General features: G+C 40.5%; 1 protein-coding gene across 2 annotated transcripts; it reads left to right on the top strand.

Moving 5' to 3' along the window:
* The first annotated feature begins 37,493 nt into the window (after positions 1-37,493).
* On the top strand, positions 37,494-41,563 carry NEUROD6 (neuronal differentiation 6). Of its 2 annotated transcripts, none has more exons than XM_026019127.2 (2): positions 37,494-38,398; positions 39,731-41,563. In XM_026019127.2, the coding sequence occupies exon 2, from the start codon at positions 39,752-39,754 to the stop codon at positions 40,763-40,765; it is 1,014 nt and encodes a 337-aa protein (XP_025874912.1). In that variant the 5' UTR covers positions 37,494-38,398; positions 39,731-39,751; the 3' UTR covers positions 40,766-41,563. The 2 variants fall into 2 exon arrangements, with proteins under 2 accessions (XP_025874912.1, XP_025874914.1); XM_026019129.2 differs by having other exon boundaries at positions 38,024-38,398; positions 39,872-41,563.
* The last annotated feature ends 30,526 nt before the right edge of the window (positions 41,564-72,089 follow it).

The following is a 72,089-nucleotide window of genomic DNA, read 5'->3' as shown; positions in this document are numbered from 1 at the left end:
AGAATTTCCAAGTGATTTTTTAAATTATATGCACTATAGTTGCCTGGCGAAAGTCCTCATCATTATTTTCTTGAACTTGCTAATTTGTTATTTAAATGTCTATGTTGAATAACTCCAATGTCTGGATCACCTGTAGGTTTGTTGCTAATTTTTCCCCTCAGTTTTTCATTGTTTCTCTTTTTTTTTCCTAATTGTTTGAGAAATTTTTATTAAACTCCAGACAGTGTGTATGAAAACAATTCAAGGCTCAGACTGATGTTATTTTCTTCCAGAGATAATGTATGGCAGTTAGGTAGGGAATTCAGCTGATTTTCATCGCAAGGGCTGGATATATTCTGCTGACTCATAGTTCTTATGTGTAGTCCTTCAGGTGTCTAAAATGAATCCAAGTGATAGCTTGGGGTGTTTACCACGACCTACCACTCACAGAGGGCCTTGAATTCTAATTTTTTGTCTTCCCAAAGTTCTACCCAGCTTCCCAATCTCTCAGCCTCAGGCTCTTAACAAATTGGCAAGTTCTTGGAGGAAAATTGGGCTTACCTCCATTCACATGCTTATTTTCTCTCCAGGATCCAGGTGTCCCAAGCCCTGACTATCTTCTGGGCTGACTTGACTGTACCATGATATTTACATTTACATTTACTCTGATACACAGATATATGTGTGCATGCATGTACCTACATATATGCATACACACACACACACACACACACATACACACATATGTATACATCATCTTTAACTTTTCTACTTGTTCCAGATGAGAGAATTTGTCTAACAAGTTAACCCATCACATAGTCAGAGATGGAATTATCCATATCCATGAATCAGCATTGTGGGGGACCCTTGGCATTGGTGTACAGAGTCAAAAGCTTACCTAGGTCATCAGACTGAATCTGTCTCTGATGAACTGTGTAACCTTGGGCATATGATTTCACTTCTATGTGTCTTAGGTCTGAAATGATAGGTTCAACTACATAGTCTCTCAGATTTGCTCCATTTATGCCACGCTGTGATTCGGTTCTGCTCATTCACAGCACTAACAACATTTGCAAAATGAAATACAATTGAAATACAACTGGGAGTCGTCAGTCACTGGCTAGTAAAACTGGAAAGAATTTGCTAATCTAGAATTTTAAAATTTCATTAGTGTTTCCTAGATTTCCCTTAAGAGGCTTTAAGAACTTCCTTTGGGATTTTTCCTTTAGATCCTAGATAGTAATGGAAACACCAGACCACTGTCAATCCATAGGGCCACTAGCAGTTTTGCATTCCTGAGATAAATGCTTCTTGGCTGTGTATATGTTTTTTGCAAATGCTATTTTGATTTGACCATAACTTACGCAGGATTTTTTTGTATCTACATTCACATGTGAGACTGACCTATAATTTCCCTTTCTTGGGCTGTCCTTGTCGTTTTCTGCATCAAGGTTATTTACCAGGCCCATAGAGGCAGGTGGGGATCTTTTTCTCTTGTTTTATTTTCTGGAACAGTTGGATAACACAGATGCTTTCACTTCCTTGGCACTCTGAAAAAGCTGAGTGTGGTGGTTTGAGGAGTAGATTTTTATTAATCCTTTGAATTCTTTGAAGATATTAGGGTTTTCTAATAATTTTCCAGCCAACTCTAGAAAATTTTCCATTTCATCTAAATATTAAGATCTGTTGGCATAAATGTTTTCAAGATATCCTCTTATGGTTTATTTAACTTATATCACAGTCATGACCTTCCTGTGTTTCTAACACTATTTGTTTCTTTTCTTCTTCCTGAGCAATATAACCAGCATTTTTTTCAATATTTCTATAAGAACCGGATTTAATTTTTGAGCCTTCTATTATATAGTTAGTTCCTGTATCATTAACTTTTTTTACTAGTGCATTTATTCCATTAAATGAACTAGTAGAATTTCATTTACATTTTGAATTGAAATCTTAGCTCATTTGTTTACAACCTTTATAAATTTCTAAAGTATTTAAGTCTGTACTAAAATCAGTCATGAAATCAAGACAGAAAAGAATCAATTGACAAAAATTTAAGAAGGAAATTATTTGTGAAGTTGTGGAGAGAGTTAACAAGTGTATTTCATATAATGAAGTTTAACCAACAGATTTGTCTATCCTAGAATTGTGTGCCATTGGGAAGTTTTAAATCCACTTTCCCAGTCTCATTTATATATTATTATATAATATATAACATATTATATATTATTCTGATTATATATCTTAGTTCTACCTTGTTTTTAACTACCTTAACACTCTTTTAGTTATTATTGTTACAGTTTTGCTTTTATAGTCATTTTATTTAGATTTACTTCTTTTTTTATCCTCATGATTTCATTCTCCTTCTAGGTCTTTCTGGGTCCAATTTTTCTTCTTTCCAAAGTTCAGCCTTTATTTAGTATTCCTTTCAATAAAGGACTTGTCAATGATAGAGTCATTAAATTAGTATTATTTTGTCATTTTGATAATAATTTTTATGTTAATACTCAGCATGGAGTTTCCTCACTATGTTTCCAGTTCATGTGGGATCTCTCACTATTGTGGGCAGGCATAAGATTTCAAGTTTTCACGGATGACTTTCTTGTCTTACAGAGCAAACTCTTTTGCCACTGCACCAGACCAGTGAATGGAGATTTTTCTAGATGGTCAGGTACAACTTTTACATTGGAAGTTATATATGTAGGGTATATTCTTGCTTCCTTGTCTTGGTTGGGTTGTAGCCCATCTCTTGCCCTTCATAGATATTCAAACTCCACCCTTTCACCCCAAAATCTTCTATTCATTCTGAAAAATCCATAGACTGCTCCAGGATTATCTTCTGTTTGCTACTCATGCTTCATGTCTCTTGTCATTTTTATTCCTCCTTTTTGCATTCAATGTCTTGCATGTACATCATGTTCACTGCTGCATAGTATTTCATCATATGAATATGCCACATTTAATTTCTCTATGCTCCTATTTCATGGACATATTGACTCTTTCACAACTAGAGTATGGCCTCCCTGGGCATAATCTCTGTGTACATGTATGACAGTGTCTCTCGAATGTATTCTGTAAAGTGAAATTTCTGAGTCATACGATATGAACATCTTCACATTAGATAGATTTGCCATTGTGTTTTTCAAAGTGGTTTTAGTAATTGACAATCTCACCACCAGCAGTATGTGAGAGTGTCTGTGGTCCCACATTCTTACCAATAGTTTGTATCCTTAGTCTTTTTGTCTTCTTGCCAATCTGCAGGTGTGAAATCTGTAACTTATTTGCATTTATCTCAATTACTGATAAGGTTGAGCATCTTTCCATGTGTTTCTTTACTCCTTCATTTCTTTTCTTCTTTTCTTTTCTTTTCTTTTGAGAAAGGAAAGAGGAGCAGGGAGGGGCAGAGAGATGGGGAGAGAAAGAATCCCAAGCAGACTCCCCACTGAGCACAGAGCCCCACTAGGGTTTGATCTCAAGACCCAGAGATCATGACCTGAGTCAAAATCAAGAGTCAGATGCTTTACCAACTGAGCCACCAGGCACCCCTACTCCTTCATTTCTTTACTGATTTTTCTATTTTAAAATGTTTCTTCTTGGGATCCCTGGGTGGTGCAGCGGTTTGGCGCCTGCCTTTGGCCCAGGGCGCGATCCTGGAGACTCGGGATCAAATCCCACGTCAGGCTCCCGGTGCATGGAGCCTGCTTCTCCCTCTGCCTGTGTCTCTGCCTCTCTCTCTCACTGTGTGCCTATCATAAATAAATAAAATAAAATTAAAAAAAATAAAAAAGATTAAAAAAATGTTTCTTCTTATTGATTTATAAATATCATATATTCTGGCGGCTAATCTACATGGTTACACAGGTTAGAAATATCTTCTCCAGTCTGTCGGTTGCCTTTGTACATTTTATTTTCTTCTTTGTTTTTTTAAATTTTTTTGCTTTTGATGAAAATAAAAATTTAATTTTAATGATATTAAAATTGTCCATCTTTTCCTTTAGGTTTTTCATTATTTGAGAATGGATTAAGAATTTTTTTCCTACTCCAACTTCATAAAATATCATCCTGTATTTTCTTCCAAACATTTAACTTTCTGCATTTCATTTTTAACTCCATCTTTCTGTTTGGCATGAGGAAGGAATTCACTTTGCTATTTTACTCTATGGATAATCATCAGACTCTTGTCTTGGTAAGAACTGGGATTGATTTTTGTGAATGGCCCATTGAGGAAAAATGAGCAGTGTTGAGTAACCTTCAGTAATATGTTACAAACAGCAAGATTTGGAGCAAAGTCTTTTTAAAGATCATTTTTAAACTATGCAAGTTTACATCTTCTATTGCACCTTTGTCTGAAATCCTTTCTGTAAGACAGTTAAGTGGCCTTTCTCTCTGCAACCTGACACTGAGTATTTGCACTTTAGCAAGCATTTCTTTTTCCTAGGGTGTCTATGTGCCCACCTATTTTCCCCCACTAAACTGTGGCACCTTCAAGTTGAGAGCAGTGCCTTCTGATCTTTGCATCCTCGGTGTCTGACATGAAATAGACACTAAATGCTTGGCAGATTAATGAATTAATGAGCATATTTGGAGCACTTAGAGGGGAGCTTGGAAGAGCCCCAGCCGGCTTGCTTAATGCTGGATGGAATCCTGTATAAATTCTTTACTCTTCTCATCCCTGCGTCTAAAAATCAGGGAAGAGAAAGATATTCTAAACTGCAATAATTAGTTCTAGAAGTGTCTTGTCCTAGGCTTTTGTGAATTAATTTGGGAAGCAGCACAATGCCCCATTTACTTTCATTTTTCTTTTAAAGAGAGGCAGAGAAACATCATGCATACAAAAAGCTGCATTAGGCTGAATCTGGCTCCAAGTGGTTAAAGAGTTACAATCCAATCCTGTGCACATGATTCTAATCTTTTTTCATTTGTTTTATCCCAATGATTAGTTATTTCATACCACACATTTTTCTTACCTGCCTTAACACGTTTGAACTCTGTAAAATTCTCCTTTGCACACGAGTTAGTGTGAAATTTATTACTATATTCTTTCCACTTATTAAAAGGGATGTACTCTACAAATATGACTGCAGTGCAAATTTATTATTTACATCCCAAGCCTTAGCCTTCATAACTACTTAATATGGATAAGGTGTTTAGTTTTCCAATGGAGTCCAGCTGCATCACTGGAATCAAACTTGTAATTGCCTCTTTGGGATTTAAAACCATTATAGTTGTGCTTTTATGTTCTCTTTTGTTTTGCTTGAATCACTTTTTCAGGTCTATGAAGTACAGCTGGCACAATAAAAGTTTGATCAATGCATAACCAATGCAGTGTATATTTCTTCCAGAAATATAAAACCCAGGTGAAAAATGTTAATCTATGAAAATTATCTTTGTCAGCTACTTATTCTTGGAATTTAAATGGGTTTCAATCCTGAGGTAAGGACCGAACTTGGATTTCTGTGTGAAAGTTTTCTGACTTTACCCGTGTCGTACGTGGATGTGTATATTTGGGGCTGTAGAATATAGGCTCTCTATTACCAAAATAAGACTTTTTATCACCTGTAAAATGATCTGTGTTTAGATTGGTTAAATAATGTTCACTCGATGGTCTTAAATATTCTTTTGATTAGAAAATGGGAACAAGGAAATATTTTTTCCTGTTTAGGGGGGCAAATATCACACACTCAAATTTTAAGAATGTAGACATTATATTTATAAAGAAATACCTCTCAAAACCGTCACAATTTAGGGACACCTGGGTGGCTCAGCGGTTTTTTCCTGCCTTTGGCTCAGGGCGTGATCCTAGGATCCAGTCCCACATCAGGCTCCCCACAGGGAGACTGCCTTTCCCTCTGCCTGTGTCTCTGCCTCTCTCTTTCTGGGTCTCTCATGAATAAATGAAGAAATCTTAAAAAAAAAAAAAAAACCTCACAATTTAAAACTGAAAACTGAGTTCTAGTACTTTTTATTTTTTATTTTTTTTGAGACAAAGAACTGAGGCTAGCCAGTTTCACTTGAAGGTAATATGATTTCAAAATGGTGTGATTGTCTCTAATTTCTAAGTGCACTCGGGGTTAATCATAGACAGATGTTCTCCATTAACTCTAAATTTCTTTGTTCTTGTCCATTAAAAATTTTAATATTTTGAAGGAAACACAAAGCTGTGTCCATGGTTTCTCCTCCAAGAAAAACAAAAACCAATATACCGATATGGAAACTATGACAGTGACAACCATTGCCTTAAAAGCTCTGGTTCTATCACTTTTACCACCTGGGATCAACCCGACTGTAACACAGCTGTGTGTGTCCTATCTGTCCCCAGGCTTTCCTATTCACACGTGTTCTCCCTTGCAAGGCACACGGGTCTACTCGGATTCTTTGCTCTTCCTCTTTATCCTAAATCTGATCCTTGGAAAGAGTTGGTATTAGCCATTTCCTTAGTAGTGCAAATTAAAGTCATTCTTCTATCTTTGCCTTGACGACCTAGAAACTATTATTGTGGAATGAACTGCTTTCTCGCTACATATATACGTTTAAGCAGGTGCTCAGGAGAGCAGAGAGAGAGAGACACCATCCCACTTTCCACAACATTCAGGCAGCCATGAGGTCTGCCTACTGGCAGGGTCGGGACTAGGGAGAAGAGAGTGAGGTACTTGCCTTGGGTATGAAATTTATGGGGAGATGTACACACGCACACATGCACACACACACACACACACACACACACACCTCAGCATCAAGATAGTTTATGGCAAAACTTAAAACACAAATTTTGGTATTTTGTTCATCTCAGCTAGTAATAGAAACTTTACCATTGATCCTGAGGTGAATACTTCACTCTTGGCCTGGCCCTGCTTGGTAGTCTTATTCTAAGCATTATTTTAGAAACTACTTCTGCCCAGTATCTGCCTACTGCCTCTGACATCAGGGATCTGAACTAGGCTCTCCCCATGGAGGGTAGATAACCAGCTGGTCATAGGGTCTCTGAGAGAAGTGTTCATTGTTCCAGCATGCCGGGCCAAAACCAAAATGCTCGATAAAAACTTTGAAATAGGATTGAATGAGTGAATTCATGGATCGATGAGTCTATATATGTTTGGTATTATTAGTGCCTGGATGTAAAGGAGACTGTTTTTAATGGGCTTTCTAAATGAGGGCTGCTTCCAATTGGGTCTGTACATCTTTGGAAAGCAACTTAAGTAACAATAAACTGTAATACAAAAATCATCTGCTTTAAGCCACTGTAACATAAGTTAGACACATAAGCTGGTAGCATAAATATAATTTAAAAAAATGGTCTTCAATTTCTTTTATAAGGCAAAATGTAATAAAGGAGCTATTTTTAGTAATCATATTACTATTTAATTTTGGGATGAACTAGGATAATTTTACTTCTTGAACAAAAAAAAAAGGCACTTTTTTTGATAGCAAACTAAATTGTAGACCTACTGATTTTTATACCTATGGAATTATAAGAACTTAGCTTCAAGAAGCTTTATTCAGCCAAGATTAGATCCATATTCTGTTCAGAGTCTGGTTGAAATCACAGAAATGCATGGCAACTGGAGTAGACTGAAGAAGCAGGTGGGGCACCACTATGTGAGGTCCTAAGTTTTCATTTTCTTCTGAAGAGTATGAAGCCATTGAAAAATCTTAAACATACCTTCCAATTTGCAATTTGAAAGGCTCCTTTGGGGCAGGAACTCAGATTGGGTAGGAGAGGGTGGGGGGAGACAAAGCCAAGAGGTGGATGCAAGTACAGTGAGGATCACAACAATTTGGATGACAGCTGAGAGCGACTTGAACTAATATAGAGGCTGTGGAGACAGAAAGGAGGGCACGGAGCACATTTTGGTTTAGAGTGGGTATATATTTTTACTAAAAATACCTTTTGCTGATCGTAAGCTCCAAACAAAGCAAGCTCAACGAGAGACGGCAAATGATTGACGCTTGTTAAATGCTCTGGAAAATTTCACTATGAATTTCAAGCAATCCATTTCAGACAAATTGACGTTTGGATCGTTCTTAGTGGTAACATAGATGTGTGCTATCTAGGTAGGCAGGCCCAGTGAATAAGCACATCGGTAATTGTTCCTTACAGTGAGACTTTGTCTGTGCTCTGGCTACTAACTCAAAACTTTGTTTGGCTGTCAGGCCCACACCATACTCCATTAGATTAAAAAAAAATCTTTTCCAACAGATATGTTCACAAGTTCTATTTATTTAATACAGATTTATTTATTTAGGTTTGGAAAAGCATTACTTTGTGGAATGTAGTGATCATTGCCTTAAAAAAGCTCTCACAATGGGGTGAGATCCCCAAACACGGTGTGATCCCATTCTGTGGGTACTTCCCATGACGGTGAGGGTTTCCGGACTGTTGTTGTTTCAATCATCTCAAAAACATCTAGGATCTTGCCCCTCCACAGGCAAGCAAAGAAAAATCTTATGACATTCATTTCTTTAACAAGCATCCATTGGGGATGGTCTTAGCAGCTAGAGGAGCTGCTGGAGCACTCATGAAGGATGCACTGGTGGATGGCCCTTTTCTTCCCTATATTCCTGCCTCTTCCAAAACACAATGGTCCTCAGTGGAGGGAAGATTCTCTGATAGTGAACATACAAACTTCCTGTCCCAACAATCAGCCATGCTGAATTTGTCAAACTGTCCCCTGCATCAGACATAATTGCCATTATTACATGAAATGCTTATCTCAGATCTGGGAGGAAGATCTTAGATCCTTGCATATGTGTCGGATGGGTCAACAGGCTTTATAAATACGCATGTATGTGTATACACATAGCATTGAGCACCATAGCTCGGGTGCCTACATTACACCCTTCAGCTGATGTCTAATTCCAGTGGCAGCTTATCTGATTTCAGACTCACCTACCCTAAATGACACCGTGTGTCTCCACCTTCTGTCCCAGAGTCTTCTCAGCTCTGTGGGAAAGCGCATCTCCTTCAGAGGCACTCTCGAACCACATGGGATGGGAGTCAGTGGATAAATGACCCAGCTTCCTGTCCCTGGAGACCCTTCTGAGGAGGCCTCACTGGAATGGAGGTGTTCTCAACAACTCTTCCATAACATACTCTTTACATTGGCTTTTCCTAGTTCCTGCCACACTCACTCTTGACCCCCTGCTCCTGCTTGCTGTGACCCATACTTCCCAAAGAAACTTCCCAATCCTTATCTCTGGCTTTGTTTGAAGGAATTCCAACTAAAACAAAGCTATATCTAGCACATAGTAGGTCCTCGACAAATGCAAAACTCTTGACCTCTTCTTCTTCCCATTGGGAACATGAGAACTCTGAGGCTCAGGAGCACTGAGTAATTTGCCCAAGACCACACAGCCTGAAATGACAGAGAATTCAAATCAAAGCTGCTTTCTGGTGGTTTCTATTTCAAAAACTGGCTTTTGCTCTGTCCTGAGTAAACCAATGAGGACCCCTAGTGGTGTGAACAAGATGGACATAGAGGAACCAAAGGCAGTGCCTTTACACAATCCAACACCATTCAGGAAAGAGGCCTGAGATCCAAGGCCACACCCCGATTCCTGGGAGAAGTCCAGCTAGCAAGTTACAAACGGCTCCAAGCACGGCTCCATCAAAGGTAGTTCCACAACCATGGGAGCTGTCCCCAAAGCGAACGTTTCTCTTTCTTGTAGAAGAAAGATGATCATCTTATTCCTGGGTTTCCAAGAGAAGTTTCTTTCTCTAGATCTTAAAACTCCCTCTCCTGGTTTGGATAAGTTCTAAGCTTTCCTGTCCCTATTAATTGCTTTATTTGTCTATCTCTGAAGCCAATGAGACCCCTATTCCCAGTGTGAGCACCAATGGAGGGGAGGGTTGGAGGAGGGGACAAGGTCTACATCAAAAGGAAGGGAGAAGAAATGTGTGGGAAATATCAGGAAGGGAGACAGAACATAAAGACTCCTAACTCTGGGAAACGAACTAGGGGTGGTGGAAGGGGAGGAGGGCGGGGGTTGGGGGTGAGTGGGTGACGGGCACTGAGGGGGACACTTGACGGGATGAGCACTGGGTGTTATTCTGTATGTTGGTAAATTGAACACCAATAAAAATTAATTTATTTAAAACAAAACAAAACTGGGGTCAGATGACAGGGCTTTAGCTGAGGACTCACACTCATTGTGTTGGAGCATCCTGTCAGCAGGTTGGGCACAGATGTCCCGGTCCCCCACACCACAGCTGAGAGAAATGGTTCTCATCCCTACTCTTTTCAGAAACCCTTGCAGCCCACAGGCATCCACTTCAGAGGTGTTTGGTGAATGTCCTCATGATGCCCCCATGAAGTCAACCATCCTGCTCCTAAGGCGCCCCCCACATCCTATTATAACAAGGTCTCTCTATCGTGCATGCTGTGTGGCCAACCATGTCATGCTCTACTTCTAGGAAGCTTGGGTACATGGAGTCATTGTTTCAGGCAGATTCCATCAAGAGCTATGGGAGGTGGCTCAGCGGTGAGGAAGCAGATGGAGCAGATGGAGACACAGTGGCAGAACATAAACCCAAGAGTAGAAGCAATGGGTGGACCAGCCTGGCACAGGGTGAGGGAGTAAGAAGGACGCAGAATTTGGCTTTGCTGGTCTTTACTAGTTTTTTTATCCCAGATGTGGAAGCTACCCTCTTCTCCTTTGCCAGCTCCCCACATAAGGTATGGCCCGGGGGTCAGGATCCCCAGCTCTCCATAAATGCAGGGCAGTCTCGCCACATCCTCCTCTCCTAGGACAGCCTGCTTATAGGCAAGATTGCTTGCAGACAGATAACTTGGGGGAAGTGTAAAACAAAATAAGCTAAGTGCAAAGGGCAGATATGAAACAGATTTTTTTCAGAGCTCCAACTGTGGTAGATATTATAAGCAGAACAGATTTCATATGGAAGACATTGACAAGGAATAAACATAGCGCCCAAAGCGAGCGTTTTCAAGGATATGCTTCTTTGAATGTAAGCGTTTTTTTTTTTTAAGAAGCCACACACGTTCTTATTAAACAATAGGCAGCAAAATCTCTCCCCCAAAATGGCAAAGGCAGATCAAACCTAGGTATGGGTTACCTGTATTTGCAAGACCTGCTTCAAAAATCCCATTTCAATTTGCTATGAAAGCATGTGCTGCCCTAGCGTTCTAATCTATGTTGAAAACTCAAAGGTTAAAGAGACTTGGCTGAATTTGTCTTAAGATATATCCTTTGTTCTGATTCAATCATTTATTTGAATTTAATATTTTAAAGAACTTTTCAAACAGACTTCACAAAGCCCTGTTACCATCAGGTCCATATTTATTATTTAATATTTAACTGGGGAGATTTGTCAAAACCCTTAAGAATTAATGGTTGCAAACCTGTGGAGTTAAAAGGTTTGTGGAGGAAACCATTTGCTGACAACAGGGGGGCCCTGCTCCACAGGCTGGGCCACCATGACAATGTGAATAAACAGTTGGGGGAGCCTAGTGACAGGGTGAGTCCATCTCCCCAGAAAAGGTAGGAAGTGGAGTTGTCTTTAAATAAATATTCTAATGTGCTGGACTTCTGAAACGTAAAGCTCACCTTACATCGTAAGATGAGGTAGGAGTAAGGGCAAAGCAACTTGAATGAAAGTCATAAACTATTCCTTCTGGCCTTTTACAAACACTCTGGAGAGAGTCCCAGGGGTTTCAGCTCAATCAGCCTCACTGGGATGTACCTCTGCCTAAAAGATACTAGGAATTGGGGGAAGAAATTTTTTGAGCTTCAAGATCCATGGGTGGTATCTATCTTTTTATGATGCCAATTGTCAAAAAGAAAATTCAGAGCCTGAATATTTATATACAGGTGAATGGGTCACATCACAGAGATGACGAATTGTCATAGTGATTCCTGAGTTGTTCACTCAGATATTTCTGTGTCCTGTAGACCACCAAGGCTGTTGGACATAAATTGTCATAGCTCTCAACAGCCTTTACAGTCATTCAGTAATCTTTTTTTTTTTTTTGTCATTCAATAATCTTGATTAATGGTCTTAACTATGCAAAGTCCCTGGACATAAAAATAGGTGATCTGTTCAGCCAAGAAATGTCATAGGATCTATGCTAGACATAATGCAGACTGGGTCGAGATTAAGAAATAGAATACTCAGACTGAAATATCTGGCTGTGGAGGGATGTATTTTCCTAAGAGAAAGGTGAGTCACCAGCCTAGCCTCACAAATATCCAAGATTGACAAGAGTAGGGGCTTGAGTAAAGGGTGGACCATGGGAGCAAATCTCTATTTTATGAATGATATCAGGAAATAGTGCAGTTTATGGTCCACATACCTCTCTTTTAACTTCTGCTTGGCAGTTGGAGCGCAAAGCCAATCCAGGGTAGCAATAAATGACACCAGTAGAAACCATGATGGCCTGGGGGGCTGTCTTCACCTCTGATCTGGAGTAGTCCGCTTCTCCAAGCAAGAGTGAGTGACACAGAGTCAGCAGGGTGAAAAGAAAGCCCCTGCGAGGAGCTCCCAGAAAGTGTGAACAGGATGACAACAGGTGTCATTCTGATGCCTGGGCTGTGCAGGGCAGGCCAGCCACTAAAGGACACTGAGAAGAAAGCCATGGACTCCAGAACTCTAAATTCCTTCTGTCTCTTCTCAAGCATCTGGAACCTCTATCTGCCAAAATAAGAGCCAAAAAAAACATAAGCTGTCGTCATTCCTTTTTGTCTGGAGCTAAACTACCTGTGAACGGTGATCTATAAAACTGCCAATGAAGCCATCATAATACTTTAAAATAAATAAGCATATATCTCGGCTCCTATCCTCAAAGGTGAGATTCACTTCACCAAAAGGAGCAGAGGAGTCAAATTCCCAAAACGATACAGATTTATGACAAGAAACTTGTAAAAATTGTACATTTGAAGTTGCCTATGTGGTTTTTATGACAGTACATACTGTTGCGAAATCAGTATATTGCAGAATTGCATTTCTACAAGGGAAAAATCTGCTGCCAGGAGAGGATGGTTTCTGTCAAAAAAAAAAAAAAAAGGATTTTCAAATGCAAAAGTGCCAGTGCAGTGGTGAATAGCAGAATAGGGAGTGCAGAAAACTGAATCCCTGAACTGGAAGACCAGCCTCAGAGCTTCTCCCAGAACTCAGTGTAAAAGGATGTACATAGAACAAACGACAACGACAAACAGAGAAAGGTCAGTGACATGTATGGTAGATCCACAAGACACAGTAAGAGTACAGTGGGAAGAACACAAGAAAACAGAAATACATGGGAGAATTAATTGTCTAAGAAATAACAACAGAAAGATTTGTGTGATGGAACAATGTTAGATGAATCTGGATTTCATGGATCCATTACACCAGGTGAGGAAGAAAGGCACACACACGCACACACACACAAATTCTAGTTATGGTTTTCTATTTGAAAGACAAAGAAAAAAATCTATATATATTCAGGCATGAGTAATTTTTTTGAAAATGATATTCCAGGAAGAAAAAAACCAGATCAAAACTCAAAGCCAGAAACTAATTGGGAGGAATATGCAAAGAAATTTGAAAAAAAAAACTTCAAAACAAATCCTGTGCCATTTATGTTTGAAGACAAGAGAAAGATTTTTTTCTGATATGCAAGAGCTAAAAATGTTGGTCACCCACATACCCTTTCTGAAAAATGTCCTCAAAAATGTATTTCAGTTCATTGAGACAGGTATCAAAATAAAGAATTTAATAATGTCAAATGTTGCTTAAAAGAAATGGCAGTGAGCAATAAAAGAAGTCAAGTCCAGACTTAATAGCTAAACAATTGCTAATATGAATATAAGCAATGCAAGTGTCAAACATAATTCTGGAAAGAAAAGCTACGTATTGTATTTCAAGAAATGGATCTAAAAACCCCCAATTATTTAAACATCAACTGAGAATTGGAGGTGGGAAGAGATAATAAAAGGAAGAGTATCTACTCTCACAGGAAAGTGGAGGTGGGGAAATTAGCAGAAACTGATTAAATCCTAATGCTGATAAAGATGGATTCAAATATTTTCAATAAAAAGATAATGAGTACTAGAGAACAATAAGTGTAGAACAAACCACTAGTGGAAAGAAATGTTAGCAACAAAGATAACAAAGGAAAAGAGGCTCACAAACATAAAATAGGATGACATATAAATATAAGAAAGACTGAACTGAAAACAATTCAGAATGTCCCATAACATAAGACTACTTGAATAAATTGTAGAATATCCATTCCCACAACTGAATACTCTGCAACCATAAAAATGAGGTTGTGCGTTTTGAAAAAAATATACCAATGAGCGACAAACATGCACACACACACACATGCACACATATACCCCCAAAACAGTAGGGAGAGGTTGACTCCACTTTTGTTAAACAAATACCAGGTGATTCTCAAAGTATTTATCAACCAGGGAAGCACTGACTCTAACCAATCAAAAGGAGCCTTAACCCACTGGTCTAGCTGCAGTGTCAGTGCAAACCCCAGGAATGCCAGGGACATATCTGTAGAGAAGTATGAATGGACAGATACTTATAGCTCTAGATGTAGCTACAGATAAAAGTCTGGAAGGGTATAACATTAAATAAATGTTTACAGTAGCCATCTTTGGATAGTAAGATTAATGGTGATTTTCATTTCTCTTTATGTGAAAACATGAATATAAAAGAATGTGCTTGAAAAGGGCATAGATTTTTAAATTGCTTTCCCTGGAAACCTAATGGATTTCTTTTTATAAGCAGCTGTACATGCTTTCAGAAGAAGTGGCTATTGCATGAAGGTATAGAACACAGTTTCTCGTGATAAGCCAGTTGGTCATTTGAGAACATGAAATTCTCAACCTCAGCTCACTAGCCTCATCCTGTAACTACAGGAGATTCCCAAGAAATGGTGAAACCAAAAATAAAAACAAAATTCAATCATTTCTTATTCCAAACATGGGTTAGGAAACATATAATCTATTGAAAAATGTCTTTTCTTCTAGAAAAAAAATGACTCAAATACACTACACATCTAGTTATATGGCATGGGGTTTCTAATTTAATTTTCTGAAGAAAACGTGTTTACATTTTTTCCACTGAACCATCATAAAGCATTGATTAATAGCAGTTATTTTTTTCTTTCAGATGGAATTTTGAAGGTTCAGTGCTCCAGATTTTGAACCATACCCTTTTGTATTCTTAAAATCTGCATCACTATTCACTTTTATCAGTCTAATTATGATCTAAGATTGTTAGTGCTCTCAGGCTCTCATATTAAATAAATAATCAGCCCAGCTCTTGCCCTTCGAGCCCCGTAGAGCACAGCCATATGCCCTGCAGAGTGGAAGGGTAGGAGTTCTCCCACACACAGAAACCCACAGAAGGGCCTCACAGGCCTTTCTCAAGGCTGTTCCAAGACCAGCAGGTTGGAGGATTCTGCTGAAGAATTGTTAATCATCCAGCACAACCCATGGAACATTCAAAAGATGTTTATTTTATTTTATCTTTGAGAAAATAATCTCCAAATTATGTTCACATCAAGATAGAAAGTAGGAGAAGTGGGATCCCTGGGTGGCGCAGCGGTTTGGCGCCTGCCTTTGGCCCAGGGCGCGATCCTGGAGACCCGGGATCGAGTCCCACGTCGGGCTCCCGGTGCATGGGGCCTGCTTCTCCCTCTGCCTGTGTCTCTGCCTCTCTCTCTCTCTCTCTCTCTCTCTCTGTGACTATCATAAATAAATAAAAAAAAAAAAAAAAGAAAAGAAAGTAGGAGAAGTGAGCCACACTGGGGAAGATGGGGGCTGTCGCAAGCATGGGAAACACTTGGATCCACCAGTTGATCAACAAGCATCTATTGTACACATATGACTGGGCAACACTGTCCTTGTTAACAGGGTATAGACAAAGAAATAAGTTATATATAGTTTATTACCATACACTGAAATATAATAAGAAAGAAAAGGCGTTTCAGAGAGAAGATGACTTTGGTCATGTTTCAAAATTTAAAAGTGTGTCTCCTTTGATCCAGCAATCTTTTTCTAGGTATAAGCCTATAGATCTACCTCCACATGGGCCAAATTTTGTATATACAAGGATATTAACTGCAACATTACTTGCAGTAGCAGAAAAATGGGGAAAAACAGAATGTCCACCAACTGGTGGCTAATACAAAAACAATTACTGTGCTCTCATTCAATGGAAAATACACAGGCTTAAAAAGTGTGAGATAGCTGATATGTACCAATATGTCAAGAATAAGATGCAGAAGAGTATTATGGTATGCTATCATTCATGTGTATTTGGGAAAATATCACGTTGTGCCTATGTATGTGCACACACTACACATGATCTCTATAGCTTTGGGAGGATGCACAAGGTTAGTTGTTGACACTGGGGAGAACAAGGAAGGAGACTCATTTTTTTAATTAATTTTCTTGTGTAGTCTTAAAATGTCACATCATGTACAGGTGTCCATCAGTCCAACTTTTCAAAAAATCAAAAAGTAAATAATTTTTATCAATAATAAAAAATCAAGACCTAAAGTCACATAGAGAGCAGGTGGGAGGTGAGGAATGGGGGCTGAGCCTCCTGCCTGCAAAGCCCTGGCACCCACACTGCTGGTGATAAACCCATCACACTCTTTCTACTCAGGAAGAAATAGACTCCATGAAGTTAAATGGTTTGCCCAAGATCGCCAACCCTCCAGTGGCTGAGCTAGGGTTTGACTGCCAGTTGCCCAGCTGTAATGATAGCAGTTTCCTCTTTATTGCTTACACATCAAATTCCACATGGAGAAGGCACAATAAAGAGGAACGAGCATGGGGAATTAAAGAAGGAATATCTTGCTGAGAAGGAGAAGGAAATGAAGGGGTATTGAACATGTAAGGATTTCAATCTTAACCACCATGGCTCCTTCCACTCATCTCCTAATCACAGAGTATTACTTGGCACCTACCCAACAAAAAGGCAAAACTGTACATGAGTAACAGTTATTGTTACCTCAATTAGACTCAAGGTCCCTGAAGGCTGCAGCCACTCATTCATTCATTCCAAATACTTCTTTTTTTAAAAAAAATTTTTTTCTTTATTTATTTGAAGGACAGAGAGAGCATAGAGCACAGGAGCAGGGGGAGGGGCAGAGGGAAAAGCTGACTTCTAGCTGAGCCAGAACCCAGGGCTAGATCCCAGGACCCTGAGATCCTGACCTGAGCTGAAGGCAGACACTTAATGGACTGAGCCACCCAGGCACCCCATAAGCAAATACTTCTTGAATGTTCTCTCTGGGTATAAAACTAGGAGCACAGAGGCAAATCGGACATAGCCTTTTATCCTCAAAGAATCCAGTCTAATTGGGAGAGACTATTTCCATGCATCACTTATACGTCACTCTCTGCCCCACTGTGGGTAGCTGGTAACCTAGTAGGTCTCCAATAAGAATTTATGAAATAAATCTGAGCACTCATTGCTCCTAGACATATGGAAGACAGTTTCCTCCCCTACCAGCTCTTCCTCACCTCTACCTTGCCGAGCCCCACCTCCCCTGATATAGTTCTTCAATGCGTTCCTAAATCTGAATGATAAAACTTTTAATTCAGGGGTAAGGAAAGCAAGATGATAATTTTGGCTTAAATCGACAATAGTAACAGCAAAACCCCTGAAAATGTTGGATCGAAAGCCACAACGTTTCAGCAAAGAAATGTGATTCCCTCTCTATATTCTCATTTTATTTATAAGTGTTTTGCTGCAAAGTGAGTGAACTGCCGAGCTCTATGTCACAGCCTGCAGCACAGCAAACTGGCTTTTTCTGAAGCTCATAATGTGATAATTAAATTGCTAACAGGCACCTTAGTGATGGCATTTGCTGAAGATGTGAAAGCCCTCTCACAATTGCACCTTTCTGGAGGGGACTCGTCAGTAGAAGCACAGTGATCAACTCAGGGTGTCTTTTATATATATATATATATATATATATATATATATATATATATATATATTTTCTTCCATGAGTACATTAAATTTTTATGTGGAGTGAAATGGGACAGGACTTGTTTCCCTTCCACTGCACAATGATTTATTACCCAAAAAAGACCGCAGAACTAATTAGCAGAGTAATTAATTAATATAAATTTGCATATTTGCATTTGCAATTAGTGCAGCCGACTGATTAGTCTGAAAATGAGAAGTTTGACTCATTAGATGTTAGTGTCTGCTGGACCAGAAAGCGGCTGCCAGATGAGGCGGAAAAGGGTGGAATAAGCATGTGTGTTTCTTTTGTTAGAAGAATGGAGAATATGCTCAGATATCTGGGGCCAGACATCAGGGCTCGCAATTTGAAAAAAAATAAATTATTTGCTTCCATTTCTGCTACTCAATGTTCCTTGCCCTTTTGCCTACGGCAAGTTATTCCAACCAACCCTGGAAGCGAGCATGCCCCTCAGACTGGGCTCCTCCTATTCCCCAAAGGCGGAGGGGTCTGTGTTGTTTGTGGGCGAGCAGGAAATGTGTCCTGGTTTGATGTCCCAAGAATGTGACTCCTGCACCCAATTCAGTGGTTCTGTCAAAACAGTTCTCCCGTGTTGATGAGGACCCTCAAGGGACTGTGTGAGTAGACTACCTTCCCTTCAGGGGCTTCTCCGGATTGCAGTCCCTTTGTTCCTCCAGCTGATAGCAAAGCTCAAAGCTCTCCCATCTAGTTGACTGAGTGAATCCATTTCTGCAGAATGACATGGGGCAAATAAACTACAAACATACCCAGAGAGGCGCCTGGCGTCTACACAGACACCAAACAGCAGGCCTGAAGCATCCATAAGTAAAGTGAGAGACTTGCTCAAAAATTTCCAGGAAGGTTGGGGAAACAGGGTGAATGAGAACTAGCATCTTGATAGGACTCCACTAAATCAATTTTCAGGGGAAGGATGCACATGGCAATATGAAGGGAGCCTGACCCGGTATGGATGCTTTCTTTAGTGAGAAGGGGTATTTTTAATCTCAAGTCACACCAAAAGGGAAATTAAAGTATTTCATTTGTTTCCTTAACATTCCTTCCAAAAATGAAATGAACTGTATATACTTTCCTTGATGTTCGCATATCTTTTATGGATGCCAAAAGCAATTTCTGAAAATATGTCATATTGGCCCAATCCTATGGATTCTTTGTGGATGAAATTATCACTGAGCTTTGTTAATGTATGAAATAACTTTCTGAACCACACAATTAGTTATGTTGTGGCTCAGCTCCCGTCCTGAAGAGATTCTAGAAAGAAAATATACATGTGTCTTGTATCAGAGTTGTACTTTTACTTTGTTTTTGCATTACGTTTTTCAGGTTCAAATAACATCAAGGGCCTCCCACCACCACTATACCCTAAGCCAGGGCCTCTACCCTGCCCATTCCGGGGGATAGCAATCTATCGTGTTCCTGTCTGTTCTCCAGACCTCACTTCTACATTTCTGCCAACAGAGCAAGTTTCTCACTCCATTTTTTGTTCTCTGAAGCACCTTGTTCTTGACCCTGACACACTGCTAGCCAGACAGCATTACAATTATTGCTCTATACCTCTCTCTGTCACTTCTTGGACTGAGAACTTTTCTGGCATGGCTGTCTTGTATTTGTGTGTTTGCACCTGAGAGCCCAAAACATGACTTGGTACATAGTAGATAATAGATGTGACAAATTAATGAAGGCATTTATGGTTTGACTATAGAATAAATTCATCTAGAGATTTGCCCACAAGGAGAAAAAGCAACTACAAAACATAGACAAGGAACTGAGTAAGAAGAAATACAGTCAAATAAAATGAAAGAACATTAAAATGACCAGTGGATCAGTATAGTTCTGGGTCAAACTTTTACTTGGGATCTGTGCTTCACTTCTCTTGGTCTTTCCCTCTCTTGGTGCTTAGAGAAGGATCTCTGGCACCTCATTGATATCTGGCAGATACTGAAAATTGGATTCTTTGGCATTTTATAACAAACAACGCCAACTTCTTTACACACAGGTTAAAAATAAAGATAAAATTTAGACAAGTAGCCTATTATTCTTAACCACAGCCTAAAGCTTACATTTAACTAGTAGTCCTAAAAGAATTGGAGCTGGTGAATAGGGATTATAAACACCTGTAAAAAAATTAATGGCAAGGCAAAAGGCCCGATGTGGTGTATGAATCCACATCAAAAGGAAACAAATCTATTTTGATGCTATCAAGCATTATTCTGTTTGTTTGTTTTACTTTACCTCAGTCTTCCCTAATAGACCCTAACCTTTTTCAACATTGTATTTTCCCATCCCCAGAGCAGATACCTAGTATGATGCCTGTAATGTGGGCAGCACTGGATCAGGGAGGAGTAGAATTTAATACAACGACCTGGATTAATTTAGACATTATTTCAATCTAGTATCTCTGATACACGTCACCATGTATCTTAAGAAACACTCGGGACACATTCTGATTTATAATTCTTTTCTTCTGTACAAATTTTTGTACACAAATACTGCACTGGTTGTCACTCAATCACTTATTTCTTTGTTGGTCTGTCTGTTTGTTTTAAATTTATTCTCCACTTATCTCCAAAAGGATTTGAGGTAGCAATTGCACTGAACATTTTTATATCCTTTGTAAAGCAATTCACCATTTAAAAAGATTCCTTGTTTCCTAACAGTGCCATAATACATATGATAAAATATATCTTTATATTTGTTTTCTATAAACTGCATGGTTTATTTTCTGGAAATGTATCACAGATATATTGAGAGGACACCAGCAACGATGGATGGCAATACCTTCTGTCTTTATCACTGGAATAGAGGGAAAATAAAGTCATATCTCAGAAAATGTACGGTAAGAATAGCTATAATTGTCCATTCCATATTTGCTTGTTGAGAAAACGAGGAGTGATTTTTATACTTGTCTGAAAACATAAATTAGGACTTGCTTATCCATTTAGTCATTTCCAAATGAGACATGAAAATATGGACTCATGCATTACTACCGTCCAAACATGGTACTTTTGCGCAAAGACTTTGTTTCTCTGGTTTTGTGTTTTTAATCTCCTAGTCAAATAGTGACCAGAAACAAAAGAGATTTAATTGTGAGGGTTGCTCCTTATATTTAGGAAGTTACAACCCAAAAGGGACGCATGGCTCTGGTAATGACAGAAACTTTTTTGTGCCCTGGTAACTTAAACACTGATTTTTTTTTCTTTAAAAGAATCATTCCAGATCATTAGTCCATTAGGTGAATTAAACACTTTGGCTGTTTTAGTAAAAACACAATTGCAGCCTTTTAACATTTTTTGAGAAAGGAGGCACTTATGCCCCTTGCAAGGCCCAAGTCTTTAGCAACTGTGCCTCTCTGTGGTTTTGCCTCCCTGGAATACTCACTGACAGGAGGGATCCCTCTGACCATGGACCTTTAACATTTAAAATGTATTTTGTGAATTCATCCTCTCTCTATCTTTCACAAACTATAAGGTTTAATAGCGATTAACACTAGACCACAGCACTTTCAAATTAACAATAGCCCTGCCAGTTCTAATTGGTATTCTAATTAGCCCAACCGATTCAACTAATTAAGAACATTAAACTTTTTAACAAAGGCTATCTTGCTTTGTGTGTTGTAAAATGGAATTTAAGAGGGGTGGCGATGGTGGGGGAAGGGGGGAAGAACAGGGCTGGATTTCCATTACAGACAGAGAAGCAGCTCCAAGTCTGGAGAAGGGTGGGTGAGGATGGGCTCGTGCCTTGCTTGATGGAGTGAAGGGCCAAGGCAGCCTTTGCATCCGAGATGGGTGAAAACAGGATCATGCAGCTATGCTACCCCACGGTCCGGGTGCCTGCTGAGACTTCTTAGAGGTGGAATTAAGGACGAGGCAGGTCTGTGTTGGTTCACAATGAAGTGGAATCACAAACTGTCCGGCTTTATGTACAGTATGACCCTTGTTACAATGAAGGAGATCGGGGCCGCACAACTGAGTCTACAATTTCAAAATGTGTTTAATTGAAATATCTGATTCTCGGGACACCTCTGTGCTCTGGTAAACTTGGCAATGGAGCAGGATGAGCAGTGCAGGCTATGCTAGGGCTGGCTAATGTACGGTGAAAATCAAAATTGTGGCATCAGACTTGACTCCCCTCTTTCTCTCACATTCCATGTCTTGTCTATCAGTAGATTCTGGGGACTCTTCCTTCAAAACAAATGCCAATCCTGGTGACTTCACTCACTTCCCATACAGAACCATTCACATCCAAGCCACCAGGGCCAACACAGAAGGAGGTGCACACTCCCAGGATTGAACTATCCCAGGAGCAGAACCCTAAGGGTAAGTGCCTCCTCCAGCTTAGAACCCCAGATGCCTTCCTGGCTTTACCTCATCACAGCTCTGCACCAACCATCATCTTTCACCTTGACACCTGCAATTGCCTCATGACTGACCTCCACTTTACTTTCGCCCCCTTAAAGCCTATTCTCCACCAGCAGCTCAGAGTAGCTCCAATGACAGCCCATCACGCTTAGGAGAAAGCTTGCAAACACTCATCATTGCTCACCAGGCCTTATATGATTTGCAAGTAGCTACCTCTTTGGCAATCTTCCCTGTTGTTTCTCACCCTTGGTCACTACTCTCCAGGCATGGGGGCTCCGAGCTCTGTCCTAGCTGCAGGCTGTAGAAGGTACATTGTCTGCAGAGAATTTAAAAACATTTAAAACACTGACAGAGTGGATTTGCTTTTCACAATCTCCATTTACTAACCGTTCTAAATGATGCCAGTGAAAATACTTTTCTCAGCAAAGAAACGATCTCATGTTGTTCTACGTCTGGGCTGGCCAGCATAACAGCTATTGAGCACTTCAGATGTGGCCCTAGTTACTGACAAACTGAACTTTACATTTTACTTAACAAATTTAAGAACTGAGACCTGATTAAACTACTGGAAAACTTTTAAGAATGTTCGTTTTAACAATTCATGTATGTGAATCCATTGTCGGCTGTAAATTTTGTGAAATCTAAAGCCAAGTCAAGTATTTCTGATGGAAACTTAGCATACAAATGGAGATGAGCTTCAATGTAAAATACATACCAGAATTCTAAAACTTAGTACAAATGTAAAGAATGTAAAACACATCATTAATTAATTTTTATATTGAACATGTTGAAACAATATTTTCATTATATTGGAGGAGAGTGAAACATAGTACTAAAATTAACTTCACCTGTTTCTTTGCCTTTTTTTTTTTTTACTATAGATACCAGAAAATTTTTAATTACATATGTGGCTCACATTATATTTGGAAAGTACTGGTCCAAGTTCTAAACCAGGGTATGCAAATTACTGCCTATAGGCAAAATTCAGTCTACCATCTGTTTTTGTACAGGCCAAGAGCTAAGAACATTTTTGCCTCTTTAAATAGTTGAAAAATACCAAAATAAGAACCAAGATTTTATAACATGTAAAACTGTATGAAATTCAAATTTCCATGTCCATAAATAAAGTTTTATTAGAACACAAGCACTCTCATTTGTTTTTGTTTATATGTTGTCTTTGGCTGCTTTCACATTATAACAGTAAAAGAGACCTCAGGACCTGCAAAGCCTTTTAGTATTTACTATCTGTCTTTTTAGGGAACAAGTTTACCCACCCTTGTTTTAAAGAATTGATTCCATTGCTATTGAGTTTTAATATATGTTCTAAAGGAAAGTAAATTCATAGATTTCCTTGTGACATAGTTGGCCCCTGACACACACAGACAGAAACTACAAGCCAGGCATGTGGATACAAACAAAAAAGAGCACAGATATTTTTGTAGGAGTACTGTGACAGATAATGTAATAAAGCACCCAAGAGAGCCTAACGCTTAGTAAGCACCAAGTAAATGCTCTTTCCCCGAAAAACAGCCTCCTAAGGAGCTTATCTCATTCCAGAGCAGGAGACAGATAGGTAAGCGGGCAATTATAATTTCTCATGGCAAGTATAGCTGTCCAGGTATTTACAAGGAGGTATCTAATATAGTCTGAGGGGAGATATTAATCAATGGACCTTCAGATTGACTCTGGTATTACCAAGAGGCCACTTTTGTAATACAATCATCATTTGTCTCCAGTTCTGAAAGTCCTATGCATAATGTTTGTCACTACTGTTAGTGATCTGTGACAGAAACACCAACCAGAATATTTTTTAAGTGAATTTATTGTTTCCATAACTAAAAGTCCAGGGTAGGACTTGCTTCAAACATGGTTTGATCCAGGTATTCAAAAAAGTGCCATCAAGAATTTGTCCATGCCAGGTCTTGACCTGTGTGCATTCTTCTCAATCAACCTCCCCTCAAGAGTGGCCAAGATGGTACCCGCAGCTCCAGATTGACATTCCTCCAGTTCAGCAGCCTCAATGGAAAGGACATGCCTTTTTCTAGTAATTCCATCAAAAGCCTGGAGCTGATTCTCACTGGGATCACATGGTTCATGGAGTGCTAGCAATCACTCCATGTTACGGGATAGAATTTGCCCAACAGCCAGGTCTGAGCCCTGGGTCTAGCCTTATCTTTGGGAGGCATGTGGACAGACAATGTAGGAGGCTTCATCAACCAAAGAAAGGAGGGGCATTTTTACCAAAATATGAAGAAATGACTCTTGGCACCCAGAAACACATGGCATGCAACATAAAAAAACAACAAGTATTCTAGAAACTGAAAAACAATCACTAAGTTATGATTTGTTTAAAAAGAACAGCTTCTTTTGTGTTGTTCAGAAGTAATGCTTAACCAGGTAATTGTTTTAATATAGAGAAAGAAAAAAATGTATAGCAGATAAATTAGATAAAATATATTAGATCACAATTTTTTTAAGAAATTTGACTTCTTTAGGACACTTATATGAGATAAGTATAATTCTAATGACAGAACAATAAATTAATCTAACATTTTTCATTTCCAGTTAAAGTCTTCTTAAAGAATGAATCTAGATTTTGTGCCAGCTATTTCCAAGAAATCATATTTATTCATCGGGGTATGTGGATGTGTCTATGTATATATGTGTGTATCTCTGTGTGTGAGTTGTAAAACAAAAATAAATGAACAAAATGTTCCCCTTTTAAAAACATGTTCTTTAAAGTAAATAATGATGAAGCTACTTTTTTTCATTATCTTTTGCTAGACCAAAAAATAGGGTGAGGCCCCTGTATAAAATTTGTGGGGCACCTGTTATGAACTGAATTTGTGCCCCCAAAATTCATATGCTGAAGCCCTAGCTCCTGAAGTGATGGTGTTTGCAGATGGGACTCCGAGAAGTAATTAGGATTAGATTAGGTCACAAAGATGTGGCCTTCATGATGGGATTAGTGGCCTTATAAGAAGAGAAAAAGATGTCCTCCTCACTTCCTCTCTCTCACTTCCTCTCTCTCTCTCTCTCTCTCCTCCCTACCCCCACCTCCTATATGTGTACAGAAGAAAGGCCATGTGAGGACACAGCAAGAAGGTGGCTGTCTGCAAGCCAGGAAGAGTAACCTTCGTCATCACAAACTGAATTTGTTAGCACATTGATCTTGGATTTCCAGCCTCTAAAACTCTAAGAAGCAAACCTTTGTCGTGTAAGCCACCCAGTCTAGGATATTTTGTTCCAGCAGCCTGAGAAAACTAAGCACCAAAATCAAGATAAATAAAATCCATAATACAATGTTTTTAAAATTAAAAATTAATGCAAAAATTCACAATGAACGAAATACCAAAATTTTATGTCCTCATTGGCCAAATCTAGTGACTTGCTTCTGCTTTTGATCTTTAGGTATCTGAAGATAGTCCCAATTTTTAGCCTTTGGAAATTCCTGGGGTTTTCTGGGTAACAACTCTCAGTATTTTGGCACTGAGGATGGTGCCCCCAGCATGGGTATGCCACCTGTGTCCCTTGTGCTTGGTTTAATGATCTGGTGATGCCACCTTGTAATTTTTAATCATTTCTGGAAAAGGGGCCCACATCTTCATTTTGTTCTGAGCCTCACAAATGATGTAGCCAGCCCTGCACACCTGCTTTAGGTGTCCTTCATTCAACAATAAGATAAAATCCATGATTCCACAGACCCCACATTTGACTGAACCTAACCCAGTCAAAAAAGGGAGCCTGTGAAACACTTGAGGTAAAAGGGAAAGGTGGATTTCCCCCTGCTATGTAGGCACCACCGCAGAAACCAAGAGCAAAAGAGAAGAAGAAAGTAAAGTAAATCAGTGAGGGAGATTCAAACTGTCCATCACACTCATCATAAACAAAGACACATTGGTCCTCGTGGGGTACTAGGTGTGTCCCATCAGAAATTTAAGTCCTGTGAGAAATTCCAGAAGAAAAGGAAACCATCTGAAGGAATGATAAGTTTGGGACATGTGCCTACCATATCCCCTGCTCTTGGAGAGTCATAATGTACAAAAGTACACAGAAGAACCCAAGAAGACACGCTTTAAAGAAAACAAACATCTTTGACCATGCAACTCTTTTTCTTTCTTTTTTTGAGTGATTCCTATTAATAGTCCAAAGAGGGGGCCACCTGGGTGGCTCAGTGGTTGAGCATCTGCCTTTGGCTCAGAGTGTGATCCCCGGGTCCTGGGATCGAGTCTCGCATTGGGCTCCCTGCACGGAGCATGCTTCTCCTCTCTCTGTCTGTATCTCTGCCTCTCTCTGTGGGTATCTCATGAATAAATAAATAAAATCTTTAATAATAATAATAATAGTCCAAAGAGCATTCTTTGGGCAACACTATATTAGTGCATGGCATATTAATTGGAAAGTGTATTTTGGGAGGGAAAAACAACTTGAGTTCCCAGAATAGAGGCAGCATATAGAGTTGCCAGGTAAAATACAGGATGCCCAGTTAAATTTGAATTTCAGATAGACAATGAATACTTTTTAGTATAAGTTTGTCCCACATCTAAATATATCTGAAATACAAATTCAGCTGAGTGTCCTGCATTTTTATTCACTAAAATCTGGCAATTTCAGTGGCATACCTATATTGCCATATCCCCACACCAGGTGTATTTCATATGCACAGTGGGTGGCTTATGAAAACTGGAAGGCGGAAGAACTAGAGAGGCAGGCACTTCCACAGATTCTTCCTAAAGTCCTTGTGGGTTAGTGGGTAACTCCCAAAGCATAGTGATTCTCAACCAGCTGAAGATTTAAAACAATGCTCTTGGCCACGCCCTACCTCCATTGACAGGTAGACTTCTCCATCGGGTGTAGTACACAAGAATAAAAATGAGTATAATCAACCTTGTATTAAATTTTCTTTCTACCAACACAGTCATCAAATATTTTTATTATTTTTATGGAGGACAGTGCCTCTGAAAGTCAAGTGTTCCGGGCCCAGAAAAGTTCTCATTTTACCCTGCCTAGAGATTCTGAATTAAAGGCCACATCCCCACCTATACAGTTGCCTCCCTCTTTTCATTTAGTTTTGACTAGAATTGCCATGGAAAAAAATAAAAGTACGTTTTCTCCGGAGGAATAGTTAAAAATGAAATATTCAAAAGGCCATAAGAGTTACATTTTAGAATTTCCTTTCAATCCAGTCTTCTCTTGCTGTATTATAACTCTCCAGGTAAGAAGTCGATTTCACCCACATTTCCAATATTTTTATCATCATCACCACTAAAAATGTCTACGGTCATTTCAGAACAAAAAGAAACAGACCTCTGTGGAGCCGGATGAAATGACTCTTGCCCTACACTTCAGCAATGTCTCTACATGAATCTAAATGTCCCTAAAGACCAGGAGCCCCTCTGCGGCGAGCCCCATGTTTTATTCATTTACCATGCTAGGCACTCAGTAACTGCAGCAGTTGAAGTACATGCCATCATTGCGTGCCCTGTCTGGTCTTTAATTCATTTATCTCTATTTCACTTCCAGCACTGAGTCTTGCTCAGCCCCCTCCCAACATGGACCATTTGTAAAAGAGTTGCTAAACCGGAAAGGCCTTTGCTTTGGAGAACAGAGAAATCATTATTAATATCATGAATTTCCCATTCCTTATCTGTCCACCAAATGTATGTGTTGCCTCAGTCGCCAAGGAACTAGCAGAGCCAGATGGAGCATGACGGAGGATGGTTCCTTCCATTCTTTTAATGTTGACCATCTCCAAAAACAGGTAGTGGAAAAAGTAGAGCTAGGGTACTTCAAGTTAGCATCACCACTCACAGGCCGAACTTACATTCTGCAAATGGTAGAAAGTCCAGCTGGGGAATGCTTGCTTAATCTTCAGATCAAAAGGATAACGATAGATTTCCTCCAGAAAATGACACTGGGCAATAAAAGAATTCAAAGCCATGTGCCACAATCTTAGACTGGATCTTGCACCAATATCGGTGGCCAAAATGAACTGCAAACTGCTTAGTGGAACAAGTTACTCTAGCTTTTGAAAGAGATAATTAGCACTGGAGCAGCCTTTTTGGATAAAGAGCCAGGAAGGAGATAGCTGGGTTCAGCCTTCACATACAGACTGTATAAAATTATGGGTCATTATTGCCACGACATAGACTTGCTTTCTGAAGGGTTTTTGCTGCTTAAAGAATTATATATAATCTGTCACCTAACTTATGGTATGTGGGGCATGAAGCTCTTTGTCACTGACTTATTACCTCATTGCTTAGCCATGGTGTTAATGAAGCAAAGATCACAGCTTTGATTGACAGATGGGTCTCATCGCTTTAAGGTGTTCTGCAGCCAAATGTGATGTACCGCAATCAATTGATTCATTTCTACTACCAATATTCTTTGAGTCCCTACTATGTACTTTAGTGTGTTGTTGACACAGGAACCACAAAACAAAATGAAACAGAAATCCGAGATAGTTTTTATCTTCACAAGCTAATGGGGGAGACAGATGCATTCACAAATAGATACACTACAAAGCAAATTATGCTAAGCACAATCATAGAAGCACAAAGTGTAGTGGGAAATCAGAAGAGAAAGATTAATTCCAACCCATGAGGATGTGAATGGGTAGCCACGAATTTATCACCACCCCAGGAACAACAACTTACCACATATGTTATAATAACAGTGGGCTAGGATTGCTATTTTAAAACGCAAATGAAAAAATATTGTAATTGGATGAGATTTGCCAGCCAAACAGAGCAAACCAACCAGAAGTCTAAAATACAAAAAAGGCAAATAATGATTTGGGTTTTTGCATTTTGTGCAGGATTTGTTAGCGGCTTGTTTTATTGCTATAGGTGCGGACCATGTTTTTAATTTTTTTCACGTGATCTGGAGGTTATAAGATCTACCTGCATGTGGCAGATCGCAGGGCAAATATGTGCATCCCCTGGGGAGCGATTGGATCATGCCTGTGTGCTTTTAAATCTGTGTTGTTAGTAAGGTTAGCCTTTCGACCTAATGCTTTAGTTTCCGGAGTCATCTTGTGGGCTTATATTAGCAAGCTTGTGAACATTAGGACTAAAAAAAATAATGCTTTCTATCTTTTGGGTGATATCTATCAAAGCCACTATGAGATTCAAAAGTAGGTAGAGACAAAGAGCAAAGCTTGCAATGTTTCTATGCAAAAGAAATGGAGTATACACAGCCAAGAAGTTTTCAGATCTCTAAAAGATCTGTTGCCCGGTTCAGCCTTCACTGAGAACTTATTTGTCCTGAAGGTACTGCTATCTTTCCTGGCCCAAGATGCTGAAATTGCAAGCCGAAACCTATATTTTCAGAACTGGTTGTCCCGACATCAGAATATATGCTCCCCACTTGCACCCTGAATGCTTGGGTGACCAGAGGTCATTGCCATAGACATGAGTTAAGAAATTATTTCATATAAATGTTTTTCCCTCACAAAGAGTTAAGAAATTATTTCTTATAAATGCTTTATACTCAATTCTCTCCATTTCCATTTTTATTTTAAAATAACCTGTCAAATAATAATGCAGTGCTTACCATGGGCCAGGGACTATTCTAGCCATTTCCATCTAACAGACATAAGGTAAAAATATAATTATTCCCACTTGATAGATGGAAATGCTGAAGAATAAGATCTTGCTCAGGGTAACCAGCTAGAAAGTGTCAGAACCAGCGGGTCTGGCTACAGATACTATGCTTGAATCACTACACCAGTCTACTCATGTATATAATCCTCATATAGTTGTTGTAAGAATTATATAGCATACACAGAAAAGCTAGCACAAAGAAAGTATTCAAAAATAGTAGGCAATATAAACATTGATCAAATATTAGCCTCTATAATTTCGCCAATGTGTTTTAAAACTGAATATGCAGTATGCTTTAAGTGCAAGTATTCTGAAACATATTCTTGACAAAACTACTGCATAGTCTTAAATTGGCAGTATGTTCCTAAAGGATGAACTAAGAAGATAGTCATTTGTTTGATACTCTATACCGTAGTCTGCCCTTCATGCTTCTCAATGCTTTATTACTTTTCTTTCCTCAACAGGACTCTAGATGCCTTGAAGAAAAGGATGATCTCTTCTACTCTTCTTTTCCACAATCATGTGGCTTGATGCATAGGAATCCTTCAATAATTATTTGTAGTTTGGTAATCAATACCATCCTAGATTAGAAGACAGAAATCTATAAATTTGGGATAATGTTATTCATCTTGTGTAATGACTTTAGAATGTGGGTGGTTGTCAGGTAGGTAATTATTAAAAATTAACTTTTTGTAAGTGTCCTATTTTAAACTTCTCTTAAAATCATACATGCAGAACACACGTATGCATTTCTGTTGGATATATAACTAGGAATGGAATACACCTCACATGTATTTTTTTACCAAAAAAAAAATATGTACCAGAATAGCATTACTTATAATAATCAAAAACTAAAAACTATCCAAACACCTGTCAACAACAGAATGGAGAAAGAAATTGTGGTCTAGTCACACAATTGAGTACTATACAGCAACAAGAGTGAACAATCTACACTTATGTACAACAACACAAGTAAAGCGCACAAATAAAATGCTGAGATAAAGAAGTCAGATCCAAAAACAAGTATATACTGAATGATTCCACTTATTTAATATACAAAATGAACAAAACCAATCAACTCATAGAAGCCAGGATAGTGATTGCTCTTGGGGTGATGTGGTTGGTACCTTGAAGGGGCTGGAAGGAAGCTTTTATTTAAAAAAAAAAAAAAGATTTTAAATATTTATCCACAAGAGACACGCAAGGAGAGGCAGAGGGAGAAGCAGGCTCCATACGGGGAGCCGAATGCGGACCTCGATCCCAGGACCCCGGGATCACACCCTGAGCCAAAGGCAGATGCTTAACCACTGAGCCACCCAGAAGTCCCTGGCAAGAAGCTTTTCTTGATTGGGACCTTATTACACAGATATATTCAGTTTATCAGAATTAATTGGGCTGTGCACTTATCATCCACATGTGTTTTAGTCCCTACTATACTTAAAAATAAAGTAAAAAAAAAAATACACTCCACATACATGCTAGCTCTACTCAAATTTTTCTTCATTCCTTACCGACAACCTCTCTTATCACTTTCCTTGAAAGGTGAGGCTGTTGGTTATTTACCTTTACTTCCCCCTTGCAATGTCTACAGTGCTAACGTACAGAAAGTGTTTTATTGAGTGAATGAAAAAGAAGGAAAAAACAACTTCTTGTCCTGAAGGAACAGAGATGAATGGGTGAATGAATGAATGAACGAATGACACATAGCTATTAATCAGTAGGATCAGGACTTAAGTGAATGACTCAACGTTCATAGGAGCTCACTGTGATGACAATTGTAAACATTGTTATATGAATACATCATACATGGCAGTCTATTGACCTACCTGTAAATGTTGATCTAAAATACAATTAATTGTATGATAAAAAACTTAAGTCACTAGATATATGAATGGTATAATTCTTCATTTTGTGAATAGATTGATGGTCAAGTTTTTCTACTATTCTAATAAATACTAAATATTTAGGATTTGTTATGTACTGGAAACAGTTTGAGACAGTTTGCTGATGTTTGATTATTTAATTCCTAAGGTCACCAAGTGTAATTATTAAAAAAGCTAGAATTTTGATTCAGACAGACCTAGGTCTAAATCATGATCTCCCCACTTAAAAATGGAACGGTCATGAGTACATTAGCTAACTTCTCTGAGCTGCAGCTTCAAAACTCCTACAGTGGAGACAGTCACATGTACCTCATTGCAAGGATCCCATGAGGCCATGTAGGTGAAGCACCTTGCCTGGTGCTTGGCGGATTGCATATGGGAGAGCACTATTCATCATCACCATGAACAGAGGTTAAGACACCTCCTGACATCCCAACCACACCCATCCAACAGTATGTTCTGGTGCCTCACTCTCCAAACTATATTTCTAGGCCTCCTCCCTTCATTTCCATCACCTGACTTGAAGCTGGGCCATAGTCATCCCTTGTGAGCTTTCCACTCATATAAGCTTTGTAAATTCTCTCCCTGCTTCATCTTTTTCCCTCCCCAACTCTTCTTAGCCAGAGTGATCTTTTCAAATCTTTAACTGTCTGAAGTCCTCCAATCACTTCCTTTGAAATAAATCCTAAATCCGTTATATGACCTATGTAGTCTCAAAGGATCTGATCCTTACTCACACTGTGGTTTCCCCAGAACTTTCAACATGTCACACACACTCATGCTTCTGCTTGCTGCTCAGTCTTCATGACTCAGCTTGAAGGATGACTCAGAAAGGGCTTCCCAGATACTTTAATAAAGTAGGGCTTCCCATGATTATCTGTAGCCACCAATACATAAATTTCATGTTTCTGTGTTTACTTATGTATTGCCTATCTCCCTCCTCTAGACTCTAAACTCCCCGAGGGCTTGCCATAGCTGTTCTACATGCCATCAAATGGCCATCATCAACTCAGTGCCTGAAACAAACCTCTGCATTCAACAAGTATGTACTTATGCCTCTCATGTGCAAGCACAAGAACCATAGATTAATACACACTTTAAATAAGTGATGTATTGTGTTAGCAAGTGATGAGGGCTACGGAGAAAAGCAAAACTGGAAAGTGAATAAAGAGACAGATGAGTGTTGGGATACAATATAAAGTAGGATGGTCAGAGGGGACCTCCTTGTCAGGGAACATTGAGGAGAGACTGGAGGGATATGAGGAGGAGCATGGGGATACTCAGGAGAAGGAGTTCAGATAGAACTAAGTGCCAGGAGCCTCAGGTGTACGTCCTTGGAAATGGAAGGAACAGCCAAGGCCAATGTGGCTGGAGCTGAGTGAGTGGAGGGAAAAGCAGGAGAAGATGGGAACAGAAAGACCAGAAGAAGGCTCTGGGTCTGAGGACTTGGCTTTGACTCTGAGGAAGGGGAAGCCACTGCAGGGTTTTGAGCATAGAGGAATGCAGTCTGATTTATGTGTTAACCAGATAGATGCCTCTGGCTGTTGAGTTGAAGGCTGTACTGAATATAAGGGGCCAAGAGTAAACACACAGAAGTCATTTGGGTCAGGTGAGAGACAATGGTGGTTTGGATGAAGGAAGGAGTGGTGGAATGACCGAGAAGTGGTCAGATTCTAGATGTAATTCTAAGATAGTACTGAGAGGATTTGCTGACATACTGATTGCAGAGTCTGAGAGAAAGAAAGGAGTCAATCCAAAATTGATATTCAATAAACCTTTGTTAAGTGGCTGAGTGGGTGAATAAATGAATGAACGAATGAATCAATCAATGAATGACACATAACCATTAAACAGCAGGATCAGAATTTAAGGCGAGTTGAGTAAGACATCGAAATATGCACTGTGATTCTTAACCTTTTAGAATTTGACGGCGAGTCTTTCTTTAGAAAAATGCACATATGTACATACATGCCAAATTTGCACATAATCCTAGGAAGCTCCAGAACCTCTTGAAATCCATCCAGAAATCCCCTCTTAAGAGAGCCTGCATGTCATCATACAAGCATGTAACCTAAAACTTGATTTTCAAAATGCAGTTTCCATGAAACCTTTGCAAAACATCTCTCGCCTGAAGTTCCCACTCGAGTCTTACAACGGATTAACGTAACAGAAAAGAGACAAATTTCACTTCTGCTTTCTATGCTTAAAAATAACCATGCCAATACACACTATTGGAATATAACACTAATTTCTAGGCAGTATCATTAAAAGTCATAATCAGGGGCAATAAATCATTCTTAATACTTGTAAAGGACTAAAGGAAACTATGTTTTCTTACAGTAACACCATAAAACTTAATAAAGCACCATTTCTTTATGAATGGCTGGAACTATAATAACTCAGTCCGATAATACTGGTCTTCTCATCCTGGTAGAACTTTTAACCGGCAGATTTAGAGGACCTTATTTAATAAGAAATTAGAAAATGAATTTAATAACTGCAGTTGAGGGAGTCAAATAAAAAGTATGCTCTATGGACGAAAAACAATAAAATGTACTTCTGGAAAGAACAGCAGTGCCGTTTTGTGTAAAGGCTAAAACAGAATATTGGGTGTTGCTGTAGTTTGTGAATTTCATAAACAACAATATAATTACTGCAAAATAATGGTACAATTCAGTTTACTCTTCAACCTGAAGTAAATCTATAAAAACAATTCAAACGTTGCCCTCAAATTTCCAGATTATCTGTTTGATCTAAGGAATCTTGCAAGTGTGTACATACATAATATATACATACATATATATGCATATATTATATATACACACGTATGTTCATACATATATATGCATACATTATATATATACACACACATATATTATAAAACATTTAGACATCTATGTTTAAATCATATTTTTAAGCCCGCTAAGTCTTCAAGGGGAGTAAAGTAGTTTTGTGTTTTGCCTTATATTTCCAATACTTTTGTTTAAATCCCAAAGACTGTTTTCCAAAGTGAGACGCTTTGCCACAGCCATAAAACTCTTTCAAGCCACGGGGGATGACAGAGTTAAAACTCTAAAAGATTAACACTGGGCTCGCTCACAGGCTTACACGCTGCCCTGAAGCATTTGTCTAAGAGCTTAAAAAAAAAAAAAAAAAAAAAAGGCAAGAGAGAAATTGCCCAAAATCTATCTCAGGAAGCACCTTCCTTCTAGGGGAAAAACCTCTGGTCCTGATGTTTTGCTGTCTGACCCTGCCCGGGTCTACATCCTGTTACCTCACTCTTTAAGAGGGCTAAGAAAAATGCCTGTCATGTTCCAGACTGATCTCCTAGGTTATGAGAGGAGTGCGAAAGGAAGTCAATAGAATTCTTCTTCACTATGACACAGGTACCAACCAGATGACCTAAAAAATAACAACTCCTGAGCCTTAATTTGGACATTTGGATTCTATTGCCTTGCAATGGAATCGAATTATATCTACATTTTCTGTGGGTCATTTTAAAAGTGAAATATGAGAGACTACCCAGTACAAGCGAGACAGAGATAGGCAGTCAGACATTGGGCACATTAAAAAAAAAAAATCTATGAGATGTCTTGGCCCCAGAAGCAAAGATCATGTCAGTTAAATCAGGATCAAATTAAGATGTAAACTTTGGTGTGCAGTGATTGCTGTAAAATGAGAAAATACATTCTAGAAATGGGGATAATACACTCCCCATACTCGGAGTATTCGTCTATAATTCAGAATGTATTTCTGTTTGGAGTATTGGTGTTAACGTGCTTTCTTAGCAGAGAGTAGAACAGCCGTTATGGTGTATGTTATGAATGCATATTAACAGCACAGGCATTTGCATATCTGGAACTATAGTAGAAAATGCATAACAAAATTTCTTTTGAAAGATTATTGTACAAACACACTGAATCCTTGCTAAATCTTGACATAACAACTTTTTGTCCCCCCGCTTTCTTTTTTAAAAGGAAACCTAAGACATTCAAACAATAGATTAATACTCAGAAAACCTCAACACAGATCTATCCCCCCTTCGCCCCACCTCACCACCCCCCCGAAGGTTTTTATTTCATGTTCAAAGGCAGAAATAGAACAGTCCCAAATGTTTTCATCAAAAAAACTGTTTCTCATTTGTCTGCACATTGCAAAGATAAAATATAAAGTCTATCCTTGCGATGAGCTACATTGGTGATAATTTTCTACCAACAAGTCACGTTACCTATTCCTTAGATTTTGAATCTCGTGTTTGCGATGCCCATAATACAGTGCAGCTTCTGGAGACTTTGCAAGTTTAGAATATGGTATAATATGGAAAATGTGTGACAGGCTTTGTGGCTCCTGATTTTTTTTTTTACTTATGCCCCTTAACATTTAAAAAATTAAATCATACGTGAGAACAAACGAAAGTCTGCATCTGCTCTTCCTATAGAAACTCTCTGTGTTGACATAAAAGGTGTGTGTTGTTTTTGAACCAAAGGCTATGCGAAAGAAACTCAATGCACCCATTACCAGTAATATAGCCCCTTAAGCGACACATTTTGAAATGCCTCTGGTACGTCTTACTTTTTTAAAAAACATAAGCTAGGCCAACCTACTTCACTTAGGTTATGAATTTATAGCCTTATTTTTATTTTAGATTTGCATGTTTAGCAAAGAAAACATTTTTCTTCTCCGTTGAGAGAGAAAAATTATTCTCCTTTACCTAGCATAATTCTCCTTTTTGCCACCTTCCCCATCTTTTCTAGAGCTGTCCAGGCAAAGGTGAGTAACTTTCAGGGGGACGGAAATGAGTGGGAGACGACAGGAGCAGAACCGCATTTGATTTGAGGCCGCCGATGCCAATCTGGAACCAAAGTGCATGAAAGCAGCAGAATTCTAAACCTTTCAAAACTGGGATTTATAAAGGGAAGGCTAACACAGATTCAACAGTTACAACTCTGCCAGGGATTACTTTAATACCAAAAGCATACTGTCTCACTTTATAGAAAGAGATTATTCAGTTGTCAAACAACAAAGGTTGTGTTTGTCCATTTTTAAACTTTTTTTTTTAGTGCACTTTTTACTTTACTGATGGGCAATTCTGAAATAAAACGTTCCTTTTCTCTCTTTCTCTCTTTCTCTCTCTCTCTCTCTCTCTCTCCCTCTTTTTGCAAGGGAAGGGGGTGACAGGGGAGCAGAGAAAAGGAGAGGAAGGTAGAGTTTGCCTCTGATTTCACAGTGTATTTTATCAATAAGGCCTCTCCGATTTCGCTTAACTATTTCTCCCCCTGCCTTCGTTAATATACCAAAAGCGGAGAGTGGGGGGAAAGAGAAATATGTGTAAATCTGACAAAGAAAAAAACACTGGACACTGATGTAAAAATGAGGAGACTTTTAAATTGGCTGTTGGTCTAGAGGGGGGAAATGTGAGAAGAGCTTTTAAGAGAAGGAGAAGATCTTTAAGAGAAAAGAAAAAAAAATCTGAGGGCTTCAGAAAGCAGAAAAGCTAATCTTTGATTAAAAACACTCAGCTGAATGCCAGGGAGAAGAACAAGACAAAAACCTAAGAGCTATTTTTTATGTTTGGTGTGTAGGAAACGAAATGAGAACGAGCAAGCCAGTTAACGCTGGAGAGAGGATGGGACAATGCAAGACCGAAGTTGTGACTTCGGGGAGAGGACACAGGATGTGGTCTGAAATCTTTCACGGTGGCCTCGCAGATGTCTCTGCGTTTGTTAAGAGATAAACGGTCTCCCAAAAAGTTGTTGAAAGGTACCAGCAAGTGGAGGAAGGGGGGGGGGCGCCTGAGGATGTCTTTCACAGACCCCAGATGGAGAAACTGTTCTTTTATTCCAAATTCCTAAGAAGCACAGAAGTCGTACATGTTAATAAGAGAACACACAGACACACACCCATAAGTTACATGCCACGAAACAAAACAAGGAAATGAGGAGACCTTTGCTGATCCCTGTTCGCTTACACAAATCTTAGTTTGGGTAAGCATCTCAAGACCCTTTTCCTGATTTCAGCTCCTTCTCACGGCTTCCTTTCCCTGGGTACCCAGGTGCACGAACGGGATGGGGATCTTCACAAAACGTCAACATCAACAACAACAAAACCCCCTCGCTCACACAAAAGCCCACCTTGTAAATGAATGGAATATTAACGACCACCTAATAGTTGCACCGTTGGCAGGGCGAAACTGAGCACTAACACGGCTATTTCTCCAGACTGCCAGTGGAGCCGAAGCAGCTCGAGGAGAAACGCACCTACTGTATGTGAAATGCTGGTGCAGATTTTTTCCCTATCAGTCTAACCTTCTGTGTTGATGCATGAATGCTGGTACCCACTTACAGGGATGCCAGATGATCAGTGCAGAATGAAGGTCCCAAGAGAGAGGATCACATGGTTCTCTCTGCCCTGTGACGTCACTAGCAGATGGCATGGGTACCAGCTCTGGCAGTTGGCATCAATGTCACTTTTTAGAGATCAATGAGATAGTGCAGATATACACAGATCTAGAGACTCCAGGAGACGATGCGACACTCAGCCTGAAAAGATTTGGAAGATACAAAATGAAAACTGATTATTGAATGAAATTAAAACCTAAGGTAATATAAATAAAGATCTACTTCAATTGATGCTGGCTTTGCATGCAAGTATTTAAAGATACAGTGTCACTGTCTTATAGTATTTATATGCTCTTTGCCATCTATAACTTCTTATCATATTTCATTCTTATGATGTAATTGTCACATACTTTCACTGCTATTATGTAACACTGCAAGTATGTGGACATTACTAAGAGTTTATGTGTGTATGTGTGTATGTGTGTGTGCTGAGGGGGCTGGAGATTGTTAAATTGAAAAGTCTCTGTTTTAACGTGCCTATTTGTTTGAAGACTTTAGATGAAAATACTTGCTGCTTCACCAAACGAAAGCCAAAATTGCATTTGAAACACAAATTATTTTCCCCTTTCATTCGGGATTCTGAACACACGTGCACAATTGCAGTCAGAATCCTTGGACCGTTCCTGTCAGATATTAGCTAGAGGGAGACTTCTGTGGCTCGTAGAACAAAAACACTACGAGAGTGGTTTTTTTGTCCAGGATGATTTGAACAGCAGTAAACAGACGATCACATTTGGAAAAATTGTAAATGTAAAAGCAGTCTTAACATTTTCTTTGATTTAAAAAAAAATGCCAGTGATTTTTGTTTTTTCAAATTTATTTATGCAGTTTATTCCAAATTAGCCTAATCCCCCTCCCCCTTTTTTGTGAAGGCTGGGAAAATAGTGCTCTTTTACATATTTCTTCCCTGCTCAGAAAGAAATCAGTTTTAAAAATGGGCTCTGATTAATCTTTTCTTTAAATTTGTAAATGTCAACAGCCACTTAGCTAAATTTGCAGTTATGTAATACAGCAAATAAAGTTAAGGCTAATTTCTTTTCCTAAAAAAAAAAAAAAAAAAAAAAAAAACCCTCACAAATTTGTCAGCTAATGGAGAGATAACACTTTTTTATTTTAAAAACTGGTGTCTCTTCTTATTTTGTACTCAGGGGAATTGGAATTAATGAAATTCTGCATTGCTATATCATGTTTTGCATTTGCTGGAATTCCACGGTCCTTTTTGTGCATTAAAACCAGTTTAAAATCAAAGGGAAGTGGAGATGGTGGTGGCATTATAATGAATACTTCTTGTTTTATTTTCTTTTGATAATTTGCCTGTATAAATCGATCCTATTGCATGTGCCAATGGTTGTTTTTTTTTTGTAATTACTAGTCTGCACAAACTCAAAGATTGTATTTTACGTAAAAAATCGGTCCCAGAATCAGTCTTTTTCACGTGTTTGTGCATTCTTATGATTAAGTCATTAAATATGTTTTAAGTGTATAAACTTTAAAAATGAAAACACTTTAAATATTGTGCTGGCATTTTTTCAGGTAATTTAAGATTAGAGAACCATGTTAACACTACCGTTTGATGAGTCTGTTGTAATGCCAGAATCCCAGATGTGCAGAAAGTTTTCTAGAGAATGTGAGGACCAGAAGCAAATTAAGAAACCAGAAAGCTTTTCCAAACAGATTGTCCTTCGAGGAAAGAGCATCAAAAGGGCCCCCGGAGAAGAAACCGAGAAGGAAGAAGAGGAGGAAGACAGGGAAGAGGAAGATGAAAATGGCTTGCCCAGGAGGAGGGGTCTTAGGAAAAAAAAGACCACCAAGCTCCGACTGGAGAGGGTCAAGTTCAGGAGACAGGAAGCGAACGCGCGCGAGAGAAACAGGATGCACGGCCTCAACGACGCTCTGGACAATTTAAGAAAAGTGGTCCCCTGTTATTCCAAAACCCAAAAACTGTCCAAAATAGAAACTTTACGACTGGCCAAAAACTACATCTGGGCACTTTCTGAAATTCTGAGAATCGGCAAGAGACCTGATCTGCTCACGTTCGTCCAAAACTTATGCAAAGGTCTTTCCCAGCCAACTACAAACTTGGTGGCAGGCTGCTTGCAGCTCAACGCCAGGAGTTTCCTGATGGGTCAGGGTGGGGAGGCTGCGCACCACACAAGGTCACCCTACTCTACTTTCTACCCACCCTACCACAGCCCTGAGCTCACCACTCCCCCAGGGCATGGAACTCTTGATAATTCCAAGTCCATGAAACCCTACAATTATTGCAGTGCATATGAATCCTTCTATGAAAGCACTTCCCCTGAGTGTGCCAGCCCTCAGTTTGAAGGTCCCTTAAGTCCTCCCCCAATTAACTATAATGGGATATTTTCCCTGAAGCAAGAAGAAACCTTGGACTATGGCAAAAATTACAATTACGGCATGCATTACTGTGCAGTGCCACCCAGGGGTCCCCTTGGGCAGGGTGCCATGTTCAGGTTGCCCACCGACAGTCACTTCCCTTACGACTTACATCTGCGCAGCCAATCTCTCACCATGCAAGATGAATTAAATGCAGTTTTTCATAATTAATGAGGAAAATGAAAATAAACAGTGGTCATTCACCTCCCCCGTCTAATTAAGACAAAGCAGATGCTTGTGGGCTGAGTAATTGGCACAACTCTATCTGAGGTGTTTACTAGTTCCTGAAGTGTGTTTCAACTATTGTGAGAATTTTCTATGTAATAATAAATCTCTTTTCGTATGAGGACTTCTTTTCCTTTCCTTTTGTCTGTAAAGCACTGTGATTCTGTTTCTACTGGAAGGATTTTTTTTTCTTGTTTTATTTTCTTTTAAATTCACCTGATTTGTTTGAACAAGGTGTCTAAGAATATACTGTTGAATAAAGACATGCACACAGCGTAACTCAATGTCTATTTCAGTTGTACAGTAATTATAAAAATGCATGTTATTAAAATCAGATGAATAAAATGATGTGTTTATAATTACTAGCAATTATATATTATGTATCTCTGAAAATTGAAAATTGAAAATATTGAGAATAACCCTAAGGTGACACTGATGTTGGAAGATGCATTTGAGGATGTGCAACAATATAAAAAGCTATGCAATTTTCTTCTTATTAAGGATGAATCTAAATGCATTCAATCGGTAACTATTCCTCTTCGGGTATTGCAGATGGGGCAACATGATATTTGGGTGGACGGTGTCATGATTTTGGAACAATATTTCAATCGTAAAGAAAAATTTTTCAGCTCTTGTTTTGTATTTTCAGAAATTATCTGTACAGGTTTGTTATCACAATGTATAATTGTGTTTTTCCACCCCGCATTTTTAAAGCAATTAAACATAGATATTTACACTCCTAAAGGACATCTATTAGCTGTGATATTTTTGCATGATACTTATTATTTCCTAGTACACAGCTGCTCTCTAACACTCCCTCCTCCCCATTTCAGAAATATTTCTGGATCCCAAAACCGTACGAGATAAAACAAATTTCTTAAACAAAATGGCCAAAGCTCTTATAAGAATTTTTCTTTTCTTTTTCTTTTCTTCCTTTTCTTTTCTTTTCTTTCTTTCTTTTTTTTTTTTTTTAAGTATCTTAAATGAAAGAAGAGGAGCCCATGAGGGTTAAACATCCTGGGGAAACAATGATAAATCCTGGTAACCTTCAGCTCCAGCCGAAATTCGGTGGCAAATTTCCAGCAAACACCAAGAGTGGATGTTAAAAAATGGAAGGTTTTACTCTGCGCGGTTTAAATAAGTCTGGCCGATTAGAGGCTAAATTCCGTGTGATTAAAAGTTTCCTGACAAAAGGCCAGCGAACACCCACTTGAACGGCGCCCAGGGAGCTCACCCCCTTGGGCGGGGCCGGGCCCTTCTAGAAGAAAGACCAGGGGGGCGGTGACCTCCGAGCCGCCGCCCTCCGGCGCAGGTGCGCGCCCCCGGGGGAGCCGGCGAGGTTAGAGACCCGGGTCCGTGCGCCCGGGCGGGGGCTCCGCGCTCGCCGACGCCCGCCGCGGCCCACTGGCGCGCCCGGGCCCGACGGCTGCTCGCGGGCGGCGGGGAGCGCGGAGGATGCAGGCGGCGTGGCGCCCCCGCGCGTCCCGGGGCTCGGGGGGGGGGGGGGGGGCACCGGCTGCACTGCCCGTGGCCCGCCCGCAGCGGGCGCCCTGGGGCCGGGGGCCGCGCCCTGCGAGCCGCGCCCGAGCCGACCTGCAAAGGGCGGCGCCCCTGCCCCGCCGCCCCCGCCGCCTCCAGTGTGCCCCAGGTGCGCCGCAAGCTGCCCCTGTGCGGCCCCGCCACGCCCGCGGGACGTCCAGGGCCGAGCCCCCCCCCCCCCCCAGGGGCGCGCACCGCAGCCGCGCTCCGAGGGGCGGAGGTGCCCGAGCACCTGCTGGTGAGCGCGCCCCGCCCGGCGCTCGCGACAGCACCTGCTCATTCCCATCCCGCGAGGGCAAAGAAGGCGGGAAAGACGGGGACGTGTGCCCTCTAGGGGTGCAGAGAAGTCGGCCCGGGGCGGGGAGCCGCCAGGCCCCGCCCGTCCGTCGGGCACCGCGGGGGCTCGCCCCTGGCCCCGCAGCTGGTGCGCGCCGACCGGGCCTCCTCCGGGCGGCCGGGACCGCGGCCTCTACAGCGCCCGGACGCCGAGAGCCCGAGCGCTGCCCACCCGGTCTGGGCCAAGAGCACGAAAGCGAGGAAGCATCTGCAAGGGGAAGCGTCGGACTTAAACGGAGGCGTTTCTGTTTAGTCCCTAACGGAGCAAGCGCCGCCTTCCCGCCGCGGTCCCGGGTGACCCGCTGCCCGACTAAGGGTCTCGGTCCGCACAGGCTTGGGAGCGACGGTCTCCCCAGGGTCACAGACCCGCGTGGGACCGAGAGACCACAGCGGAGATGCGTGATCCCCTCTCCCTTCTGGCAATGCGGGAACGCGAAGGGGAAAGCCGCTGGCTGAATGTCTGGGAAGGAGCAAATGTTCAGAAGGGTCTCATCTCGGGGCTTTGTTCCAAATGGACTCGAGCAGAAGAGTGGGGTTTTCTGGCACAGACCCCGAGGTTATGAAATTTCTTCTATAGTTTGGGTGTCCCCATCCCCACGCGGGCTCTCTCCTCTGGTGGCCTGATCCCCTGTGGGATGCTGTGTTGTGTGTGAGGAGGGGTGTGGGACTGATCCCGGTGGCTTAGCCATCCTTCAGGTCCCACCGATGATCCCTGCTATGGGAACCACCCAGCTGGTCCCCTTTACACTAGCCAAGGTCAGGGTGCCAGTTCTCTTCCTCAGCAGGGCTCCCCTCTGTCCCCTGTGGACTGCAGTCCTGAGAAATCATGACTCGTTGGTTCACGTACTAACATCGCAGAGGCCACGCGTTACAAAATCTTGCCTTAAAAGTATTAATCCAATGAAAGGGGAAATAGTATAGGATAGAAAGTACACTTTAGGATCTGGAAGTCTTGGAGTCAGATTTGGGTCAAAATCCTGCCTCCCCACGAACCTCTTATTGCAGCCTCGGGGAGACAGCACACAGCAGCCAAAAGGCTGGAGGACAGGATTCCCAAGTCTTTTGCTCTCTTCCTGACCTGCTTTCCTCATCTCCCAACGCGAAAGGATGAAAGGCCTTTCTGTTTTCTAAACCCTTTAAATAATTCTTCCTTTCACATTGCTAGTATCTCTTTTGAGTTGAATTGCGTATTATTTTTTATGTTATCAATCTTGTAATTCTCCGATGTTTGTCCTTTCTCCCATATGAGGATTTTACAGATAGATAGATAAACATCTATCTTCAACGAAATAAAGATGTACTTCTCTTTTACATAAAAGAAGTAGTAGGTAGTGCAGGACCGAAATGGCTCTCCAGGGGCACCAGAGGCCTAGACTCCTCCTACCTCCACTAACCTTGGGGTGGTGCTTTCATGTTCAAATTTGCCTCATGGCCCAAAAAGGCTGTTGGGGTTCTAACCATTGTGTCCTCATTCCAATAAAGAACAAGGAAAGGGGATGGCAAAAAGGTGTCCCACTCACCTGGTCAGACCCCTTTAGGAAATATTTATGGAAGCGCCACCCATCGACTTCTACTTAATACCTCACTGATCACCTCTAGATTTAAAAGAAGCTGGGAAATACATTCTTTTTATCAGAACCTATTGCCACCCACAAGTAAGAAAGAGGAAGATGGATGTTGGTCAGGCACTTAGCAATCTCTGCCGTGCCTCCCCTTCTAGACTGAATCCTCAAGAGGTTGGGCCTCATCCTCTGTGCTGTGCGGGCCACCTTAGCACTCTGCTTTGCACGTCATGGGCACTCAGTAAGATTTTCAGTTGTTTTCAAAACACTCCTGACAGTGCAGGAGGCATATGTTGTTGCAAGACATGTCCTCCATCTGGGTGCGAACGGGACACACCGCATACCACACTTCCACTGGGCTGCTGCGGCGCGTCCATTCTTCATCAATGCCCTCGTGGGGTTGTCTTGAGCCACAGTGACCTCTTCCCCCCACACGGCACTGCCCCGGCCTCTAACATGACACATTCTGTGCATGTCATCACTTGCCTTACCCAGAAGGTTCAGTCTACCAGACAAGAGATTGTCTTAGCTCCATGAGCGCCATCTGTGAGCCCCATCTTTACAGACATCTTCCCTCCCCAGCTGTGTGGCCGGGTTTGCTTACTTCTTTCCAGGACCAGTGCCCGGGACTTTGCTGTCTACCAAATCCTTCTTCTCCTCTCAGAGATCCTATACTTTGCCCAAGTATTCGGTTTCCTCTTCCTACCATCTCTTTCCCACTTGACTGCATACATCTGTGTTACCACGTGGTCTCAGACTCCCCAGCTTGTGGATTCTAAGTAGGCTTATTCTTAAGTCCAGTCCTCCTTCCTCCCTGTACAATGCATGACTTCAGGCCTCTTGCTCTGTCTGGAAGGCATGGAAGGAGAGTGTTTCCTGTATCCCAGGTTGCCCATGCTGATGTCACCACCACCTCCTTCGGTGGCTGGCGATGTGCCCCAGCAACCCACCACTGACCTCGTGTAACGTCTCCTGGGCATTTGCACTCTCCCTTGGAATTGCTTTTTCTCCCTCGTCACCTGTCTGTGGGTCCCTGGCCTAGAAGAAAGAACATGCTCTCATTTTGAAAGGAATGCAGGTATTGCTCAGGCTCCTAATACGGGTCCCCAGCTGTAACCACTCAACCCTCTTGGTCCCAGGGCGCTCAGCTACCCCGGAGAGGAGATTCCAGCATAACCTCATGCTGTACTCAAAGCCTCTGCCTGCCTCCCCTCGGGCCCTGTTTCTCACTTGGCCTCCCTGCATCTGATACTTTCCCTACTCGAGGGGTATCCTCCCACTCCCACAGGAGCCCTGGTTCTTAATTGGGGTCCCACACAAGTTTCAAGTTCTTCCTTTGAGTAGCTATAGGGCAGGGAATGGAAGGGGGGCAGTCTGTAGCCTGTCCTTTCATACTAAACGTGTAACGCAGTGCACTAACCTAGGAGGCAGTGACTCAGCTAGGTTAGTAAGACTTCCTTCCCCAATTGAAAAACCAAAACAGAACAACAAAACACCTTTCTTCATCCTAAAGCCTCACCTGGCCTCTTGCTCTCGCCTTCCCCATCAAAACTCTTCAATAAGCGCTTGATACAAAATGTCACACGTTCTTTAGCACCCTGTCACTTTGATCCACCGCAGTCCTTCCTCCGCTTCTATCATCCAACAGAGCTTGCATATGTTGTAGTATTTACTCCAACTCCTATGGTATCCTTTGAACAAAGCACACCGATGTTTTCAAATGAAAGTGCGTAAAAAACCATGGATAAAAAGAATTGGGATAGCAGGTTGGAAAAGCTGACAATAGATCTCATTACATAAGGCCCTGGGTGCCAACTAAGGGCATGTGCAAGATCCCCTGAGGGCAGAAGCCTCAGAGCCCAGCTTTGTCCAGCTTGTCACTTAGCTCTTGGTGCATGGGCACATGACATGACTTTGCAGATTCTTGGTTTCTCGTAGAAGGATCATAAGAAGTAACATAAGTGACTGACAGCCGGTGACTGTCCTTCAGTCCTTCTCTTTGCTGGCTCCCTGTCCTCCCTACGATTGTGGGTCTCCTCACCCTTTGGGAACTCTTCTTCTGTCTCCTTTCCCAGCTCTTCTTCCTTCTCTCATCTTTCCCGGGCACCCACTGCACCCATCTTCCTTGTCTTGAGGTTCTCACTTACCTCCTGTGTCCCCTGCATGAGGACTCCCCTGTACTGCAGGCCACCAGATACCTCCACTTGCTTATCCCATTGTCCTTTAAAGCTCAACATGTGGACAGTGAAGCCCTCTCCAAAACACTACCCCTCCTGCCAGCTGTTTCCAGAACTTTTCTGCAGTGTGTATGAAGAAAGTGATCTCAGATATTTCTCACAGTTCCCTCTCTTTCTGGCCACAGCCCTTTCAAATTAGTCTCCGAGTTCTGCTGATCTCCCCTTATCACTTCACACCCAGACCAATATATTGGCCTCTGAGCTCATTGCCCGGTTCCACCTTCCTCCTTCCACCCCATTCCCTTGTGCCAGATGAACCTTCCCCAGCTACTCCAACACACCAGTCCCTCCGAGTAACACCTTTCATGGTTCTGATTTTCTATCTGATAAATAATCAAATGCAGTTAATTTTTTTCTTCATCTAAATTCTCCATATTAAAACTGAAAACAACCATTGGTGTCATATAGCGCTTTAGAATTTACAAAATCCTTTTCACATATTCACCTTTTTTAGTCCCAGGAACCTCAGCATTAGATAGTAGTTTATATCGTCCTTATTTCATTTTGCAAACCAAATCAGCAGAGTCCTATCACTTTCCCATGGGCACAATGTTAATGGACAAAAGTGGACCAAACCAGTCCCAAGGCTCTCACGTCTAGGCAGTGTTCTACAGTCCCTAATTTGGCACCCAAGGCCTCATGTGTGCAATCTGTAGTCCACTTTTCCAAATTGATATTCCATTTCATTATCAATGGTTTTCACTTACTTTTTAAAAAAGATTTTATTTATTTATTCATGAGAGACACACACACACACACAGAGAGAGAGAGAGAGAGAGAGAGAGAGAGAATGAGGCAGAGACAAAGGCAGAGGGAGAAGCAGGCTCCCTGCAGGGAGCCTGATGCAGGACTTGATCCCAGGACCCTGGGATCACAACCTGAGCCAAAGGCAGACGTTCAACCACTGAACCATCCAGGGGCCCCTTCACCTACTTAAAAAAAAAATCATCAGTATGCTTTATTCAAATGATATCTTAGGAGTTACTCTACACATAAAAATATTTCTGATCCTGATAAAGACAAGATTGGAGGGCCAGGAACCAAGACACCCTCACCTGTGCTCTAGCTCCTGAGATATCTCTGACAAGCAAGATGAGACAACTTCTGTACTACAGGAAAATGCCCCTGAGGTTGAACTTATCTGTTGCACTTTCAACTGCCTTTGGGTCTTGCACTGCTCCGCCTGCGTGAGATGTCCTTGTTTCTAATCTCCACTTGCTCAAATTCACATGGACTTTAAGGCTACCTCCTACATGAAGCCTCCCAGATCCCTCTTGTCTGTAGTGGCATCATGCTGCTCTGAAGTCACATCTCTCTTCTTTCGGTTACATAGCTGCCCTCTAAATCTTCGCTGTCTAAATATTATCATATTCAAAATCTTATTTAGGTCTCGTATTGCTATGTCACTTATAGATATGACTAGATTGTATACTCCTTGAGAGCAGGGACAATATTGAGTCCTCTTTGTGTCTCTATAGTACATAGACTCACTAAGTTCTTGATTCAGTGATTGTGATTGGGGATATAAGCTCTGGCTTTATTACAGAACTAACATCATGAACCAGAGACAAAACAGCATGGACCTCTCACACCCAACAACTGACACTAAAGTTCAGATTTTCACCTCTAAAGTGAGAATAATAACACATATGTCATAGGGTTGTGAAGATAAAATGCGACCATTTAGGAAAAGTACTTGCTCACCTCCTGGTTCAAAGCAAGCAAGCAACTGATGAAGCTAGCTATTGTGTCTATTATTAACACAGTATCAACATATGACTTCTGCTAAATCTGAACAAGATGAACAACAGTTTTTTTAAAGTGTAGGTTAAATCCAAGTAGCACAGTGTGATACCAATTTAGTCTAGTGGGCTTAACATAATTTTAGTATATTATAGAATATAATTCTATTATGCTATAGACTATAACAAATTGTATTTGCGGAATAAAAAATAGAGTCCCTCACATAAAGTAAAAGTAAGTACTAGCAACTGAAACTTTGCTTCAAGTACACACACACGCACACACATACACAAAAAAAGTTGGAAAGCCACTGACGGAGAAGATACCAGTGGTGAAATAAATAAATGAAAAAGCCAGAGATCCCAGACCCTTCAGATACCTGGACCTAAGCTTATAAACTGCATATCTTATGTCAGACCCTTACACTAGAAAGGTGAGAATTCTTGAGAGAATCACCTGTGTGTCTACCTGCCAATTTCCAGGGAGAATTCTAACGATGCAGCAAGAATCACTAAAATGCCAAGTCAGGGACCTTATCTCTTTCCAGAGGTTGAAAAAGGCAATCCTGCAATGAGAACTTTCAGAGGCAGATGGCAAAGAACCAGGGTAACTTGTAACATTAGAAAGAGGAGAAAGAGCCTAGTAAGCTCACGGTAAAGTAAGAAGCAAATAAAGTGTCAAAGGGCCCATCAGAATCCTGTGAGAGTCCAATCAAGTCCTGAATTTGTAGGGCAGGATTCCCAAGTTTTGCTGGCTTGAGAATCACCCAAGGAATCATTTTTGGAACACCAGTTCTCAGGTTTCATCTCTACCTACTGAATCCTTGGCTTTACCTGGTCCACATGAACTCCCAGAATGCAGGGACCAGATGCATTTCACATCATTAAACAATGGACACAATCTTGGGAGTGACAGATAAGGCTAATGAAAGGAAAGCTGCCCTCCCTGACGCCAAAGCTTATAGCCTTTCATCTGTCAGCCAGATAGTTGGACACAGATGATGGGATAGAGTAAGGAAGAAGAGGAATTCCAGGTGCCCATTGGTGTTTGTGATAAGAAGAAAGAAAGTGAAATGATAACAGGAGTTGCGCTAGCCTTTGTGAAACAGCATTGGTCAGGTAATGTCACAGGTGTATGATCTGCTAAGACACCAAGGTTGGCTTTTCAACCTTTGAGCATCTGGTAAACTAGTCCAAAACTTGGATGTACATGTAGGAGACCCTGAAACTTGTCATCAGAGAGCAATGATTCTCCAACCATTATGGCATTATTCCTGGTTTGGTTTTGAAATATGCCTATTTTCAAGTTCCCTTTGCTGAACATTCTGGCTTCTTCTCAAAATACAAGAGAAGTAAAATTAGTCGTGAGGGATTTTTTGTGTGTGTTTGTATCTAAGACATGGTGGGAGATAACAAAGGATATCCTGGTGGATCATGAGCTGGGACCATCACTCCTCTTTTTTGGTAGAGGAATCCAGACTTGCTCTAACCCTGGGAGCACTGAATGCAGCCTGCCTCATGGCAGTGTCTGAAGGGCAGCGCCATGGAGTGGTGATCAGGATTGTGCATTTATCATAACGGAAGAATTGGTCTTTGTATCTGTTCTACAAGATCCTCTCCCAGTGTAACAAATAAAGAGATATCCTCAAAACAACTTTCAAACTGTCATTCCCTACTGCATCTGGAGAATTGCAAATTGAGAAACTTCAATCCCCATTGGGATTCCATGTCACACTGAAGAGGAACTAGAGGAATGTATACTGGCCAGCACCTTCTGGAGAACTGGAATTGTGGCCAAAAAGAAAATACAACAGCTTCTCAGGTTCCTAGTCAGATAGTTCAGGGCTCTGTAACCATATATTTCAATTACTTTGGACTCAATGGCCAATAAAGGGAGGGATAGAAAAATCACCAACCTACCTTAGAGAGCATTAGGGCAGTGCCTTGGCAATTGCTCCATGCCTTCAATAAAACCTCAGAATAATGGGTCATGGACTTTACATGTTTCTATCCTAAAGGGAGGAGAAAAGTGGAGGATACAATGAAAGGAGTTGTTAATTTAACAATTATTTATTGAGTCCCTGCTCCGATGAGTCCTGCACTGCTCCAGGTAGTGGGGACACAGTGAGGAGAGAGAAGGCAAGCTCCCCCTTCTCGTGGAGTTTCTGGTGTAGTGAGGATGCCTGTGTGTCCCTCACCAGGAGTGCCATCCTGCACTAGGTGTTGTAGAAGGGGACAGGAGAGGCGTAGACAGTGGTGAGCAGGCTAGCATGCTCTGTGCTCTCTTGGGGCCTGAATAATCAAGGCGATTCATTCAACAAATATCTATTAATAAACTACTTTTTTTAGACTCTGCACTAGGTATGAAGGATATAAAAAAAATGAAGAAGACATGGCTCTCTAAGAACAGGGAGTCCAAGACAAAAGACAGATATATAGTTAAATATAAATTACTAAATCAAAGGCATTAGTCGAGGGGACACAGATGGAGGCAACAATCTGCTCATCCTGGGCTGGGCCGTGGGGGAGGCAGGACCAGGAGTTTCCTGTCAGAGATGCTCGAGTTAGAGACATTTCACAGGTGGACCAGTGTGAGAGGGTGTATGGTGGGAATGCTTCTTTCCTTCTCCTGTTATTTCCATCCAAATGCAAAGGTCTGACAATCTTGGCCTCAAAATACCTCCTAAACCCTTTCTCTGGGGGAAGGAATGCCTTAATCTGATTGGAGGATGTTGGAAAAGAAAACTGGACTTGTGTGCCTCAGCCCCTCCTCCTTCCCACCCTTCCTTGTTCCCTGGAATTCCAAGTTAAGAAACAGCAGGGATCCTGCAGTCTTCTGAGGTCTCCTAGTGTCTTCTATGATCATTTGGAACAGTCTACCCATTTCTAGAGTTGAGTTAGCAAGCTCATTTAGCTCACACTCAAAGCAAAATCCTCTAACTTTAACTTCATCAATTATAAGGCTGATGTTTGGCTCCCATCCCCCTATTTCTTATCGTATTAAGTAAGCAGTTGTTATTTATTGGGAAGCACGTCTGAGACTCTAACAGAGGGAGTTTCAGGCAGGAATGTTCACCTAGAGAGAGGAAGGTGCAAATCACTTCTGAAATTGCAAGTTCAGTTTGACGGGGTGTTTGCAGTAAGCTGGGATTGGCCTGAGGTGAGCTTGGATTCACTGGCCAAGGTGACACCATGGAAAACCTTGTGGGTCTGCAGGCAAGTCTGCTGAAGGGTCTTTCCAGAGGAGTGCATTAGCAGATGTGCATTTTGGGAGTGTCACTGTAGTGCCAAAGTGAGAAGTGCAGCCAAGACCCAAAGGAACCTCTCAGGAAATAGCTCCAATGCAAGATGACTACAGAATAGAAAGGAAGGGAGAGGCCTGAGGGGTGATGAATAGAGAGAAACCATTGAAATTACTGCCTGGACCTGGAAATGAGGAAGAGAGGAGAGGTTGAAGAACAGTTCTACATCTGTGGTTTGTTTGTAACTTTTTTTTTTTAAGATTTTATTTATTTATTCACGAGAGATACAGAGAGAGGCAGAGACGTAGCCAGAGGAAGAAGCAGGTTCCCTGCGGGAAGCCTGATGTGGAACTCAATTCCAGGACCCCAGGATCACTACCTGAGCCAAAGGCAGATGCTCAACCACTGAGCTACCCCAGTGCCCTGTTTGTAACTTGTGGAGATTAAGCACCTTGTGATAGCCATAGCCCTGTGGTGGGGCAGGCGGTTCAGCAGCAGCCCTCTGAGTCTGAAGTTCAAGAGAGAAGTCTGTGCTGCAGTTGGACTTTGGGGTAGGGGTGGGCTCAGACTCAGCATGTGGAGCCTGAAAAGAAAAGGGGTATAAGACGGGGGGGGGGGGCACCAATAGTGTTTCTCCAGGTGCAGCTCCTCTTCCATGTAGAACGCACAACTTTGTGTTTGTGTTTGGCATGGTTATCCCAGAATCCTCCTGGCATTGCTGCAGGAGCTGTACCATAACTGACCTTTGACTTCTGGGGAGGATCACTGAGGACCATGCAGACAAATGAAAACATGGTTCCTAATTGCAAGATTTAGGAACAATATTGTCGTACAGGTTTTTTTTTTTTTTTTTTTTTTTTAAATTTTTTTTATTATTTATTTATGATAGTCATACAGAGAGAGAGAGAGAGAGACAGAGACACAGGCCGAGAGAGAAGCAGGCTCCATGCACCAGGAGCCTGACGTGGGATTCGATCCCGGGTCTCCAGGATCGTGCCCTGGGCCAAAGGCAGGCGCCAAACCGCTGCGCCACCCAGGGATCCCGTCGTACAGGTTTTTAAAAGCCCTTTGCTGTAAAGTTTTGTGTCATGAAATGAGATCTTGTAACAAGAAAAGAAAAGGCTAAAACTGACCACTCTACTCCATTGCATCCCATGAACTGAACCATCAATTTAGGAAGTGACTGGAGTGACCTTTTATAGCCTCTCTGTCATCAGTATCCTAATTTGCAATTGTGAGATCCCATAAGAATTACTTGATAGCATTTAGGAGAAGATTAAATTAGATGTTGTACGTAGATCACTCGGTACGTCTGGCATATAGTGAGCACTCAATGAGTAATGATCATTGTTAGTATTTGTGAAAGAGTTGAACATTTTGGGCAATACCATGCCAATTACTCACATACAGATTACCCATAGCAATATCTTTTTCAGGACAAGCTAGTTTCCTTCTCCTTCAGGAAAGGCCAACTAATTATAATATTATTCATTATCAAACATAATTAGGAAGGAAGAAAAATCTATAGCCAAAAAATACAAAATATTTTAAAAGTTATATATAAACATTTAGTATATTATTTGTGAGTGTAGATTTTTCTTATCACTGTCCCTATTGTCAGAAGTCTCCTTTGGCATGGAGCCTTAGAGTATGAGGGGAAATAGCCATCTGACTGAGCTGTGACCTCACTCCCACCCCAAATAATAGAAATGAGGCTACTTCCCATGGAAGAGAGAAGGAATGAATATTAATGATATCTGTTAAAACTATGGCATGGCCAGCACTTCATTATACCTCTTCACATTTCATCTCATGTATCCCTCCCAGCAGTTCAGGGAGATGGGTCTGGTATAAGAATTCCATTTTACAGATAAAGATTGAGGTTCAGAGCAGTGAAGCGACTTGTCCAACATCATATATTATCTAAGGACAGTAACCGGTAGATCTGGGATTCCATGGACGTCTGCCTAACCAGCCACCTTCCCATCTTCTCCCCCAGAGAATTACGGTAGCTCACATTTACTGAGGTGTCATCAAGGTGGGTCTCATCCAAGTGCTTCATATCTACTTTCTCTTTTAATCCTCCCAACAGCCTGTGGGGGCATAGACTATCATTCGTCACCCTCACAAAATCGAGGCACAAAAACTAGCCCAGGGTCAGATAACTGATAAGCAGGGGGATGAAAAATCAGTCCTAGGGAGTTGGTCTCCTGAACCTACACTCTCCATGACCAAACTAAACTTAAGATCACTGACCACCATTTTCAAATTTTCACACTGACATTAAAGCATGGTTAGTTTCAATCCAGCAGGCAAGAGGAAATGATAAATTATCCGATAGATACGATAGAGACAAATCACCTATGAATAGGGGGGTGGAGAGACCTGCAATAATGTAGTTCCCACCTGGCTGTAGTGGGGTGGTGGCCGCTCCTGGATAATACACCCATTGTTTACCAACAAACTTAACCACTTTGAGCAAAATCATTTTCTCTCTAAAAATTTGGTGTTAGGGGAAATAGTAAATGAACTCTTAAGCTTTCAAAATGATAATCTAGCATTACTTAAAAGTCTACAAATTTGTTCTTAAATGTATTTAAATCTTACCAGCGAACATGATGCTTGGTTATTAAAAAGTAATTCTAGAGAAATTAGCTTGCAGCTACAAAATTAATATAATTCATTTATTACTTGCAGCCACAAATCAAGATGCTGTTAACACTGCTACACACAATTTAATATGCACAGTAAGTTTCCATATGGCTTCAATTTTAGGTTTCTGGTCACTCCATTGAATCATTTACAGAATAGGCCAGCATATCAAGTCGGAGGGCACCTGACCTAACCAAAGTGTGAAACACTAGCTTTCAAATTCTGGAATTAAGATTTTGTTTATTTCTTATTTTAATCACATTAGAAAAAATACATTTCTTAAAGCTATAGACCTACTATTCCATGGAGATATAGTGATGAGTGATATAGCACTTAATCTCAAATACTAGCCAAGACTCCTTTTTTTCCTGGTTCCCAGTTTCTTTCTGAGTCACTGATTTTCCTTAGAAGATTATGAAGAAGAGGCGAAATACACACACACACACACACACACACACACACACCCTCTATTCATTTAAGAAGATTGAGATAAAAGAATTGTTCTGAGTTCAAACTCTCTTTTTCATGATCCTGCCAGAATTGATAGGTAGCTTATGTTTCATAGCTAGATTCCATGCCTCCATGAGGAGGAGTTCAAGTTCCCTAATGAATGATATAAACAACTGGCATCATCCTAGAGGAGAAATAAATATAATAATCACTTTCATGTCTCAGGCCTAAAAGACAGAAAAACATGTCTCTCATCTGTGACCCCCCTCTAGTGTTACGTGTTCTTGGGAACCTGTGTGTCATAGACCAGCACCATGGAGGCCATCCAATGTGTTTGGTCCTGGGCAACTGCTTTTCTTCCTTAACCATCTCCATTATGAAGGCTAGTTGAACAGACCACATGACTCAAATCGCTTTTCTTCCAGACTTCGTCCTGGAAAGAATTTCTTCATCAATCATGAGGAAGTCTGGCTTAAGTCACCACATTTCACTCTATATGTTTTGCCAGAGACTTTTTTACTGCCACTTGTCAAAAGTGAAACTGACAAAGGAAACCTATGATTTGGGAGGAAAAAATCCTAGTGGCAGAGTTAGCTTCGCAACTTTATATTTGGCAATTGCACCTTTTCGCTTCTGTTATATACGGGAGGAGGGACTGATTGAGGAGGAAGGAAGACAGTCGCTGAGAAGACAGAAGGGCAATAAGCCTTTGCTTGGATCTGCACCAGACAAGGATGCTCCTGCTAGAAAAGGGGTACATGAGGTAAACAAGCCCCAAGGGCTTCTGTTCTCAAACGGACATAAAGGTGCACATCTTTGTGGAAGTCTTCTGTGTTTTGCTCCTAAGCTAGAAAATATAAAGTGATTAGGAAAGAAACCTTCTATAAAGATCAGTTAAGAAAATTAGAAATATAACATTGATAACCAGTAACAACTAGTCAACAAAGCTTGTTATGATAATGATCCCCTCCACCTGAATGATACCTGTGTTATTTTACATGGATTATCACAACAACCCTTTGGATGGATTGTGGCCAGTAAATGTAATTACCAGCCCCAAATCTGAAAAAGCAGAGAAGTAAGGTGACTCGCCCAGAGTCACACTGTTAGCAAGTGGCAAAATTTAAATTAGATCCCAGGCTTTCAAACTCCAGCTCCACAGGCCATCCATAGCACAGCTCAAAAAGCTCTGGCAAAAAAAAAAAAAAAAAAAAAAAAAAAAGATACTGGTTAAGAAAACCTTAGAAGTGGGACAACTGGATGGCTCAGCAGTTGAGTGTCTGCTTTAGGCTCACGGTGTGATCCCAGGGTCCTGAGATGGAGTCTCACATCGGGCTCCCTGCAAGGAACCTGCTTCTCCCTCTGCCCGTGTGTCTGCCTCTCTCTCTCTGTGTCTCTTATGAATAAATAAATAAAATCTTTAAAATAATTTAAAAAAGGAAAACCTTAGATGAAAAGAAAATCTGAATCATGGTTTCCCTTTGTCCCCTCAATCTGAAATTGCATCACCCATCCTTCTCTTGACTTCAATCATCTGCTCATATGGTATTTATTCCCTCTGTGAAGATTAAAATCCTATATTATGTCCATGTAAAGCCATATGCTCTATCAAGTTGCAAATCCTGGTCATACTATGGACTCATAGCATTCAGTATAGCATTCAACACAGTGTCTTGCACACAGCAGGTGCTCAATAAATGTTTGTTTAGCTGAATCCATGTATGTTGTACCCCGAACATTCCCTATGTGTTTACCAAGTGCTATTCCTGTCACAGAAGATGAGAATGAGTCTAATTTGTGTTTAGTATCAGTTTGAAATGCTAATTTCTTGCCTGGTTTCTGAATACCAAGTATCCAGGCCACCATGTGGAATCTGACATATAGACAGTGCAAAATGGCACCCCCACCGCCTGAATAAAAGATAACTGTATTTTGCATGTATTGTTTTCTCCAGGGGATCCCAGAAGGAAGTGGAATCTCTTCTAATGTCTTCTAATAAGTTTTTTAAAAGCAGTCACTGCCCCTTTAAGAAACCATTTATGCCAAAAGGTTGGTCAGGGGTCAGGCGATAAAACCACAAGATTAGTACAAAGTACTAGTGAGTGCAGTCTCATAGTTGTTTGTTAATGGAAGGAAAAACTCAGCTTCAAAGGGCAGAAAGCTAGGCAGGAAAATAATGAGGTGGAGGAGAATCACTCCCTTCTGATTGGAAAAGGATCATTAGGAGGGAATCACACTGAGGAGCCCTAGTGGGGCTCTGATCTCTCCCTTCCAGCTTTTCCTAAGTGATGTGGGGCAGGAAAACCACGTGGATCTGAAAGCCAAACAAAATGCCAAGCCCAGTTTCTGTTTAGCAGAGAGATTGGAGCTGTGTGGTTGGACATAGAGAACTGAATAGCAAACGAGAGAGATGGAACACCAAAGGTGGGCGCTCCCATCACCCGCAGGGATTGCTGGCTTGTCCTAAAACCCAGATGGTTTGGAAAACTTTTTAGCATTTAAAACTGTGGACTCCCACCTCCTCTGTCCAAGCCTATGTGGGGCACAGAATCAGATGAGATTAGGAGGGGACCCACGGCAGTTATCTGACAACAGTCAAAGAGTAGATGGGAAGATATCTGATTGTTTCCAGGACTATATTCTTATCAACGTGTCCTCATTATACCATTCTCTAAGTATTACATAACACAAACAACAGTGCTTAGAATTTTAAATATCTGGGCAATAAAAAAAAAAACACAATTCTGTTGAATATTACTGTTCTTCTCTACCCAAAGAGAATAATTTTCTTTTGTCCAAGAATGCTTTCCTTCTAGGAATATTACAGATTCTGGCTGTGTGATCATAAGCATATTGAAGTGCCTGGTTCCTACCAGCCCGAGGTGGCCCTAGTCTGTGAGATCTCTATGGTTTGCTCCATTCCACAGGAGAGGCATTAGGGCACATTGTTTAGCCATGGTGACTAAGCACCTATCATTAGGAGCAATGAGGTGTACTTCTTGCTCAAGCCCCATAGAATGTGTCATGCTTTCTAATGTGCATTTTCCAGAAGCTTGGGTCAGTGTTTGCTGTGACTTCTCTGTGCCCCAGGCTTGGCGATCCTGGGAATCTTGAATGTTAATGCCACGGTTTCTTCAACAATTCTTCCCAGAGTCCAACGAATTTTAGCAGACAGATGTCCTAGTGTACTTTCTTGACACAGTGAACAGAATTTCTAAATTGTATAGCTAGATTCAGACTTCAAAGTTTTGCTTGCTTGAAAGTTTTGCAACATGTGACAAGTTTTTCAATATTATTTCAGATAATACAAGTACCGCGTATTCACTGTAGAGCATCTAAGTTATAAATCTTGCTAACTCTCTTGAAAAATATGCCTGCCTAATGAATGGGAAGGCCTAGTTCAAAGTGAGAATAATCTGACTCCTCGGAGTTTCTCCTTGAACTGAGGAATGTGGGGAAAGTCATCCCCCAGGTTCTAGCCTGTCCCCTTTTCTAACCTACACCCCCGCCCCATCATTTGAGCTTGAGTAAGTGTGGTCCACATTGTGAGTGGTCAAGCCAGCAGGTCAGCAGCCCAGGAATTCAGGAAGGGAATTCTGGGTCCTGGCACCTGTAGCTTGGTGCAGAGGATGTGCAAAGACTCAAGGTGGGCCTCTGTCTTTGACCCTCTGTCCCTCCGCTTCTCTCTCTCATATGGCCTCTCCTTACAGATGAAGATTTGGGGAACTGGCTAAGGGAAGCTGACTTGGGGATACATGTATGTTGGGGTTACTGGGATATATTCATGTGGTTTTCAGTCATTTCATGCTATTGCTGCCAGCTTTCTCAGTGGTTAAGAATGGCCTCCTGGAATAGTCCTCCCACCTAGCATGCTATGCTGACCTAAACCGAGAAGTGGTGCAGCACCAGAGGCCTCATGTCCTACAGTACCCAGCATTGTGGTAATGGAGGAAAACAAGAAGCCAGGAGCTAGACAGTGGGAAGCCCTACTAATGATTGGATATATATAATCATAAGTGAAACTTTCTGTCTCATCCAGGTCAGGACAATGGAAAATCTCTCCTGCAGGAGGAGACCTGCTAAGGCAGTATATCCAAGTATAAATGTGCCTTACATTTCCCTCCCTTTTGGGGATACAATGGTATGTTTGATAAAGCCAGTATTTATAAAATACTGTTTTAACTAACAATTGTAAAGGTGCTTCAGAATGCTCAGTAAGGCAAGTGATATATTACAAAATCTTAATTTGAACGTACATGAAGTATATCTTCTTTGCTAATCCTTAAATTCACTTGTAAACACACATACACGCACACAGAAAAGTTGGATAAAAATGTTGAGCCATGGAGAAAAGGGATATTGTGATCAACTAAAGTAGAAGAAAGACTAGCTTAGCTTTCTATCTTGTTAAAAATTGTATTACCAGATTGTTGTTATATAGTCCATTTATATCAATAATTATATATCTGAATTATATGGCCAAAAATTGTAGGGGGAAAGGTATTTTTAAGTTGTAAACCATTAACTATTAAATATATTGTTTGTATACATGTATAGACTTGGATTTCTTAATGTTTTTAGTATTTTCCAGCTTTTTAAAAATCTATAATGTGTTGTGATTTCTTACCTTAAGTAAATATTAGTTTTGAACCTAATTTTTTTTTTGAACCTAATTTTGTATTTTTAATTTCACATTCTTTTTGTTAAAGATTGTCCACCCCCTTCCATCCTCCTCCCCATATAAGCTCCAGAATCCACAAACCTAGGTGTGCCTCTGAGTCCAGGGTTAGAAGAGATAAGCAAGGGCAGGCAGTCTTTGCAGGTTGTATTAAGACCCAGAAAGGCAAAGTGACAACCAAAGAGTTTAAAAGGATAGAGAATGTATTCTTTAAATCAAGTTAGAAGGCATGAACATTGAGTAGAAGTTAATATAATCAGGCTAACAGAAGGAAAAAGTCAATATAAACTAAGACAATGCTTGAATTACAGATATTTTAAATAGAAATATGCTTTATCTTCTTTAAAGTCTGTAAGTGATCTGAATTAGTTCGATAAAATATTTGGGTATACACATCCTTCAGTTAGTGAATAAAATATAATTCATCTGTTATTTGGGGCCATTCATTATATTTACATGTATATAGTTAACATACAGTCTTATGAAAATGCCGTGTTGTATTTAAGGCAAGGGGTATACAAGCATTGACTATACATTCATGCCATGGATGGTAATTCTAGCTTCTTTGCTTACCATCTGTATGACCCTGGGCAGGCAACTTACTCTCCCTGGCTCTCAGTTTTCTCCCTTGTATATTTTGCTGACTAGTAGCGTCCACCTCATAGTAATGATGTAAGGATTAAATGAGATAATACGTGTACGATGCTGAAAACAGTGCCTGACCCAGAATCAGTGCTGAATTCATGTTGCCTCTAATTTGCTAATCAAATACCTCCTTTATAGACCATGATAAAATGAATTTCAACCAGGCCAAGATAAGTTACTACAAGACGGGAATCAGATGGTAGCCAAATAGGCTTGACTGAACAAATTGTTTCATCTTTAGCCCAGTCACATTGTGGCAGAAATTTTGACAGGTCGTGCAGTGTTAGGCTGATGGGAGAACATGGCAAGAAGGAGATTAAATTAGTCATGAGTGTAGCAAGTGATTGATATCATCTGTAACCCTCTAGGATTTTTCTGCATTGCAAGCTGACCAATTTAAAGCATGGCATTTACTCTCCAAGTCAGATGTTTGAATTCTAGATTTACATGGAGCTACTTCCATCCACCTGACAATATATGGAAAAGAATTAAACAGAATATATCTCTAAGTGGTTAATAAAACTGAAACAGATTTTTCATGTGATCATAGTATAAAATTCCAAGAATTATAACTGACATCCAAAAACATACATTTAAGAGTTTTCCTGCTATAATGCGATTCTATTGCAAATAAGTAAGTCATAGTAAGAAAATATTAGCATTTCCCCTCTTTATCTTTACAATCCATTCCGTCACTTGAAAAATTAGCTTTGGGCCCATGATAATGATGTCTTAGAAAAAGAAACAATAAATGCTGGCATTAAGCAAAAGGCTTAGTATTTTTTCAGCCACAGACTCAATGACTGTCTAGAGAATAACGTGTGATGTTCATCGCACAAAGATTTCTTAAAAAGACTATTAGTACCATAAGCTTTCGTGGATTTTCTTAATGACAATTTCCTAGTAAAATACAACAGAAATTAATAGAAGTAATATAAATCAGATTCAAAAATGAAGAAGAGACAAGAATTGGATAGTTTCTTATAATATGCCTATTCCCCACAAGAAACTTAGATAAAGAGTAGCATTTTCCCCAATCTTTTTTTTTTTTTTTCATTTTCCCCAATCTTGAGCCAGGAGGCTGGGGAGGCTGGGGAGGCTGGGAGGTCCACTGCTAGGTCTCTCATTAATGTACAGACCTGTAGTACTTTACGCGATTCATGCTATTTCATTAAAGGTGTGTTTGTAGGCCACTGGCAAAATGTGGACTGTTAAATTCTGTTCTGTTAAGTTACAGATATGGTTATAATGAAGCCACAACTAAGTCCTGTAAATAAGAATAGAGGAAGATTTCTAGTTTGAGATGACAGAGGTCATGCGTTGTCACCACTTTCTCCCCAAATCCCATTAAAATGCAGGAGGAGATTTAAAAAAACTAAATACACAGCAACACTCAAAAGCCGGAAAACCTAACACCAACAGATCAGAACAGATAAAATTTTCTGAAACATGCAACAGAGAGAAAATACAACTGAAAACTCTACAAATGCTTTAAATAAAAGAGATAACTTCCTAGTCCAGGTGAGTTTCCCCAACAGAAACTCTAGGAACTCCAAGCTCAAAAACAGCAGAGTCTAGGAAAAGGAAGACAAGAGAGACTGGCTAGTTGACAAATCAGGTGGCAATAAAAATGTTAGGGCAGTTCCATAATCTTGTGCTTCTGGATTTAGCATCTGGCTGTGGATTAAATTCTGGAGCACCCTCTGGTTTCAGAATTCTGACAGGGTAGACTTAATAACAATTGTTATTGGGCAGTCGAAGCAAACAGCACTCCAACAAACATATGGTCACTGAGAAATTAGTCTCCAAGCCCAGAAGCAAAACCACCTGTATGCTTGAAACGAAAGCCTGTCCTGCCCTGCCACATGTCCTCTTCCTCCATTCAGCCAGCAGGGCTTTCTAAACCAGACCCAAATTCATGAGTCAGACAGGACGTTTCAATTGAGCTGAGCAAAGAACTCTTCCTAACAATACTGTTTAAATTAGAACCACATCTTTAATATGAACAGACCGCGAAGAGTCACCAAACATCCAAGAAAAGCCCCAACATCAAAGAGACACAATACTTAGCAAACAGAAGAACTATACCAGAGAACACAGAATTAACACCGGAAACCAAAGAAAACTTTCAGTACATCATTCTCCAAGAGATTTGTAAAGTTATCACATTTATACATTTTAAATAGAAATAGGTTACTATAAAAAATAAGCGATGAGAATTCTTATCAATTAAAAACAGATTGCTAAAAAAAAAAAATCAACAGTTCATCTGAAATACAAAATGTATGGCACCGAACATTGAAACAGAATTGTAGAACAATGTTCATGCAATGTTAGTCACCTTCTCTTCTATTGGAAAAGAGATGGCCTGGAGGAGCACGGGACAGTTCGGGGCAAGGAGTCATTTAGTTTGGCTACATGGCAGTTATGAGCAGCGAGTGTGGTGGGAAATCTTGCCAGTAGCATGGATGAGAGGATCACCAGGGAGAAACTAAGATTGCTCCAGGGCTGGTGAAAAGTCAGTAGCTGGGAAATGTGGCCAGAGGGGGAGCGGGTCCAAGGTAGCTGACTGGTTAAGCCTCAGCTGCCTTTATCTGCCTCTCACTGAGAGCTAATCCCGAGAGAGCCTACAAATACAACAGAAAACAGCTGGTTGTATATTCTGAGTGGAGGAGCAAGAGCAAACTGTTTTCTAGCAGCTGCACTTCTCTGCAGGTAAGGGGCTCAAAAGATCTAGGGAGGCTGCGTGACCCACATTGGAAGCAATGTCCCAGTCTTGGGCTCAGCAACACTTTGGAGTAAAAGCTAAGCTAACTAGCCACAGGCATTCAACCATCTTCCAAAGGAATGTCATTCCACAATATTGTTCCTTCCAAGAAAACAAACCCCTTCCCAAGCCAGACTTTAAATAAACCATTTCTGTTAAACTTCGATGGACACAGTGTTTCAGTGAGAGGAATTTATCCTAGGATGCCCTTGAGAGCTGTGTAGGCAATAGAGGTGGCATTTACACTTGTGTCATTGGTGAGCACAGCAACAGTGCTATGCTGGTAAATGTTTAACAACTAGCTCTGCAGGGAAAAAGTCTTGATTGTAGCACTGGCCAAGTTTTGTATTGTACATACTCCCACCATGGCCAATATCAAACCATCGATATAAAGGCACTGCCTGCGGTGTTGCTCTGGTACGCCAGAGCATACAGATGCTGGTCCAGTATGCCCTGGCATACAGAGCACTCCTATGTTGATGCTGGCCCTGCCAACCAAAGCTCCATGACTGGCTGTGACCTTTCTGACCCAAAGTGAATCTTCCAAAAAAAAAAAAAAAATCACAGACATTGAAAAGTTATTTATCTTTCACTCTACTGACAATCAGCCAGCTCCCTGTCAGCATCCTGTGAAATGTACTTGCTTACTACCTTTTGCCACTGAAATGGAACTCAATCCTTTAAGCAGGTATTTAGGTGAGAATATGGATGTCTAAGAGGAAGATCCATAGAAAACCAATTCAGAAACCTATTAAAATGACACAAAACAGGGGGGAAAATATCCCCCTCTGCTTCTAAAAAGCTGGAGACAAATCTGGACTCTATTCCACTATTTTCCCAGAGCTGGAAAGAAAGTAACTAGTTCATAAATTCCATCAGGAGCTTGGGGATTTTTGATGTAATGAGTTTTACAGTTTCAGAGGAGAATGCTTTGCTAATAATTATGTAACAGTAATTAAATCTGAAAAAGGCTGTACTCTAACTATGTTGATTTATTGCAGCTCCTACAAAGTACTCCTCCAGCGTGCATTGGAGTGTGCACTGCTTCCCTCCCGTTTTCTTTAAATTCTCACAGAGCACTGGGTCACAGATGGTCTGAGCTGCTATATTTTCCCTATTAAATTCCTAATAATCTTTTTCTGAGGCTGAGTCATGGAAGCCTGGGGATTTCTCATTTTAATTAGAAGGTTTAAGGAGCTAACTCTGTTTGAAATTTTCTCCTAGGAGAGATGGGTGCAGGTGATCCCATTCAGAAGAATGACACAGTACCGTGGCCAGGACAAATTTCCATATTAGATTGCAGCTTGCTTGGCTCGGCTCCTATTTCTGAGGTTGATGATGCATTGTCTGAATCTGAAGAATAAACTTTGGAAAACAGGGTTATTTGGGGATTATTCTTTTTGGGGACATATTTTGGCATTTGGTTCCCATCCCTACTTTGCATATAGAGCAGTGATTCAGGGATATGAATTATCTGTTATTCCCAATGAAGTTTTTAAATCATATCAATCTGAGCCAAAATCACTAGGGAACAGATTTGGGGACCATTTGTCCATCTTTATCCCTATAGCTTTCTCCCTTTGGCCCTTTCAGCCTTGGTTTTTAAATCCTCTAAGTTTGGGGACAACCTCATATTCAATATGATCATTTGTGTTCAGTTTTTTTAAGCAAAAGTGTGTAAAAAAATGTGTGGGAACAGACAGGACAAGCTACTTAGAATAAATAATACCTATAATTTATTGAGTAATCAGAGAGTAACATTAAGGATGAGCCATATCGCTGAAATAAGATAATCTTTTGGAGTTTACCAATGTTTGATCCTTTGTAGAAAGGCTTTATGTAAGACAGAGTATGTGGAGCTAGGCACAGTTCCCTTGATATTATAATGTACAAAAAAGAAAATGCTTCTTATAAGACAGCTGTTCAAGTTTCGTCTGCCTCAGTCGCAAAGCTGGTTTCTCTGCTTTTGTGAAATAATGAGCACCTCACGCTTTGAATGTGGCAGGATCCAGAGAAGAAGTCAAACTGAACTGCCACTACCTTTCTAGCTCCCCCACCCCACAGTGTTCACACGGGCACATGTTCCAGAGCTAGCAGCAACTGCATCTCATAAAACTAAAAAGTATAAGCAGAATGAATGCATCATTTAAAAAACAGATTTTGTAAATGTAGAAAGTAGCTGGATTTTTTAGTTCATCGAAACCACACACAAAAAAAGACTCCTCCACCCACTTTTACAGCAAAATGGTTCTCTGCTTTCTATCTGTATTATTTAATTCTCTGGCTGCTTCAAGTTCAGCTCATTGAGTCCTTTCGAAGTTTGAGAAGTATCTTCACTTAGTAATTACTAACCTTCAATGATTACTTTCGTGCCTTTACATTTTTCATAGCAATTTATTAGGTTTCTCGGGGCAGGTCCTAGTCTTTATAGTCATAGTTTTATATGTAAATATATTTTAATTTTATATTCCATACCTGTGGAAAAGAAGATATTAAATATATATTATATTTATATATAATATAATAATATAATAATATAATATATATGGAATAATAATATATATAATATATATTATGTATATAATATATATATTCATATTCTCCCTGTTAGGATATGTGTTATTTGGCGTTTGTTAAGATTGAACTGAGAAAGGAAATAATAGTTTCCACACTAAATTCTGTGTTACATCAGAAGGTTAAAAAAGTAAAGACATGTACAGCTTGAGAATGTTACACTGAAAACAAATTGTTTTGAAGCCTTTTAAGGATTTTTTAATCTGTGAGAATAAATTTTCTCTCAGATACCTCAGCCCAAGCTGATGTTTCTAGAATGTGCTGGCTATAGCCATATGTTTGGTGATTCTATCGGTGAAATGTGTGGACAAGGTGGCTGAGGGCTGCCAGACTGTCACTGTGTGAGCAGGTTGGCCTGCATGATGGGTGTGGATAATCCTGTCATAATAAGCAAAATGACACCCAGCTCTGTCATTGTGTGGGAAACCCAGCCACCTTGGCTCCTAAAGGCCAGATTTAGAGGAAGAGGGGGGCAAGCTTTGCGTACCTCATTCGCAACACAGCTGGGAGGAAAGCAAACTGCCTGAAATGGTACAATAAAAATGTGTGCTGATATATGGAGGGGGAAAGAATCTCACGTTGTAGATGCCTATCCAGGTTTTCAGATTAATGACCAAAAAGCTTTCTCTGAAAATTCCACATCTCCTCCCACCAAACCTAACCCAGGGGAGGGAGCACACTCCCTCATTTGGTCAGGGAAGAGTTAAGGGCATTATGCCTGCAACCAGCTTCTTGAAGGAGTTAAACAAGAAAATGTTTCAGACTCCTGATTAATGGCCAGGGACATTCCAAGCTGCTTTGCCTACCTCAGCAGTACAGGACTGGTACGCAGGGTAATATCTAATAACTAATCTTTGACACAAGAATTAAGTCATTTTGCAAGAAAGCAGATCATTAGAAGCCAAATTGAATTATAAGTAATACTATCTCTGTAGAGGATTGTAAATTAATTGGTTTTTAACAATAACATTTCTGTGTTTTATTAAAGCAGCCTAAGAATTCGGTGAAGAAGGGAGCGCAGCAGACAAACAGGCCAGGTGCCGGCGATGCAAATGAAATGGATGACAGATGGCGAGTAGCACGCTCACTCACTGCGCCTGTATAATGGATAGAGGTAATCAAATTCCTCTGTGAATTGGCGACTTTCTTTACATCAGGAACTTGAACGCGGGCTCCCTTACACATCTCTCTACCCCTGCGCTCAGCACGCACATGCGCATGGGCACGCACCACACACCCCCCCCACCACCCCCCTTTCCATTACATACACATAGGTCCTAATTATAGCCCATGTTAGTATCAGAAAGATGGGCCATAACTCTATTTACATAACACCACGCGCAAATATCATTCCACCAAATCAACCTGTATACACTAAACAACAGATTTGTCTGATGGGAACACCACACTCAGGAAACAAAGCAACCTGTTTCCATGAGAGGAGTTCCACTGGGTGACAGAAGTGATACTTGGACCAAGGGATGGGCCTCAGTGGGAAAGAACTGCTTCTGGCTCCTTACTTTGAGTTTTCCGGGAGTGTCCTTTGAAAACTGAAGAGAATTCTGCATGATGGGTGTGGATTCTGCAAATAATGGTTCAAATCTGGTTCAAATAGTGGTTGGGGAGACTCAAATAATGGTTGAGGAGGCTCAAAGAAGCCGCTGACCCAAGGCAACCCCTGGATTTATAGGCTGTGGGCCAACTGATTTGTCTCGTCCCCATGCTGCGACCAAAGAGATTGCTTTATTTTACTGTTTCTTCTGAAAAGGGAAAACTGTACTCAGCTAATTCAAGGACACAAATGAGACAACAGAAAGTAGTGTCTCTCAGGACTATAATATATGAACATACAGATTGCTGAGAATTACCTTGCGTGGGCTCAAATCCGTAATTCCAGTCCTATCCTGGCTTTATTCCCTTCCTTCTGACTGCTCACTGGACATTTCCACTTGGTTGTTTAAATGTCACTTCAACATCAGTATAGTCCTTTTGGTCAAAACCATGTTCATGTGGAAAGTCTCCTTTCTCTGACCTCTCTTTTACACAGACATGAAATTCTTGAATTTTCCTCAACTTTTCTCTTCTTTATACCTGACCTACAGTCAAAATATAAAACCTATTGATTTTTCTTCTAAAAACATCCTAACATTCATCATTTCCTCCGTTGTCCCACTTCAGGGTTCTAAACTGGACCTCATGGCTAGACAACTTCATCTGCCTTCTGTACACTTTCCTCAGACTCTGTCTCTTACATCTCCCACTTTCCCTGTTCTCCTCCTGACTAGTGTCCCCTACACACTATTTCCAGGGCTCTCTCTTTACTACCTCATCCAATCCTTTGCTGGCCATCAGGCTTCTCCAGATAGCCCCGATTCACACTGGCTTTCACAGGGTGCACCATTTGCTCCATTAGGGCCAGTCTCCTGCAGTCTCTGCAGTGCCACGTTTGCTGTAGGTCAACCTCCCATAATCCATGCAGCCACCATGTTCCTTCACCCTCAGGGTCTTCACACATGCAATATCTTGCCTGGGCTGCTCCAGATCCCTCCCTCTTCCCCTAACCACATCAAGGCCTGCTCCTGGCCTCCCTTCTCTGTGAAGATTTCCCTGACTACCTTCTCTGAACCTCACACAGTAATGAGCCCACTACTGAGCCCATCATTATTTGCTTTTTCGAACTGTTTTCTGATTGCTCCCCATATGATGGTGGGGTCTGCCTAGCCATACTGAGAGTCATGTGAGATCAAGGATTGTGTGTTGCATATGTCTGTACCCATCCCCATTGGCACACTCTGCATGGCGCTCAGGAGACATCGTGCCTGCTTTCTTACCATGCAGCAGGTACCAGGCCAATAGGCCTTTAGCACTCCCACTCTTCAGGAGCAGTTGACCCCCGAATTCAGATCATTGCCCCTTCTCCCTATACCCTTGAGATTTGATTCTCATCACACTTGTCTTTGACCACACTCCTTACTGGGTGGCCTACTTTAGGTAAGCCCCTTTCTGGCTTGCTTCGGTCCTGGGACCCCTACTTTGGAACTCCTACTCTTTCTCCTTTGACGAATCTGCTCAGGAAACTTACTCTTAGGAGTGCTGAACAATAATAAGTGCCTGATTAGTGTGTGTTCATTGATGTGTTGTTTCAGGGAAAAAATCTATTTCTTTCTCAGTGCTTCTTAGGCTATGGCATAAATCTACCAGGTCATTCTGAAGTACACGTTATTTGCCTTTATTTTATTTATATATATAAGTGCCTACCAGAACACCTCCATACACCAGGCCTTAAATTTGATTCCAAGAAGTAAAAATGACATTTGCATTGCAGGATTCTGTGCTTAAGGCAGCAGAAAGCACAAGAGTTTGGCCTGGTGGTACTAATTTTGTGTTGACTCCTCCTCAGGGAATACTATGCTTTTGGACTGTTTCTGATTTCCTATTAGATGGCATTAAAGGAAGTATATTATATCCTGAACCTAAAAGGATCAGCTCTTTAATAAACCAAATTGACCTTTCTGCTTTTTTCCCAAGGGGATTGGGGTCCTCCTCCATGCCTTGAAGCCCCCTCTCTGCCCTGCTAACAAATTGATTTTGTGACTGTTTTGTTTGGCTTTTTTACATGACAACCACATATATGGTGAAGAATAATGACCAAAAGTCATATTCCTGGGCAACTGGGTATAGCCAGATGAGACGATAAATATAATTTGTTGAATTACAGAAGTAGCTCCTGTTCTGCTGGATGTGTGTTCAGCTTCAACATCTTGGCAAAGAGATGATGTCACCAGAGTCATAAGGCAAGTGGCAGACCACCTGTTAAGCATCCAGGCACAAGTCAAAACCAAGAGCCCTGAGTCTAAAATGTTCCCTTTTTAAGTCTCATGATTCCAATTTGAAGTTATACTATTTTCAACAAAACTCTTTTTTATTACCAAAGCTCTATGTTAAGGATAATCAAATATTGGAAGATTTGGTGTTTTCATACTTTCCTATAATTACTGCATTTACCATGGTACGTACTTCTGGAAACGGACAGCCTTGCAACCAATAGAGAATCCAAACACTCCTAATCCTGTGCCATGAATGAACTATATAAATATTCTAAATGAAAAATAGATGGGTACACATTGCTTTTGTGAGTCTGTATCAGAGTAACTGGATTACAGGAAATATTCTGAACCGAACTCACCTTTCTTGTGGCCAGCCAAAACCAGGATTCTGATTTATTGCAACTGTAATGCTCAGTATTAGCACCTTGTGCTCTTGCTGAAAATTAAATTTACTTATATCCCTCAGATATGCTCCCTCTCTGACAATTTTGGCCTTTCTTTTGCACAGGAGAAATTCTGCAACTGAGTTCCAAAGCCTCTCTTTCCTAATGCATCTGTAAACAGCTGCAGCTCCCTGTTCAATATTGGCTGCAGCTGCCATAATGCCCCAGAAGGACAACCAAATGGAGAGAGCTCCCCTTAATTGCCTTGCCACCCCCGATTGAATTTATGTTTTGTTTTTAAGTAACATTTTGTTGCATTTGCATTACTGAAATTACCAGGTTACAGTAAACTATATTCCCAAATCAATGTCCCCCCAAAGAAAGCAGACATGAACTTTATCACCAACAACAAATTCAATTTTCACATTACCTACTGACAAAGAAGCTTGTGCCAACAACACTTGCGGATTCCTGAAAAGTCCGCCAAACTAGAGGAAATCCACAAATCTTAGGTTTTATTATCTCGTAGTTTTGCTTTCTATTTAACTATTGCTTTTCACCTATAGGTAAAAACTAAGCTTCGCGTGCTTTGTTTTTATTTCAAAATCAGGTAGGGTGACACATAAAGATAATCCCAACTGGAACCCTCATGCATTGCTGGTAGGAATATAAAATGGTGCAGGCTTTATGGAAAACCATTTGGCAGTTCCTCAAAAAGCTAAACATTAAATTACCATATGATCCACCAGTTCCACTCGTAGGTAAATACCCAAAAGAATTGTAAAAACAGGGACTCAAACACCAATGCTCATGGCAGCATTATTCAAAATAGCCAAAAGGTGCAAACAACCCAAATGTCCATCAACAGATGAATGAATAAACACAATATTGTATGCACATATAATGGAATATTATGGAGCCATAAAAATGAATGAAATTTTGATACATGCTACAACATGGGTGCACCTTGAAAATATTACACTAAGTAAATAAGCCAGGCACAGAAGGATGAATACATGATTCCACTTATAGGAAGTACCTAGAATAGGAGAATTCATAGAGGCAGAAATCAAAGGAGAGGGTACCAGGATCTGGAGAAAGGGGCAATGAGGAATTATTGCTTAAAGGGAACAGAGTTTCTCTTTGGAATAGTGAAATTTTCTAGAAATAGATCGTGGTAATGGCTACAAGACTCAAGAGCACTGAATCCATACACTCAAAAATGATTAAAGTGTAATTGCTATATGATGTATATATATTTCCACAATAAAGAAAGTTATTGCCAAATATCTAGAAAGCTTAAGGTTGTGTTACGTATTTTGATGTGAATTCTAATAAATTAAGAAAAAAGGTGGGTCAAAGTGTAAGGTTCAAGTTGACAGGAATCTTATCCATAAATTTCTAAAATCTCTATAAACAATAAAACTAGAAATAAGAAATGTTCTTTAATGTCTTTTGTTCCATTTTTCTCCAGGTTTGTAGGAATACATACACACACATATAACATTGCTTTGTAACTAAATGTGTTATGTACCTCCGAGTTTGTGAATTGTTTTTCATTTTCTTTATTGTGTTTATGAATCAATTTAAATTTTTAATACTGATACTATTTTGTGTTTCATCTAAAAAAAGTCCAAGATTCCCTATTCTGAAGTCAAAAAGATAATACTACTTTTTTTTTCAAGCTTTTATCGTGTCTTTCATATTTAAATTCAGTAATTGAATTTCGTACATGGTGTGAGTTAGGATTAAACTTCATTTTTTTTCCATATAGAAAACCAGTTGTTCCCCTAACACATTAACTGAATTCTCTGCCCTTTCCTCCCAACCATCTAAAACATTTCTGTCTTCTATAAAAATTCTCTATATAAAGGTATACCTATTTCTGTACTCCCTCTTTTGTTCCAATCATCAGTCTATTCCTGCATCAATACTATACTGTCTTAACTACTTAGTTTCATAAACTGTGATACTAAGTACAGCAAGCTCTTCTTCTCATTTCCTTTTCTGTAATATTTTGATTCTCTTGGATCTATGGTCTTACACATAAATTTTAGAATCCTCTTCTCAGCCTCCATGAAAAATACCCTTAAGAGTTTATTTGGAAATTAATCGAATTTATTTAGAAAGATTTAACATCTTTACAACACTGGCCTTATGCTATCTGTAAACATGAACTACATTACCATTTATTAGCCTTCTCGAGTGCTTTTTAACAAAGTTTTATAGGTTTTTTTTAAAGATTGTATTGATTTATTCATGAGAGACACACACACAGAGAGAGAGAGAGAGAGAGAGAGAGAGAGAGAGAGAGGCAGAGACAGAGGCAGAGGGAAAAACAGGCTCCATGCAGGGAGCCCAACGTGGGACTTGATCCCAGGATTCTAGGATCATACCCTGGGCCAAAGGCAGGGGCTAAACCGCTGAGCTACCCAGGGATCCCCTATAGTTTTCTCTATACAGGTCTGCATATATTTTGTTAGGTTTATTCTTATGTTCTTTATGGTTTGTTGTTATAAATGTATGGCTTTTTATTTGCATTTTTAAACTATGTTTGGCATTTATTGTTTTTGCATGTTGATCTTAATTAAATATAACAACTTAGATTTCCTTATGATTTCTAATAATTTGTAGAT

The sequence above is a fragment of the Vulpes vulpes genome, chromosome 7, assembly GCF_048418805.1.
Source record: "Vulpes vulpes isolate BD-2025 chromosome 7, VulVul3, whole genome shotgun sequence".
Lineage (NCBI taxonomy): Eukaryota > Metazoa > Chordata > Mammalia > Carnivora > Canidae > Vulpes > Vulpes vulpes.
This window is presented reverse-complemented; position numbering and strand designations above follow the sequence as displayed.

Excerpts from the sequence above, each read along its gene's own strand:
- NEUROD6 (XM_026019127.2), top strand. The coding sequence starts at position 39,752 with ATGTTAACACTACCGTTTGATGAGTCTGTTGTAATGCCAGAATCCCAG.